Source organism: Monodelphis domestica, chromosome 1 (genome assembly GCF_027887165.1).
Source record: "Monodelphis domestica isolate mMonDom1 chromosome 1, mMonDom1.pri, whole genome shotgun sequence".
Classification (NCBI taxonomy): domain Eukaryota; kingdom Metazoa; phylum Chordata; class Mammalia; order Didelphimorphia; family Didelphidae; genus Monodelphis; species Monodelphis domestica.
In genome coordinates, this window is record NC_077227.1 from 325,187,057 (window position 1) to 325,254,978 (window position 67,922).

At 41.4% G+C, this 67,922-nt stretch overlaps 1 protein-coding gene across 1 annotated transcript; it reads left to right on the plus strand.

The window, feature by feature from the left end:
* Nucleotides 1-31,581: 31,581 nt before the first annotated feature.
* SLC25A29 (solute carrier family 25 member 29) lies at nt 31,582-60,258 on the plus strand. The gene is made up of 4 exons (XM_007473580.3): nt 31,582-32,499; nt 47,989-48,032; nt 53,939-54,022; nt 58,052-60,258. The coding sequence occupies exons 1-4, from the start codon at nt 32,466-32,468 to the stop codon at nt 58,787-58,789; spliced, it is 900 nt and encodes a 299-aa protein (XP_007473642.1). The 5' UTR covers nt 31,582-32,465; the 3' UTR covers nt 58,790-60,258.
* The last annotated feature ends 7,664 nt before the right edge of the window (nt 60,259-67,922 follow it).

A 67,922-nucleotide genomic window follows, 5' to 3' on the forward strand; every position in this document is an offset into this window, starting at 1 on the left:
GCATCAAGAATTTGGAGTGGGGCAGACCTCCAAATTCAAGCTCCAACATATTTTTATAGATAGCAGTAGGACAATTTATATATGAGTAAGACAATACTGACTGGCAGACATTTTAATGAGGAAATGGAAAAAGGGTCAGACTCTCCCCATTCAGGCATCTCTCTGGGAGATGACTTTCGTTCTCAGATAATAGGAGTGGACCTCAAGTGACAGATTAGTCTATGGAGAAGGAGTGATCCTCAAGTATTGGGATTAGTTCTTAAAGGGACTTAATTTCCTCCAGGAGGTCAGTCTAGCTAAGCACAGTAAGTACTCAAAGGCTTGGCAAGGTTAAAATAGAGGGGTCACGTACCCTTTGATCTGGTAATACCACTACTAGGTCTGTATCCCAAAGAGATAATAAAAAGGGGAAAGGACCTACTGGTACAAAAATATTTATAACAGTTCTTTTTGTGGTGGCAAAGAATTGGACACTGAGGGGATGTCCATCAACTGGAGAATGGCTGGACAAATTGTGGTACATGTTGGTAATATAATACTATAAAGATGAACAGGATGATTTCAGAAAGAACTGGAAAGATCTACATGAACTGATGCAGAGTGAAATAAGCAGAACCAGGAGAACGTTGTACACAGTAACAACAATATCACAGGGTGATCAACTGTGAAACACTTAGTTACTCTCAGCAATACAATGTTCCAGGACAATTCTGAGGAACTGGTGACAAAGAATTCTACCCTCTTCCAGAGAAAGAACTGTTGGGAGTCAAAATGCAGATGAAAGCACACAATTTTGCACTTGTTTATTTGGGTTTGGGTTTTATATGATTATTCACTTACAAAAATGAACAATATAGAATTGTGTTTTGCATGATAATACATATATTATCAAATTGCTTGCCAGCTCCAGGAGGAAGGAAGGAAGGGAGACAATTTGGATCATATAACTTCAGAAAACTTATGTGGAAATGTGTTATTACATGTAATTGGTAAATAAGTGAATAAATAAATTACATACACACATAAAAAATCCCTCTAATGGCATGGCCAATGATAGGGGAAAAAAAGAGAATATTTCTCCTCCTTGCTACCTTTTCTTCAGAGTAGGGGTATCCATTCACAATTGTCTCTAACTTTTAAATTGGATCTTCTGAAATTCAACTATTTAAAGCTTCAAGAAGCATGACTAAAATTTGTTCGACAAATTGATTGTTGTCTCTTTGACCAGAAGTTCACAACTCATAAAAGAATTATGAGGAGTAATCACAACTTATTCACATATTAAAAAATCATGACATATGATTCCATTTTGTGATTACCATATATTCCATAGAAAGCAATGTTTGTTTATGTTTATATTTATATTATTATATATAAATGATATATAATGTTAAATAACAAAATAATAAATAAAGTTTTATTGTATAAATGTGGGAAATTAATGCTAAATTGGGATTTTTTTTTGAGAAATAATTTTCTCTTTAACACCCCCCCCCCCCAGAAAAGTTTTATTTTAAAGTTCAAATAGTCTATGAAATGGGCTGGGTCCTTCCTTCTTTTGTCTAGCACTTTTGTTACAGGTTGGGTGAAAAATCTGCTTATTTACCTGAAAAGAAGAACTCTCTTAGGTAATAAAATTAGCACGCTCTAAGCAGCCATTTTGCATGGCCATGTGGTAGAATGTGTTGGTTTTTTGGGTCTGTTGATATTCTCCCAAGACCTGCCTTTCCCTGTGAAGTAGTGAGGAAGGAGTTGAGGCCTTGGAGGTCTTTTCCTGCATGCCTGTTTTCCAATCAGAAACCTCTTAGAATATCCTAGGAAGGGACTGGCTGATGAAATCACAAGGGGCATAGAAGACATTTGGGAGAAAAAGTCAGACTCTTTGGCCCCTCTTTCCTACCTAACTGCTTGGCTGCTGGCTCTTTTGCCTTTTTTTTCTTTTTTTGGCTCACCCAGTCCAACTTCATAGATTAGTTGCTCCCACTTAATCCTCTTCTCTCTCTGGCCTAGCCTGAGCTGTCTGGTTGCTCGAACTCATGTCTCTTCTCTCATTTGGGGGTCCCTGTACAAGTTTTGGGCATCTGTTCAGATTGTGGAGGGATCTGCTGGGTACTTAGACATCTTAAACAGTGTTTAATAAATAAATATCTTAAAATGAAAAATGTAGCCTCTAGAGAGTTTCCTTCATTTTATATTTTATTATATATTATATATATATATGTATTTTGTATTTTTATATTTATTTATATCTTTATATTTCTATTCCTCAGAAGGAGAAAGGATAGCCCTGAAAGTTACAAAAGTCTCACGAAACAAAGCCAGTCTTGGATACAGAATTTTTAAAATGAGTGGAGAACCACAAAGACTATGGAAAAACTTGCAGAAATTAAACTTTTGTTTGCCCAGCCACAATATTCCCTTCAATGATGCTGATTACAATTCGTCCATGCCAACCAAGTAGAATGGAATGTCTTCTCCAGGGAACAGGAAGGAGGCTAGTTTGGCTAGAACATGGAGTACTTAAAGAATAATGTACAACAAACCTGGGAAGGTCTCCTAGAGGCAGGCTGTAAAAGGCTTTTAAATACCAAACAGAGAAGTTTGTATTTTATTCTGTGGGTGAGAGAGACAGACATAGTTTCTGGAGCAGAGGAATGACACATTTCTGATGGATTTTTCAGTTTATTTATTTGGCATCTCTTTGTAGTTAGATTTTAGAAGAGAGACACTAGCAGTTATTAGAAATTCTCTAGGAGAGCAGCTAGGTAACACAGTGGATAGAGTGTCAGTTCTGCAGTCAGGAAGACTTGGGTTCAAATGTGACCTCAGACACGTCCCAGCTGTGTGACCTTGGGCAAGTCACTTGACCCCCATTGCCTACCCCTTGCCACTCTTACCTATGCTTATTTCTTACAAGAGAAGGTCTTTGGGTAATGGGGGAGATTAGAGAGAATAAAAGGGAAGTTAAAGATAGTGATATTAAATAAAAGAGGAAAAAAAGAAAGGAGCATCAATGACACGTTTTAAAAATGCATAAAAGAGATGGAGTAAAGGGATAAACAAATAAGCACAAAGGTACTTAAAGATCCAGGACCTGTCTGAAGAGATTGTTTTATATATATTTAAAAATATATGATATTTGAAATATATTTTATACATAAAGTTTAAAAATTAAAATCTATAACACAAATATATTAATATACAAATATAATATAAATTACATATAATTATATTGGTATGTAAATTATATATAAATATATTTATATAAATAATAATATATATTTTTAAACCCTTACATTCCATCTTAGTATCAATACTAAGTTTCAGTTCCAAGACAGAAGTGGGGTAAGGGCTAGGCATTTGGAGTTAAGTGACAACACACAGCTAGGAAGTTGCCAGATCTGAAGCCAGATCTGAACCTGGAACCTCCTGTGTCTAGGACTGGCATTCTATTCACTGAGCCACCTTGCTGCCCTTGTTACATATATTTTGCTTTATTTTATTTTATTTTTTTTAGCCCTTACCTTCCATCTTGGAGTCAATACTGTGTATTGGCAATGGGGGTTAAGTGACTTGTCCAGGGTCACACAGCTAGGAAGAGTCTGAGGTCATATTTGAACCCAGGACCTCCAATCTCTAGGCCTGGCTCTCAATCCACTGAGCCACTCAGCTGCCCTGTTATATATATTTCAAAAAAGGAAACAAGTTAGAAATAACAGAGATTCAGGGTTTCATAGGCAATGCTGTTACTATATGGAAATGCTTGTGTTTGATGGTGCTTGAGAAATTCAGAATAATAAACAAAACAAATTTTTTTAAGTAATATTGGTATTATATTATGGACCTTTGTTGCATGGAGTCCAGGGCAATGCTACTCCTAGTATGATATGGTTATTCAAGTGAAGATAATTCAAGAAAAATTAAAAAGTGAGGCTGACCTCATGCACTGAGTCATAAAGCATGCTTTGGCCAATGAAGCTGAGCCCTGCAAACCATTTGTCTGGGCCCCTATGCTGAGCTCAGACTGCCTTTGCCCTTGTGGTATTGGACTCTAGGCTGACCCAAGTCCACAGCTCCTTCCTGGAATGCTGAATTCTGGGGCCTGTTTGTGCTTCTGATCTGAATACTCCCTCCTCCTCCCAGTGCACTGGCTCAGAAACCTGTGTCCCTTTTAACCAGCACCCTCATTCTACATTCTACCATCATTCTGATGATGCTTCTGGTGCTCTCTGAGTGAGGACTGCCCAGCACAACTTTTCCCCCTGTTAATCAGCTTGGGAAATCCTACCTGGTGCTTTGGAAGTACCCTAGCCTAGGTTTGATCTTATCTTTGGCACCATTCAAGATATTTGTATAAAAATTTGTATAAATATAAATATTTAAAAGAATTTTCTGTGTACCACACTAAAAAATTTCCAATGAAATCTCAGGGGGGGGGGGGAATGAATTAATATAAAAAAATTTGTGACTCTAGGTTGGCGTTCTCTGCTTTGGGATTTTATGTGTGTAGCAAGAATGCAGCAGAGGAGTGATCTAAATCCTCCCAATCTACTTGATGAAGTTAAAGGATGACCAAGACTTTCAGACTAACAATAGCCCATTTGCACCTTGTAAAGAATAGAAGTATCTCTTTCAAACTTTGTCTCATCTGTGAATAGAAATGCCAGGATACACCAAGATAAAGTCAAAGTGAATACTTGGATCTAGAAATGAAGGATGATACCACGAAACATGGAAAAGTTTACCTGTCAGACTTATGGATAAGGGAAGAATTTATGACTAAACAAGATATGAAGAAACAAGATATAAAGAATACAATGAAAAATGAAATGGATAATTTTGGTTACATTAAATTTAAAAGGTTTTGTACAAAGCACGCCAAGGCATCCAGGAGTAGAAGGGAAACAACAGATTGGGGAAAAAACATTTTTTATAACAAATGTCTCTGAAAAAGGCTTTATTTCTCAAATATATAGAGAACTGAGGCAAATTTATAAGAATGCAAAGAGTTCCCAAAGAGTTTGATAAATGGTCAAAAGATAGGAACAGGAAGTTTTCAGATGAAGAAATTAAAACTATCTATAGTTAGATAAAAAAAAATGCTCCAAATCACTAGTGATTAGAGAAAGCCAAATTAAAACAACTCTGAGACAGGCTAATATGACCAAAAAAGGAAAATGATAAAAGTGTTGGAGAGGAAATGGGAAAACTGGGATACTAAAACACTATTGGTGGAACTGAGAACTGACACTACCATTCTGGAAGCAATATGGAACCATACCCAAAGGGTCATAAAACTATCATACCTTTTGTCTCAGCAATAATACTTCTGGGTCTGTATCCCAAGGGGATTAGAGATGGGGGAAAGAACCTACTTGTACAAAAATATTTTTAGCAGCTTTTTTGTAGTTGGCAAAGAATTAGAAAATGAGAGAGCGTACATCAATTGGAGAATGGCTGAACAAGTTGTGGTATATGATGGTGATGGAATACTATTGTGCTATAAGGAATGATGAATGGTGGGATTTCTATATGAAGTGGGAAGACCTCCATGAACTGATGCAGAATGAAATAAGCCAAACTAGAACATTATATACAGTGACTGAAACATTGTTGGAGGATCAAATGTGATAGTTTGCTACTAAAAGCAATGCAATGATCCAAGACAATACTGAGGGACTTGTGAGAAAGAATGCTCTCCACATTGTGAACTTTAAAATCACTCCACCCTTCTTAGATAAAGTTGTAATCTCCTGATTGAACAATGAAGATATTTAGTTCTCACCTTATAATGAAGCTAGAACTTTAAGGTAAGTCTATTTTTAGATCTTAATACAAAAAGGTGTTAAGTAACTATAAAGGTTAAATTAACCACAAAAAGGTCAAGTAACTAACAAAAGGTGAACTTAACAAAGAAGTGTTAAGTAACTCTAAAGATATAATCTAATCAAAAGAAGATGAGAACTAGGAATGGGCATTTAGAGGAGGAGACCCAAGGGTGAAAGGTCTATATATTTGGCTCCCTTGCTGCCTCCATTAATCCTTATTGGTGGGAATCCTTATTGGTGGTGGAGAGTTAGCTGAGAGCAGCCTGCTGAGCCTTCTAGCATCTTAGTGTGGCTACAAGCTATTGTCCGGTTCGATGGTGAGTTTCTGGCTGAGTTTTCCTCCTTTACTTTCCAACTTTATCCTCTTAGAAGCCTCTAATCTTCTTCAGAGACCTAGAGGTAGGGATTTTAAACTCCCCCTGGCATAGGCCTGGCAGGAGAAATCCTATATCCTCTTTCCTCTTTCTCCTTAAATTTCTTCCCTCTATATTAATTAAATTACCATAAATTTCCAGACTGATGAATATTTTCTTTGGTGACCAATTAAATCTAGATTTTAAGTCACAACCCTAAAATTATCCTTTACAACATCTAGGGAAAGAACTGTGGGAGTAGAAACACAAAAGAAAACATATGATTTATCACTTGTTTATACGGGTATATGATTTGGGGTTTGGGTTTTTAAAAGATTAATCTATTACAAAAATGAATAATATGAAAATGGGTTTTGAGTAATAAGACATGTATAAACCAGTGAATTGCTTGTCAGCTCTGGGAAAGGGGAGGGAAGAAGGGAGGGAGATAAGAATCATGTAAACATGGAAAAATTAAAAAAGGAAAAGAAATTTTAAAAAGGAAAAAAAGAAAAATAATCATTGAAATTTGTTTTTACATGTAATTTTAAAGTTTTTTTTAAAACTGCCAGGAAAATTGGTTGAGGATTGGCAGTGATGACAGACCATGAGCACATGGGCCAAGCTAGTCTTGGTGAGAACTGAAAAGGGATGGGGCAGATCTTGCAAGCAATATAAAAGTTGAATTTTTTAGTCATGTGAGAAGAGGGCCAGCTATGGAAGAAAGTCTCAGATGTGAAGAAGTTTGTTTGGATCTTTCTCTTTCCTCTCTTGGAGAGTACAACAAACATGAGTAAAAAGGACATTTCTCTGAACTCTCCCCCTCTACAGTGGCAGCAGCTTCTGGAAATAGAAGCACATGACAGAGTTGAGTCAGTGAAAGAGTCTGGACTGGCACCTGGAGCAGGGATGCTGCTCAGGAGATGGCAGGTTTTGGAGGCCACACAATGGCAGGTCCTCCATAGGGTATATAGGATCCCTTCATGGTTGCTAAAAATTTGTAGGAGTAAAAACGAATAAATACTCCTAGTATTTAAAAATAAAGGATTTTAAAATAATGTCACAAGAAAAGAAAAAAGAAAAAGGGTTCTTTCAGTCAAGTGAGCAGAGCAAAGAGAGTCAGAGACTCACAGCTGTAGCACTTTACCAAAAGCACAAGCTCCCAAAAAAGAGCCCCACAACGTGGGTCTAGCCAAATTTATCTCCCAAGCATCCTTACGTAAAATGAGGATGCAACTTAAAAGGATGCTGGGAACATAGCTCAGGTGTGGCAAATTTTCCATCTGCACAGGCAGAATACCCAAGATCAGGATTTCAGATAAACCTGACTCAGGGGTATGGTAGAAATCATGGCTCAGCTTCAGAGACAGGCACTTATCCCAGGAGCAGACTCACTTCCAACAGAAATGCCCCAAAGATGCAGGACCTAGCTGCATTGCACCGCACCTCCTTGCACGAGTATACTATGGCCACATGTATTTCCTCCATGGAGGCTTATCTTTTTATCACCTCAATGTATTTCCCTTGTCTCTGATGACAGCAAGCATATTTATGGGAGAATGCACCCCATGTTTATGGGAAGAGCTATTCTCTTTGTTGTTTACACCATTTTAGTAAATACTTTTGCTTTGAGCTAGTTGTGTCAGGTGGCTGCCTATTGAGGGTCAACCCTTTGGGGAAAGTTCATGAGCTCTTGTTTTAGTCGCACAGACCTCCCCCCCCCCACCCCTAGAATACTTTGAACCAGGGATAATCATTCTTTGAAGTATGCAATTGAAAAGTGCAAATTGGGACATGGAGTAAGAGGGGACTGGGTTGTATTTGTTGTAAGTCAGCTTCTGTCATTTCTTCTTTTTTCTAGAAGTAGCCCAGAGCCACACTCTGGGCTTACAAAGACTAGTTCCAATCTTGGAGGCTGACTCCCAAAGACATCACTCTCTTATGATTATCTCTATTCTCTTTCATGTTTAAAAGGCAGCAAGGTCCAATGGGAAGAACAATGGATTTGGAGTCAAAGGTGGTTGTTTTTTACTCATGTCCAACTCTTCACAAACCCATTTGGGACTTTCTTGGCAAAGATTCTAGATTAGTGTGAATCTTAAAAACTACTCAGACTGTACCTTAGAAGATTTGGTTTAGCTATTCCCTTATTGTAACAATGGAGATACTCGGTCTAACAAGAATCAGAAATGTATTGGGAACTTTTAAAATGATTCCACCCTACTCAGTGCCTTAGGAGAAGATATAGTTGTACCTTATAGTAAAGCTAGAACCTTAAGATGGGTCTATTTTTAGATCTAATTAAAAAAAAAAGGTGTTAAGTACCTGTAAAAGTTAAATTAGTATCTAAAAAGGTCAAGTAACTTATAAAACACAAGCTTAACAAAGAGGTGTGAAGTACTCAGAAGATATAATCTAACCAGAGAAGGTGAGAACCAAAGAAGGTGAGAACTAAGAATGGGCAGTCCTGAGGAAAAACTGTCTACTGTAATTGGTAGACATGAAAATTTAGGAGAGGTGACATAAGAGAAAATGTCTTTAAAAGGAAGGGGTAAAAAAGTCAATTGAGGGCAGTTCGGAATTGAGTTAGATTCTGAACTCAGTTCAGGAGATTCAGTGGAGGACTGAAACCCAGCTTGGAGACGGTCTCGTGGTAAATTATAAGACTGACTCCTCTTTCCCTTAGGCTCAGGGAGGCCACTTTGGCCAAGGCCTTTAACTACTGCTTGGCTCAGCCTGAGACAGAGCAGTTTAAAAATTCTCTCTCTCTCTCTCTCTCTCTCTCTCTCTCTCTCTCTCTCTCTCTCTCTCTCTCTCTCTCCTTCCCTTAATTCCTTTTCTCTTTATTAATTAAAATCTCCATAAATCCCCAGATGACTTGGGTATTTTCATATTTGGAAATTTCCCATGGCAACCACTTATTTAGATTTTAAGTCAAAACACTAAAAATTATCCTTACAGTTTGGTGTTTACAGTAGTTTGCCATTTTCTTCTCCAGATCATTTTGCAAATGAGGAAACTGAGGCAAACAGGATTAAGTGACTTGCTCAGGGTCATACAGCTAGTGTCTAAGGCCAGATTCGAACTCAGGAAAATGAATCCTGCTTCCTCCAAATCTGGCGCTTTGCCACCTTGCTTCCCTAGAGCCTGAGGACACGAATTTAAATTCCACATATGCCACATAAAGCCCACATATCCAAATCACTCAACCTCTCACTGTGCCTTTGTTTCCTTTATCTATAAAATGAAGATAGACTAGATGGCCTCCACAGTCCTTCCAGATCAAAATCTCTTATCCAGAGTTAGTCTAGGAAAATCTCAGAAAAAATTTCATGAATAGCACATAAATAGTATAGATACAGTCTTAATACAGAGGTGGGTGAACCCTTTCCTATCTTGAAATGGCCCGTTTTTAAAAACCCTCACCTTCTATCTTAGAATCAATACTGTATATTGGTCCCAAGGCAAAAGAGTAGTAAAGCCTGGACAGTCATAGAGTTACATGATTCACCCAGGGTTACACAGTTAGGAAGGATCTGAAGTTACATTTGAACAAATATAAAAATTAAAATTAAATCTTAATAATAAAAATATTACATGTTTGAAGATTTATTAATAATCATTAGAAATCAAGGAATAAAGAGGATACAAAATAAAGACCATGTGCCCATGGCTGATCATCCAGTTCAAACTCCCACCTTACCACCACCAAACTTGGGACAGGAAGTAAAGAGGTGGGACCCTCCATGTCCCCGCCTAATATCTCCTGTCTATAGGAAGTACATAATGACAGGAAGTCGGTGGGCTCCTGGGAAATGTAGTTCTTTTTTTAGGGTAACAGATTTTCAATTATACACCCAGGACCACCTTATCTTTAAGCCTGGCTCTCAATCCAGTGAGCCCCCTAGCTTCCCCCCAAGAATAACTTAGTTAAGCAACTTTAATCAATTTTTATTCTTTGTTTTATGCTTCTTTATAGCTTCTTATCTTCTGTAGGTAATCCTATTAAATATTTAGCATTTTAATGATAAACTGTAACTATAGATTTATTAGTAAGTAAAAATTCTAGCTATGAATTAGTTGAATAACAGTATATGAGAGTTAATAATATTCATTTCAAACCTCCAGGAAGTGATGCAGAGCGAGAGGAGCAGAACCAGGAGAACATTGTACACAGAGACAAACACACTGTGGTATCATCGAACGTAATGGACTTCTCCATTGGTGGTGGTGTAATGTCCCTGAACAACTTGCAGGGACCCAGGAGAAAAAAACACCATTCATAAGCAAAGGATAAACTATGGGAGTGGAAACACCGAGAAAAAGCAACTGCCTGAATACAGAGGTTGAGGGGACATGACAGAGGAGAGACTCTAAATGAACACTCTAATGCAAATACTATCAACAAAGCAATGGGTTCAAATCAAGAAAACATCTAATGCCCAGTGGACTTACGCGTCGGCTATGGGGGGTGGGGGGGGGGAGGAAAAGAAAATGATCTATGTCTTTAACGAATAATGCTTGGAAATGATCAAATAAAATATATTTAAAAAAATAATATTCATTTCATATTCATTATTATTCCTATTATATATAACCATAATATTCAACCAATTAACTAGAATGTTAATCATAGAATGAGTAAAATAAAAACAGTGCTCCCTATAATACCTTGCCAAAGGGAGTCTGCACATGCCTTCAGCATCCTGGAATATATCCAGATGTTTCAGAGACTGTGAATTCATATTATCTCATTTGCCTTTGACAGAATAACCTTGGCTGTTTTTTTATCACTATATCTGGAACAGGTGGCTAAGTAGTCTGTCCTATAGAAAGAAGAGTAAAAAACAAACCCTGACTTTCTTGAAGGAGAAGCTCTAGCTGCTAGGCCTTCTTCAATGAGAATTATAGCTGCCTGATCTTCAGGGAAAAGAAGTTATGACTGCCCCTTTTTCAAGAGAAAAGAGAGATGGAGTAGACCTGGGGAATTTATGTTATGTTATGTTATGTTATTTTGCATAAAGTATAAATATTTGTCAACTGAAAAGCTCCTGGTCTCACATCATTCTGGGTATGTCTGAAGAGCCTGACTCATGTTATTTGTTTATTCAAAATGAACTCAGTTTTGTTCAGAAGATCATTTGCAATGTTTTTTTTCTATTACAAATATCTTGTTTGTACATAGTTATTTGCATGTTGTCTCCCCCACTAGAATGTGGGCTTCTTGAGGGCAGGGGCTGTTTTTGTCTTTTTGTGCTTACCATAGTGCCTAACACAGAGTAAGTTCTAAATAAATGCCCGTTGACTGACTGAATTCCCACCAAAGGCCTTACTGCTATAGGTACTTAATAAATACTTACTGAATTGATTAGAAACTAGAATTGACTAGTTACTTTACTAACTTGTCCAGCTTGTTTTAAAGAGAATCTGTTTAGGGCATTCAGGTGGCACAGTTGATAGAGTGCTGGGCATGGAATCAGGAAGACCTTGGAAATCTGGATTTAGATACTTCCTAGCTATGTGACCCAGGGAAAATCACTTAATCTCAATTCCTAGCCCTTGCTGTTCTTACATCTGAGAGCTGATACTTGGACAGAAAGTAGGGGTTTAAAAAAAGGCTTTAAAAATATCCCAGGGAACAGCTGGGTGGCTCAGTGGATTGGAGTCAGGTCTAGAGATGGGAGGTCCTAGGTTCAAATCTGGCCTCAAACTTCTCCTAGCTATGTGACCCTGGGCAAGTCACTTAATCCTCATTGCCCAGCCCTTACACAGTATTGATTCTAAACTGGAAGGTAAGGGTTTAAAAAAAAAAAATTCCCCTCTCAGGACTAGATAAATCTAGCCAAAAAAAAGATAGAAAGAAATTAAGGAGAAATAGAACCTTAAATAAAATAAGATAGAGATCTGGAGAGCCCATGTACAATTGCATGAGATTAGTAGTAGAGCTAAGTCTGAGCATTTCAAAATCTAAATATAGTTTCTGATGAGACAACAATAACTTAGTATAAATATTCTGCAGAAGTCTTACTTTAACACTCATCATACCATAGAGGCAATCCTGCATACCTGAGAGGTTGTGGTACTGGAACAAAAGTTCCACTGGGTGTAACCAATCTGGAAAGACTAGTTTTGGAAAGAGTATGGTCCAGGCAACAGGTTAAGTGTTTGCTAAAGAAAATATGGACCTGGAAATATATGTAAATTGAGAGCCAGATGGTCTAAAGTGATCAAATTAAATGCTGATAGGAACATGGCCTAATATTACATGGCGTGAACAGCAGTGAATTATTTTTTTTTGGGGGGACAACAAAATAGAAATATAGTTTGAGAGCTGTAAAGGTGTTTATATTCATTGACCTAGAGATCCCATTACCAGGCTTAGGCCCTAAGGGTAAAAAGCTGTGTATGCATGAAAATATTCACTGAAGCTTTGTTATAACAAAATAGCTGGAAATAACACAAAACAATGAATGGAAGAAATGGCTAAATAAACTGTAATATCTGAATGTAATGGATTATGTTATGTTATTAGAAATTACAAATATTGGCAATATAAAGGAAATAAAGGAAAAAAATTAAAATTAAAAAAAAATTTTAAGGAATACATTTAACTGAATTAGAGAGGATTTGGTTCTGAATTCATTAACTTAGAACTACAGAGTGAGGGAAGTACTCCTACCAAAGCAAATTAGCAAATATCTGCAACCTCTAATCTTAGAGATTTGTCTAGAACATTGAGAGCATGAGTTGCCCCAGGTTACACATCAGAAGCATGATGTAAACTGGCTCTGAAGTCATCTTCCTATCCACTCTGTCATGGTGCCTTTTTCTGGCTGACAAGTTAAGTTTAACTTACCTAATTATTTAAGTAACAGTTACTTGACTAACTTCACTCATTTGTTTCCAGAATAATGGGTTTTTTAGACTGATTCACTAGGTTATTTTCAAAATAGCACTAAATTCATCTAATTATAAAACAAATGCCTAGTTGCTTCAATGAATTCATTTGGTCTTTCCAAAGCACCTGGTATATGTGTCTACAAACCCAGTGAAGGGATATGCTCCTTAGATTTTTCCATACCTCAATGCCTCCTAGTGTCTCTCCTGCTCAGCTCTATTTTTACTGGGACAAGCATCTGACATGTGTCTATTTATAAACTTTTCTCCTTCTTGTGTTTCTTGTCTTAGTTGTATAATCCACGTGGCATGGCTTTTTGGATCTTCAGGTCTCAAGGATACAGATTGCTGGTTGCTAGTGATTTCTGAAAATTCTCTTATTAAGTTATACTCATAATGGCCAAGTTGAGGTAAACATTGAGAGCTGTGGTTCCCCCCCCCCCTTTTTTTTAAATGGCCCTAAAGAAAAGAAATCAAGAGATTGTTGTTGTTTTTTTTTTAATATAATGCAGCTGCTAAATTTGGGGTTTTACTTGTAGTAACAATCTCATTGTTTAAAAATCAAATTAAATTCAACCTAAATGATAGTTTTGGTAACTAGAACGTCATATAAGAGGAATTCTGCTATGTATGCTCAAGAGAATAGAGAAGGGCTCAGTAGGTGTCAGCAAGGGCACAGCTGTTATCACAGCCCTGTGATTCAGCATGAGAGCTGGCCAGACCTTTGATATATTCAATGTCTAAGGCTTTCCTAGGGAAACACATGACATGGGAGACTGAAAACATGGGGAAAGTCACCCCCTTATTGATCTAACATTTATTGTCTACCATGTGCTAGATAACCAGCCCCCACCTAACCCCATTCTCAGATACTCTATCTACCACAAAGAAATCTTGCCTGAGTTTCTCAGTCTTCTTCCTGGGGACAGCCAGGTGGCCCGATGGATTGACAAGCTTAGAGATGGGAAGTCCTGGGTTCAAATCTAACCTAAGATACTTCCAAGCCGTAGCATCCTATGCAAGTCACGAAATCTCCATCCTTTGGCCCTTACCATTCTTCTGTCTTAGAAGTAATACATAATGTTAATTCTAAGACAAGATTTTTAAAACATTTAAAAAAATTTTTTTAAATTCTCTTTCTTATAGCTCTCATATATCTTTATATTAGGACAGCCTAACACTGGATTAAAGGTCTCGCCTCTCCTGACTTGCCTCTATTTCTTTTAGACAACCTAAGGAGTAGGAACTGTCAACATCTGCCATGTTTCACAAGTCAACTCCCCTGCTTGTAGAACAGAAACTATCTGTGTTCTGATTGCCTACTTTGGCACTATGCACTTCTCTTTTGGAAAATAATGTACTTCTTGCAGCGTTTTCTCCATAGGGGCTGGTAGGTTGTTCTTCCTCCTCATGGAGGACCAAAATGACCTCACTATGTTGGGGTCCAAGTGCATTGGGTCAGACTGTGGCTGATCAGACCAATTTATGCTCTGAAGGCTCTACCATAGGTCAGGCACAAATAGCCTCAATGAACTTTGGGATGAAAATGGCCCCAAATTTGTGCATCTCATATTTCTTTTGAGTCACTGCAATTCTGCTTTGTTTTTAGAACAGTGCCTTCTCGAATGTGGGCACACCATGATGGATGGTCTTGTGCCAGTGCCTCTTATGTTTCCCAATCAAAACCCAAGTCCTTCTGAGGGACCTTGAGAGGATCCTGGAATGGCTTCTGTGGACCTCCTGTGAGCACTGCCTTGGGTGAGTTCTCCATAAAATAGTCTTTTAGGCAAATGTATATAAAATCTAAATTAAACTGTCTCCCCAGGGGCAGTGTCCCTTTAATGACCACAGAAGTTCTCCTGAACTCAAGGGGAATGAATAGAAATATCAGGATAAGAATAAGAGATGTTATCAACTTGCTGACCTCTAAGAAAAAATCTGGGTAGGGTCCAGATTAGCCTCGGTGGAAGAAAGATTTAAGGAAGTCCTTAGCTTCAAGCATTTGAAGTCACCTGGCAAAAGGGATTATTGGACTTGTTCTGATTGTCCCTAGAGGGTAGGACTGAGAGTTCAGGTTTGAAAGTTGCAGGAAGGGAAAGATTAAGTTCAATGTATTAATTTATTTGTTAAATAACTGCTGTGTGCCAAGCACTGTGCTAAGAAATAAAGATAAGAATGAAATAATCTCTGCCCTCAAGAAACTTACATTCTATTGTATAAACAACATACACAAAGGAGGTCACTGGGTGGTGCAGTAGAGAGAGCACTGGGTTTGGAGTCAAGAAAAGCTGAGATCACCTTCCTATAGGGCTATCAAACTGTGCTTATCCTCTAATCTGGCATTATCAACACCACTACTACTGGGTCTATATTCCAAAGAGATAATAAAAAAGGAGAAAGAACCTATTAGTATAAAAATGTTTATAGTAGCTTTTTTTATGGTGGCAAAGAATTTGAAATTGAGGGGACTTCCATTGATTGTGAAATGATTAAATAGATTGTGGTAGTGTTGGTGATGGAATACTACTATTATGCTATAAGAAATGACAAGCAAGATGATTTCAGAAAAGTCTGAAAAGATCTGCAGGAACTGATACAGGGCGAAATAAGCAGAACCAGGAGAATATTGTACATAGTAACAGCAATCTTGTAGGATTATTATCTGAAAACTTGGCGATTCTCAGTAGTGCACTGATCTGGGACAACCCTAGAAAGTCCCGTGATGGGAAATGCTATCTACCTCCAGAGAAAGAACAGCTGGAGTTGTTTTTCACATCAGTGTATTTATGGCTTTACTTTAGGGTTTTGGTTATGTATGAATCTGCTCTTACAACAAAGGCCACAGGGCAGTTGGGTAGCTCGGTGGATTGAAAGCCAGACCTAGAGACAGGAGGTCCTAGGTTCAAATCTGACCTCAGACACTTCCCAGCTGTGTGACCCTGGGCAAGTCACTTGACCCCCATTGCCTAGCCTTTACCACTCTTCTACCTTAGAACTAATACACAGTGTTGACTACTAATACACAGTATTGACTCCAAGACATAAGGTAAGGGTTTTTAAAAAAATAACCAAGGTGAAAGTGTGTTTTGATGACAATAAAAATAAAATAAAATTTAAAAACTTGCATTCAAATCCATCCTTAGCTACACTTAGCTAACTGAGTGGCCCTGGTCAAGTCTCTTAATTTCTATTTCCTCAATTTTAAAATAAAGATAATAACAGCACATACTTCCCAAGATTGTTGTAAGGATTAAATGTGATAATATTTTTAAAGTGCTGTAAACCTCAAAATTCCTTAGACTTATAAATGTTGGAAATTTCACCATTGGGATATTTCATACTTGGAAAATTTCTTACTGATAGTCTATTGGAATGGGAATCCCATTGGCATGGGAGGTTCCTTCTCTTCCCTTCTTAAGATTACTTTAGGACAGAGACCCTTTGCTGAACAATGGAAAGGACTTTGACCTATGCTTAAGCATAGAACAGGAATTTCTTTGAGTCTTGATTGATTTTAGAATTGATACAATGGAGATACTTGGAATAAATCTCCACCCTATTCAGTCCTAATAGGATTGAGTAAGGGCTGCAGCCTAGATCAAAATTTAATTATTCCAATCTCTACCATACTCAAGTTAACAGGATTTAGAAAGGGCTGTAACAAAGGAGTAAAGATTTAATCATTTGAAAAATATGACCTTCAACAGACATGTGCAAAAGCCAGAAACCTCTGGGCGGTCCTGGGTTAAGCGAGAGCCTCCATTGACAGGGAAATTGATGAAGAGTGATTGGTAGATGTGAGGACTGAGGGGAGGAACTTGGAGGTGGTCCTTAAAGATAGGAGGGTCTGGAGACTGGAGGGGGTTGAGTTTTTTGGTCGGTGTGGTTCCTGGGCTCTGAGGAAGCTTGCTCTGAAGGAAGCTGAAAGTGGGGGCCTCTGAGACTGTTTCTCCATTTTGGACACATGAGTAATAGGGACTGATCTTTTTTCTTTGCCCCAGCTATCTAAGGGCTTGGGCCTTTTGGCCCAGCCTAAACAGAAGGGGTATTTAAGCCCTATTCCCTTCTCTCTCTATATATATCTCTAATTCCTTTCTTACTCCTATTGTAATTAAACTCCAAAAAAGGCTGACGGCTGACTTGAGTTTTTCATTTAGGAATTACATAGCTGATTCCTTGGTGACCTTAAATTAATATATATCAGTCTTTTAAAGTGATTCCCTTGTAACAGTGCTCAGCACAGTGCCTGGCACAAAGCAGACACTATAAAAATGCTTACTCCCTTTCTCCTTCCCATATAGAATACCTTAAGGCATTCTCAAATTAGATCATACAGAGGACATCTCCCAAGTTTCAAGGTACTCTGTACATCTGAGCTCCCAAAACTATAGCTCAGAAGTCTCATCAAGGTTTTTACATTTCTTTGTCTCCCCAATGTGCCTGGCATATTGAGTATTTAGTAAATTCTTCTTGACTAGGTAAAAAATAAGAGGACAAAAATTAGCTCAAAGTAAAGGCATTTACTAGAATAGAACAGTAAAATGATTCACAATATTTTTGTGTTTTTCAGATATTTGTCATGTCTAATTCTTCACAACCCCCCCCCAATTTTTTTTTGCAAGGAAACTTGTATTTTAATTTAAAATCCAAGATTTTTGAATTTTTGTTTGAGATTGTATTTTTATAAAAATCCAAGATTTTGATTTTGTTCGAGAAAAGATCTTCAAGGAAGAAGCTTGATAACTCCTAAATCCAGAGAATATCCAGAGAATGAACTGTTGCAGAAAGATGCCAGAAAACCTACACTACAACAAGAAAATCAAGAATGAACTTTGGATATGGTTGATTGAACTGAAGTTTGATTGAAAATTTATTTTAAATGTACACATTTATGCCAAAAGGGACTGCCCCTAATTTGGATTTCCATCAATGCCCCTAGCAAAACATTGGTTTTGCTTTCTTTCTTTTTTATTCCTCCCTCACTACTCTAATTTCCTCTTAGAAAATTGAATATTGTATATATCTGTAGTTAGAAGTGCTTTTAGGACTACAAGATGATTATGTTAAATGATCAATGGGGAGACTAGCCTCCCAATGATCATCAGGGGGGATTGTGAATCTTAAAATTTCTCAGACTTGTGAGGGGGCAGCTGGGTAGCTCAGTGGATTGAGAGCCAGGCCTAGAGATGGGAGGTCCTAGGTTCAAATCTGGCCTCAGACACTTCCTAGCTGTGTGACCCTGGGCAAGTCACTTGACCCCCATTGCCTAGCCCTTACCACTCTTCTGCCTTGGAGCCAATATACAGTATTGACTCCAAGACAGAAGGTAAGGGTTTAAAAAAAAAATTTCTCAGACTTGTGAATCTTAAAAAATTCTCAGACTCTACCTTAGAACATTTGGTTAGGACCATTCCCCATTTTAAAACAATGAAGGGACTTTGGTCAGGAATGTGGGAACTCTAACATTACTCCACCCATACTTAGGCATACTTTAGGGGAAGATAAAGTTGTAAACTCCTGATTGAACAATGAAAAGTCCCCAACCCATACTTAAAGTGAAGCAAGAACCCTTAAGCTAGGTCTATTTTTAGATCTAATTCAAAGGGGTGCTAAGTACCTATGAAGATCAAATTAATCAGGCAACTTGCAAAGGACAAGATTAGTCTACTCAGGTGTGAATTACTCAAAAGTTTTAGTCTACTCAGGTGTGAATTAAGAATGGTCAGTCCTTTGGAAAATGTCTACTGTGATTGGTAGACATAGAAATTTAGGGAAGGTGACATAGGAGAAAATTTTCTTTAAAAGGAAGGGGTTTAGGCCTCTGAAGAAAAAAAATCAGCTTTGGAGCTGAATTGGAGGTCAGGAGTTCAGCTTTGGTATCTGACTTGGAGCTCGGACTAGTTGGAGAAGTTGGGTCTCTCTAAACACTAGAATCTTGCTTGGGACAAATCTTGTAGTGAGTGATTAAAGACTGACTTAGTTTTCTCTCTTAAAGCTCTGGCCTAGGCCAATGGCCTAGGCCCCTTTCCCATTATTCCCTCTTACTCTCTCTCTCCCTTTCTTAATTCCTTTATTTGTATTAATTAAAATCTCCATAAAAACCCAGCTGATTTGGGTATTTCATATTTGGGAATTTTCCCCATGGCAACCACTTTATTTTTTATATAAAATCAAGACATAAAAAAATTATCTTTACAGTTTGGAAATTCAAAGTCTTGAAACCATATTTTTGCGGTCACAGTTTAAGGCAACCACTCTTTTGTCTGTAACGTACTGGAGTGGTTTGTCATATCCTGCTCCAGTTCATCTTACAGAGGAGAAAAATGAAACTATTAGGGTCATGTGACTTGTCCAGGGTCACACAGCTAGTAAGTCTCTGAAGTTGAATCTAAATTTAGGTCTTCCTGACTCCAGGTCCAACACTCTTATCTACTGTACCACCTAGCTGCTCATTAGCCAAGTCCAAATCTTGAATGAAGTCCAGGGGGTTGATAGTATTCTTCATCCCTGGGTGACTGGAATGAGGGTTGGCCATTGCAATGTTTAATAGTGAAAGTTGTTTGTCTTTACAAAGTTTTGGTTCTGTTCACTTCACTGCATCAGTTCATATAATTCTTCCCAGGTTTCTTTGAAATTGTCCTTTTTATTGTTTTTAAACTACTTTAAATAAACTACTGGAAGGATAATTTAGGGTTGTGACTTAATCTAAGTTTGAGTTTTGGTTGCCAGGGGATATCCCAAATAAAATACCCACGTCAGTTTGGAAATATATGATGGTTTAATCAATATATAGGGAAGAAATCAAGGAGAAGAGAGAGGGAAAAGTATAGGATTTCTTGGGAAGAAATCAAGGATAAGAGAGACAGGTGAGTTCAAAGTCCTCCACCATGAGGTCTTTGAAGATTAAAGGCTTTCTCTAAAAGGATAGTGTTTGGAAGGTAAAGGAGAGAAAAATTAGCCAAAACTTTGAGAGATCTCAGAGAAAAGCCTCACCTGAACTAGGTTACTAGGCTTCCTCCAGTATGGTATCAAAGAAAACTCACCCCTAAACCCAGACAATAGCTGCCACCATGCCAAGATGCCAACATGCTCAGCAAACCACTTCTATGCCGTCAAAAAGGCCAGAGAGAGGAAGTGACATGAAATATATAGACAGTTTTACATCACTTTCCTATGTTTCACATGTACCAATGATATCTTAGGTTTGACTTAGGATAGCCCAGGGGTCTGTCAGTTGTTTCTGATTTGTCATTTGCTATCACATGTCTATCATAGGCCATCCTCCTAAATACTTAATCCTTAAGTATGGGTGAAGACGTTCCTGATTTTGTTAGACTAAGTTGGGTGGAGTAATCTAAAGTTCACACTACTTATATCTATAATATATATTATATTTATATCTATTATATACATAAATACTTTTATGTCCTTATCTCTTCTGTTAGAATATAATCTCCTTGAGAATCAGAATTGTTTTATTTACTTTCTTTGTATCCCAAACACCTAGCATAATGCCTGGCACATAGTAGGCACTTAATAAATATGTATAGATGGATTGATTGAGTAATATGAACAATGGGTCCCCTCATCTCCTATTTATTGTTTAGTTTTTAGACCCAAGTATAGAAGTTTATTATCAGATTAAATACAGAGATAGAGGGAGATGTAGAGACAGAAAGAGAAAGATAAGGTGATAGAAATGAAAAAATGATAGAGGACAGTGAAGGAGAAAAGAAGATAAATACAGTAAAAAAAAGATAAAAAATCATTAATGACACCAAGGAAGACCCTAAACCAACAGCATCTCCAGCATGAATCTCCAGTTATGGCTGAAATTTTACTATTAATGATTTATTCCTCTTCTGTCCCAAGAAGCTTCATTTTTTAAAATGCAAATACTTGTTTCTCTCCTCACCCTCACCAGTAATAAAAGTTATTCTCTTGTTAGTCACACTCAACTGAAAAGAGTTATCAGATTAAATATGTCCTTTACTCTTTTATACCTGGGAACTGGGATCTAAGCTTCTAGAAAGAAAGGAAGACAGAAGGGCATTTTGGGCACTGGGAAAGGAATCTCAGGAAGGGTGATCAGGAATTCAGAGAAGTTGGGATCTTTGAGGGATAAGATAAGTAGGAGAGGGAGAGATTATATCCTCAGATCACAAAATGAAGAGCTAGAAGGGATCTTAGAGATCATTTAGTCCAACTCTCATTTTTTTTATAGATGAGGAAATTAAGAGGCAGAACTCATGAAATTACTTACTTACCCAAGCCCCACTGTTAGCAAAAAGTATAGCCCAAATTTGAACTCCCATTGGCCAATATGACAGTAAAGGAAAATGATAAATATTGTAAGAAATGTGGCAAAATGTGGGCACTAAATCATTGTGGGTAGAGTTATGAACTAACTGAACTACCATTCCAGAGGGAAATTTGGAATTGTGCTCAAAGGGCTATAAGAGAATGTAGACCCTTTGATCCACTAATACCACTACTGGGTCTGTATCCTAAAGAGATTTTTTAAAAATAGGAAAGGATCTGTTTATACAAAAATATTTATAGCTGCTCTTTTTGTGGTGTCAGAGAAATGGAAACTAAGGGGAGGTCCCTCAACTGAGGAATGGCTGAACAAAAGTGGTATATGATAGTGATGGAATACTATTGTGTTTAGGAATGATGAGCAGGATGATTTCAGAAAGAACTTGAAAGACTTGCATGAACTGATGCTGAGTGAAATAAGCAGAAGCAGAAGAACACTGTACACAGAAACTGAAATATTATGGAATGATCAAATGTGATAGACTTTGCTCCTAATAGCAATACCATGATCCAGGTCAATTCTGAGGGACCTATGAAAAAGAATGCTATCCACCTCCAGAGAAAGTACTGCTGGTGTGGAAATGCAGAGGAAAGCATATGATTTATCACTTGTTTATCTAGGTATAGGATTTGAGATTTTAGTTTTATAAGATTATTCTCTTACAAAAATGAATAATATGTAAATGTGTTTTTAATGATCATACATGTATAACCAAGTGGAACTGCTTGTCAACTCTAGGAGAGGGGAAGGAATTGGGGAGGGAGACAACATGAATCATGTAACTTTGGAAAACTTAGGTGTAAATTTGTTGTTGAAATAAAATAAAGATAAAAAACCTATCAACTTCCTGACATAATTTGTATTTTATGAAATACAGTTAAGATGATTAATAAAAGGGAAAGAAAGCAAAAACAAACAAATGAATAAATTTGAACTTCCAGTGCTCTTGTCACTCAATTATCCTGCCTCAACAGGGATGTAGAGCCAAGAGAAACATCCATGGTTTCATTCTTTCCCATACTAGTCTGTTTTTGTCTACTCTACAGCCTTGTCAAACCGGATTGCTCTCCATTCAATTCTTGTCCTGTCCTTTCTTGTCTCCCATCTTGCCTAGGTTGGACTCCCATGCCTAGAATGTACTACTCCTTCCACCTAACTCCAATATTACATTGACAGAAATAGAGCTGTTGGTTTTTGTTTGTTTTTTGCCTTTTAATTTTTTTTATTTAATTAGATAATTTAGAATACTTTTCCCTGGTTACAAGACTCATGCTCCTTCCCTTCCCTCTCCCTCCCCCCTCATATCTGTTGTGCAATTCCACTGGGTTTAACATGTGCCATCTATCAAGACCCACTTTCCCACTATTAATATTTGCACTAGGGTGATCTTTTAGAGTCTACTTTCCCAGTCATAGCCCCACCGACCCATGTGATCAAGCAGTTGTTTTTCTTCTATGTTTCTTTTCCCACAGTTCTTCCTCTGGATGTGGATAGTTAGAACTGTTTTTAAAGGCCCTCCAATGTCCATCTAGTTGACTTCCTCACTTCCTCATTAGAAAATAAACTCCTTGAGGGCAGAGACTATCTTTTGCCCCTTTTGTAACCTCGGCACTCTGCATAATGCCTGATTTTTTGTTTTTATTGTTCATTTCCATCTAACTCTTCCGGACCTCATTTAGGGTTTTCTTGGCAAAAATACTGGAATCCAGTATTGCCATTTCTTTCTCCAGATCATTTAATGGATGAGGAAACTGAGGCCAACAAAATTGAGTGACTTGCCTGGGACCACTCAGCCCAGTGTCTTGGGCTAGATTTGAACTTATAAAGAGAAGTCTTCCCGACTTTAGGCTCAGTACTCTATCCACGGTACCAGCTAGCTGCCCATTTGTATGTAGCAGGTGCTTAATAAATGCTTATTTACTGATTGATTTTACAAGTAAGAAAATTGAGGGCCAAAGAAATGAAGCAACTGGCCCAAGATCACACAGGTAGGATGTATGGAAGATATCTCATCTTCCTTAAGACTAGGTCTGATTCTACCATCCCATGCTAATAATTCCAAATCTTTGGGGTTTTCTTTCTTCAAGGCCCAACTGAGGCATTGCCTCAACCTAGAAGAATGGAAATCTCTCCACTGAAATTTCTTAAATCCTTTTGGGGCTGGTAGTTGCACTGGGTCTGGACTTAAGACCTGAGTTCAAATTTAGCTGTAGATACTCACTGTCACTATGTGACCCTGGGCAAGTCACTTCACCTCTGTTTGCCTTAGTTTCCTCAGCTGTAAAATGGGGAGAATAACAGCATCTACCTCACAAGATTGTTCTGAGGATCTAATGAGGAAATATTATAAAGGTCTTAATACAATGCCCGGCACATAGTTCCTTCCCTCCTTTGCATTCTTCTCACTTTTCTTATTTATGAATGCTTCTTTATCCCTATTAGATTATAAATTCCTTTGAGAGCAGGATCTGTGTCCCATCTGTCCTTGAATCCTCTCTATCAGCATCTAGTACCCCCAGGACTTGGCACATGGTAGATAATTAAGTTGTGTATTGAATCTAATTGGATGAATAATTCTGGCACTCAAGATGTCCTTGAGTGTCAAAATAATTGCATGGAATCTCCCAGATGGGAGTATAACCCTGGAAGGAGGGAATCTTGCTAAGATACTGTCTGTTGTAGGACACTGAATGGGATGGAATAGGAGTACCAGGCTCAAAATTTGGAGACATGGCTCCGAGTTTTGGCTTCTCTCATTGCCTTCTGTAGGTCTCAGTCGTCTCATCTGCAAAATGGGGACACTGTCTAACTCACTATTGTGAGGGGTAAGTGAATCTACTGATAGGTGTGAAAATATCATGAAGATGATAAGGAGATTGTTTTTGTGGCATCAAGAAAATAAAATTTAATTTGTAGCATCAAGAAAATAAAGCTTAAAGGGGTTGGGGATGGAATAATGAGAGGACCAAGGAGTGATACAGCCCAGAGGTTCTTAGCCTCTTTTGTGGCACAGACCCCTTTGGGGAAGCCTATGGGCCCCTTCTCAGTAGGTGATAAGGACATAAAAATAACAATAGCCAGGACTTCTATAACCCTAGATTTGCAAAGTGACTTCATCACACTGTCTTCTGTGTTCCACCCCTGGAACTTCTCAAATCTGCCTTCCCTGGCTTCCTTCAAATCCCAGCTAAAGTCCCACCTTCTGCAAGTTGCACATTCTACTTCTCGGTCCCTTACTGCTATTGTTCTGCTATTATCCTTAATTTATCCTGTGATTATTATATTTGCACATTTTGTGTGTGCTTTTTTTAAAAATCCTTTCCTTCCATCTTAAAATCAACACAGGCAATGGGGGTTAAGTGACTTGCCCAGGGTCACACAGCTAGGAAGAGTCTGAGGACAGATTTCCCATCTTTGGACTAGGTTCTCAGTTTGCTGAACCACTTAGCTACCCCGATTCCCAACTTTTTAAAGACTAATTCAGAAGCCACTCTTCCTTTGCAAAACATCTCATATCAAATAGCTCGATGGTTATCCCTCTTTTTGACACTTATCTTGTATTCTTATGTATCATAGTTATTAGAGTACATGTTTCTCTTCAGAGGGATCTGTCCTTTCTAAGCTTTATTTAAAATTCTCTTCCCCACTAACCAGGGCTGATAGAGTGCTGAGCTTCGTCAGGAAGATCTGAATTCAAATTTGGCCTCAGGTACTTACTAACTTTCTGTGTGACCTTGGATAAGTCACTTAACCCTGTTTGCTTCAGTTTCCTCATCTCTAAAATGAGCTTGGGAAAGAAATGACAAACCACTCCAGTATCTCTGCCAAGAACACCCCAGATGGGGTCCCAAAGAGTCAGACCTGACTGAACAACAATATATCAGCTCTGTACACTGTCAGTGCTTGATAAATGTTTGTTTAACTGACTTGATTCTTTCCAGCTTGAAATCTATTATTCTGCGAACTGATTCTCTCAGCCACTCCCAGGACAGGATATTCTAGTCCAGAAGAAAGGTTAGCCCAGTTCTAAATTGTAGAGAAAAGACTTGAAGGTAGAAAGTGGGAGTTGAAAAGAAGCAAGAGTTGGGTCAGTGTTGATCACTCTCATTCATGATTTCCTAGGATGATTCTTAGGGCTGGATCCTCTAGTCTCTCTCCCTGGAGCAAGAATCATTTTGCTGTCCAGGACCAACTTTCACCTACAGGAAAAAACGTCTTGGTGAGCTTACAAAGTCAATCATTACTGGGCCCACTCCTCTGCTCAAGAAGCAAGCTGCACTCTGGGATTCCAGGAAGAGTTTTCTACTTCTATTTTCTTCCTATTTCCCCCCCATCCTTCTGGGGCACCAGGCACAGCTCTCTCCAGACCCCAGTCCTGAATCCTTCTCTGGTATTTTCCTGATTGACTTGTCTCAGATATTTTAGTTCTATGGAGTCATGATTCTAAGGGAAAAAAATCCCTCTTCTCACTTGCTTTTTCTTTAATAAATTCTGCTTTTACTAATGCCCAAGACATATTCTCAGGTAAGCCTCAGCCAAAAAGTGGCAGCCTAACTGATTGCCTTCTCTGCAGATCATCCAAGTCCATGGATCTTTGAGGGAATGCAGTGGAATCATAGCTGGTGGCTGTGGTGGCTAAAGGGATGGACTTGGAGCCAGGAGATGAACAGGGCTTCAAATGTCACTTACTAGCTGTGTGATCATGAACAAATCACTTCTTAATTTATTTCATAGGGTTGTTGTGGGGGGAAAGTTCTGAAAAAAGGCTTAATTTTTTGTGGTGGCCAAGAATTAGAAATTAAGGGGATGTTCATCAATCGGGGAATGGCTGAACAATTGTGGTATATGATTGTGACAATACTATTATGCCATGAGAAATGGGGAGCAGGATGATCTCAGAAAAACCTGGGAAGACTTACATGAACTGATGCAAAGTGAAATAAGCAGAATCAGGAGAACATTGCACAGTAATAGCAATATTATACAATGATCAACTGTGAAAGACTTTGCTAATCTGAGCAATGCAATGATCCAAGGCAATTCTTGAAGGATTTATGACAAAGAATGCTATCTACCTCCACAGAAAGAACTGATTGATAGAGTCTGAATGCAGATTGATATATACAGTTTTTCACTTTGTTTTATTTGTTTTTATTTTTGGATTTTGGTTTTATATGAGTATTCTCTCACAACATGGCCAATATAGAAATATGTTTTGCTAGATCATTCATGAACAACCCAGATCAATTTGCTTACGATCTTAGGAAGGAGGAAGAGAGGGAGCAAGACAATTTGGATATTATAAAATTGGAAAATATATTGAAAAGATTATTATTACATATAATTGGGAAAACAAAATATTAAATTACTAAAAAAAGAAGAAAAAGAAAATAAGCTTGAAATAGTTGTTTTAATTTAGATTGTCATCTTTAAATAAAAATAATCTAAGTTTGTGGATAACTATGGATAGGTTAAGTGAAGGGTTTCTGTTTTTCTTTTTTAAGAATTGGGAAAATCTGGGTCTTTTTGCAGGCAGTAAAAAAGCAACCAATAGAGAAAGATTGAAGATCTATCTATAAGAGATGAGATGATAAAGGAAGAAATCTGGTAAGGATGACATGGAACAAAGTAGAGGGGTTTGCCTTGGCAAGAAGGGCCACCTCTTTATGGGAGATATAATCCTTAATCCATAAGGTAAACAATATAAATTGTTATGAAGCATGTGATCTAGAACAATCACTTTGCTTCCTAGGTTTTTGACCCCTTCTCACTAAGATAGTCCTTCCCAGCACTTGGAAAGCCTTCCTTAATGCTTATTAAGTTTTCTCCAAGAAAGAAATCTGGTTCTTGTTTGGGCACAACCAGGTAAAGCTGGAACTTGGCCCCAAATTATATTCTCAGGCATCAAGAATTGGTTAACACCCTGATCCTGGGGAAAATTGGCAGGCTGCTTTCTCTTTATAGGTTTTAAGAAATGAATACAAGAAAAATAGGATAGGATACCTGCCTTTCAGAAGCCTTTCCCCTCTTCTCCAGCTCACTGAATCTCTCCTCCCCTTCTATCACCTTTGACTGTACATCCTCTTTTTAATTGTTATTTTGAGATTTAACTTTCACCAGGGGGAAAGTTAAATTATTAGCCTGAGCTTCGGGGAGAGGGCACTGGACAAAGAGTCAGAAAATCCCTGCTGTTGTCGCAGTTTTACCCTTAACCAGCTGTGTGACCTTTACCAAGTCACTTCTTTTTAAAAAAAATAACCCTTACTTTCTGTCTTAAGGGCAAGGACCCAAGTTAAGTGACTTGCCCAGGGACACACAACTAGGCCAAATTTGAACCCAAGACCTCCCAACTCCAGGCCTGGCACTCTACCCATTGAGCCACCTAGTTGCCCTGATGAAGTCACTTCTAAATATCTCTAGTATCTGCCTCCTCTCTCCTTTCACATTGTCAGCACCCTGGTGCAGGTACTCATCAGCTTTGCTGGTTGATTATTGCAATAGCCTTCTTGCCTCACATCTCTCCCTACCACAGTCCATTTTCCATTATGGTACACTCTACTCAGTAAACTTCAGTGACTTCCATCACCTCCAGAATCAAATAAAAAATCCTCTGTTTGGTTTTAATATCTCGACTTCATATCTTCATATCTCGACTCCTTATTATCTTTCCAGTCTTCTTATGCTTTACTTCCATCATTCCATTGTCTATGAGGGGATATTTCATCTCACAGGCAAGTACTGAGAAAAGTTCAACATGAATAAAGGGATGAACTCTAAGCACAGTAATAAGATTCCAGCTGAGAACCTTGCTTCACATATCACTGAAAAAATTAAGGCCATTCACCAAGAGTTTCTATTTCTCCCCTCCTCCTCCTCCTCCTCCTCCTCCTCCTCTTCCTCATCTCATATCATTCAGATACTCTCTAACACCATCTCCTCCTTCACCCCTGTCTCCCATAAAAAGGTGGCCCTTTTCCTTCCCAAGGCAAACCCCTCTCCCTGGACAAGTGATTCATTTCATTTTATCTTTACCAGATTTCCTCATAGATCTTCAATCTGATTGCTTCCTTCCTGCCTATAAATAGGCCCACATTTCCTCAATTCTTAAAAAAGAAAAACAAAAACCCTTTACTTAATCTATCAATAACCCCTAGCTACCATTCTCTAATTTCTTCTCCCTTTTCTGGCTAAACTCCTGGAGAAATTCATCTGCAATCAATGCCTCTACTTCTCCTTTCACTCCCTTAACTGTCTACAGCCTATATTCCAACCTCACCATTCAATTTACACCGCTTTCTTTAAAGTTCTCAGTGGTCTTCATTGTCAAATGTAAAAGCCTTTCCTCAATCCTTATCTTTTTTGACCTCTGACATGGTCTTCTACTTGATATTTTCTTCTCTCTAGGTTTTTGGGGCATGGCTCCCTCCTAGTCTTCCCCATCTGATCTGATCCTCTTGTTCCTCCTTTGTCTCCTTTACTGGATCATCACTCAGGTCACACCCAGCCAACCATGGGTGTACCCCAAGGTTCCCTCCTGGGCTTTTTTCTTTTCCCTCTATACTATTTCACATAACATCTCAACTATCTTTTTGCTGATTATTTTCAGATTCATCTGTCCAGTCCTAATTTCATTCCTGACTTTCAGTTTCATTTCTCCAATTGCCTATTGGACATCTCAGGCATCTTAAATTTAACATGTCCAAAACAGAATTCATTTCTATTTCCCACCCCGCCCCTGCCTTCCCTTCTTAACTTCCCTATTACTGGTAGGGGGTTCCACACTCTTCCCAGTGCCAAATTGAAATCTGGAGACCCCAAGTTTGCCTTTTGTCACATGAGAATTCTCTTGGAGGGAGGTTTCAGACTTATCCATTTCAGACTGAATAATAGACCCTAAAATAATTGATAATCACAGTTTAGGTGGAGTTATCAGACCTAATCAAATGTTAAGTACCCTTTTAGTCTTAGAAGTTTCCCCCATTGTATCAGAGATCTGTTCCCAAGAAGACCAACACCTGGGCAGGGACATCCTTTTAGCATCTATTGTAAGTAGGCTACTCCCTGATACCCTAGCCCATGTTTCTTTCCAAAGCCTGTTTACATGCTGTCAGTGTAGTTGGTACTTCTCAGAACCATGATAATGTCAATCAATCATACTTCTCTGTCCTCAGTTCCCCAAAAGTATATAAGTTCCCCAACTTCTCTTGTTCTTCAGAGTATCATTTATTGAGGTACATGCTTCCAGGAATACCTTCCCAGAATCCCCAGGGAATAGGCCCTGGGAAGTTTCTGGTGACTGGTTCTGTGTAGCAGCTGATTACTGGACCTATCCCTCTCCTGATTAAAGACTCAGTTTTTCTGATTACTTTAATAGTTTTGTGTTTTTCCAAGTTAACACCAGTCACTGGGGCTTGGAATTTAACCTATGGTCTTCTTTGCTTCTTCATTTTCTCTCATCCTGTTTCCCCATATCCAATTAGTTGACAAATTCTATCAATTCTACTTTCATAATATCTCTCTTCTGATGCCACCATCCTGGCACAAACCCTCATCACCTCAAAATTGAACTACTGCAATTGTCTACTGGTTGGTTCTGGGGGGTCTTTCCCTATTCTAGTCAATGGTTGCCAAAATATGTAAGAATTAAATTTTAATGGTTTGACTAAAATATATGAAGATTATAACTAATAATTGTAGTCAGAGATTCAAAGTATTATTGCTCAAAGTCTAAATGACTTCAATAGCTTTTATTTACAAAAGAGGTGGAAAAAGAGAAGGCAGAGAAATAAAAAGGAGTGGAGAGGACATTAGCCTATCAAACTAAATGTTGCTTCAGTGCTCAACTCAGCCACGACTTGTTGACCTTCAACCAGAATTAAACTCTCTCCAGAAGTCAGGAAGGGAAAGCCAACTATCCACTCACTCAAGTTCCCCCCAAGAGGCAGGCCAAGACAATGACTCAAGCTAAAGGTGACTCCTGAGACTAACTTTCTTTTTTGAGCCAACCTTCTTCTTGAAGCTGACTTCCCTAGCCCCAGAAATCCAGAGCCTTTTGTAGTGGCTTCATGACCCTTCCCCTCTTCACAAGGGCCAATCACAGCTCCCAAATTTCCCAGCACTGTCCAGGGGGCAGTGTTTGTGGGAACCTCTTCTCACCTTCTGGAGAGGTGAATACTTATCAAAAGGGTTCACAGAGTCCTGACTGATTGAGGTGTGAATTCTTATTTCCTGGCTGATTGAGTTGAAAGGGTGGAGAGCTCCTTCACCTAGTGCTAAGTAGGTGTTCAAGCTTTTGTTGATTCAATTCTAAAGTAGTCAAAGGAGTTAATCCTGTGTTTATAATCTAGTGAGGTACTTAGTAGGGGTACTTAAGTTAATGTTAACCAAGTGTTTACTCACAATAGATAAAGGGAATAAATGATTCCCTTTCACAAGTGTAAACTCAGAATAGACAAAGAGAACAAAGAATTCCCTTTTATAATACCCCCCTTGGATTCTTTGGGAGACTGGTCTCCCCAATGAATCATTTTACATAATGAGAAACTACAATAGTTAGAGATAATAGGGACATGAAAGAGGGAGAAAACCAACGTTTGCTAGGTGCATTTACAATAAGCCAATTAGTTCTCTTTGGCACAAGTTTACATTTAGAATAAATGTGTTCAACCCCCCCACAGTTCAATCAATTATGCCCCTTGGTTCATTCTGGGTCTTCTGAAGCTGTGGAGGTTTCTTTAGGTATCTTCATGGTACCTTCTTCAAACAAAGAAGACCCAAAGAGTTATCAAGCTCGCTTTCCTAACTTGTTTCTTTCTCAAAAGATTTTTTAGTTTTATGACAATCATACAATCCCTATGACAATTATACAACATGCACACCCCAGGAGGGTGTTGCAATCACTATGACAATTATACAATCCAAATGCTTCACTCAGCTGTCAAAATGATCTTCCTAAAAGATTAAGTCTGGCCATATTTTTTCACTCACTTCAACTCCAGTGGGAGTCCCTATTGCCTCCAGGCTCTCCATCTCCATCTCCCTCTCCCTTCCCCTTCCATCTCTCTCCCAGCTATATGACATTACTAGCTATATGACTTTGGTTAAGTCACTTAAGTTTTCTGAGTCTTATTTTCCTCTTCCATAAAAAGAGGATATGGATGCTTACACTGCCTACCTCCCAGGGTTGGAGTAAGTCCAGCACTTTAAAAACAAACCTCAATGCCCTAAATGAACCAGTTCTCTAAATAGAGTAAACGCTTTCCATTTCGGTTCAGTGTAAAGACCCCTACCACCTCCCCTCCTCTCCCCCTGCCCACCCCAATAGCAAGTTGGCCCAGGGACGCTACGTTCTGGCTCGGCATCTTCCCCTGGAGCCCTCCTCACCAGCTAGGCAGCCGCCCACCAGCACAAAGCCGCTCCTTTGTCTGCAAACCGTAGAGCTTGCCGCCACCCCCTCTTCAGCCGCGCCCGCCACGTCCACCTCTCTGCCCCTCTAGCCGTGAGTGCTCTCAGCCAATCAGGCCTCCGAGCTCGGGGCCTGGCCTGGGGTGTTGTCCGCACCTTGCCGACTGATTGGCTGTGACTTCCCCTCCCTGCCGGGCCTGGCGAGGAAGACTGGGGGAAGCTCTGCGCCCGGGCTCGCTTTCTCCTAGTTGAGAATCGGAGTGAGGCACAAGCAGAACCAGGGGTACCGTAGGCTGGGCTGGACAGGGCAGGGCAGGGCAGGGCAGAGCTGGGCGCGTGGGGCAGGGCTGAGGCCCCAGGAAAAAGCGAGTGGTGCTCGCTGTTGCTGCTGCTGTCGCTGTTGGAACAGCGGAGGGAGTGCCCAGCTCTGCAGAGCACAAGGAAGGAGCGAGTGAGGCTCCGTCTGGGGCAGGGGGGAGGGCGGGCTCGAGGTTTCGGCGGCGCATCTCCCGTCCCCCGGCCTTTGGCGAGCCCCGCACCCAGAACTGGGAGGGTGGGGCGGGCGGATCGGGGATCCGCGGGTGGGAGGCAGCCTGGGGGGCGTCGCGAAGGAGAAGGAGAGGAGAGACCGCGCTGCACCTGGCACCGGGAGAGAGGCCGGCGATGGCGCTCGACTTCTTGGCAGGATGCGTTGGGGGTGAGTAGGAGAGCCGGAGCACAGTGTGCAGACTGGGGGGGGGGGGGCGCATTCCGTCAGCCTCCACGTGCACCCCACTCCTCCTGGCTTTTTGGAGTCTGGATGAAGCGGGGAGCGTGCATGGCTTTCCTCAGCTTCTGGCCCCCGGGGGAGAATCTGGCCTTGGCGCGGGCGGGAGCCCGGGGAGCTCTAGGCGAACAATAGGCGGCGACGCCGCCGCTACGGCTGCGGCAACCTCAATGCTTTGCCCCCTCCCCCTCCGCATTCCGAGCATCCTCGGACTGGGGTCTCGGAAGCCACCGCCTGGAAGCCAGGACTGCCCTTCTCCTTCCTCCTCCTCCACCCTAGTCCCGGGTCTAACTTTATCCCTGCCCCTGGTAGAACTCGGTTTGCTGCTGTGAGGGAGTCCATCCCTGGAGGCTCAACCTCCGGGTTTAGATCCTTCATCCCGTTGTTGCCCGGCAGCTTTTGGATAGCACCGCTGGGAGGCAATCCTGTGGTCCCAGGCTTAGTTCCGCGGGTTGAGTAAACAAGGCTCACTTTCACTCCACTCTCTTCTCATTAAAACCCCTTTCCCCATTTCACCCCCGGGAGTTAGTCTTGTCCTTGTTTTCACTTGGGAGGGACCTAGGGTGAGGCTGGACTCCCTCTCTCACCCGGTCCCCTTAGACACAGTGTAACTTAATTTAAATTCCTCTCTCGGTCTTTTTCTTCCAGTAAAATGAGGGGCCCAGACTAGAAAATTCTAAAGCTTTTTAACGTGGGAAGGCCACACATGAGGTTGAAATTTAACTGATATTAAAATTAGAATCTCAGGTACCTAATAAGTGCCAGCCAAATACTTAACTTGTTAGTGACTTTGTAAGAATTCCTTAATTTACTCCTATTCTGTTTCTTCTCCTCCCTTAATCCCCTCCCTTCCCCTCCCCCTTAAGCCCTTCTCTTCGGTCTTGGAATCCATGCTGAGTGTTGGTTCCGAGGCAGAAAGCCGATAAGGGCAATTGGGGTGAAGTGACTTGCCCAGGGTCACAATTTAGGAAGTGTCTTGGGGCTAAATTTGAAAGCAAGAGTCCCTTCTCCAGACCTGGTTCTCTGTCCTCTGAGCCACCCAAGATGCCCCTTCTTCCTTAATTTTGTAGCTAAGTCTTAGGAAGTTCCCTGAGGCCCAACAAATGATTTGCTGAATAACAAGTGAACTCTTGTTCACATACCAACCATCCAGGACTTTTTTAAGTTTTCTGAAACAATGTGGTGCAATGGGCATAGTCCTCAGTGTCATCCTTCTGAGCCTTCAGCAGGCCGAGGATCTGTGAAATGAAACCTAGCAGAGTGGCTGGTTCAGAAGGGTTTTAGAGCTTGGGGAGGCGGGGTGGGGGGAAGAGGCTGTGGGGATGTCTTAGGGCAGATCACATGAATAAATAACTTCCTGTCTTCAGGTTTCCCAACACTGGGCTGAGGAGGTCTCTGGCTAGAGATCTAGAACTTTCTACCAACATGATTAGGGCCTCCCCCCCAATAAAAGACAGCTGCTTTCTACATAAATTAAGATTTGAGGAGACAACTGGTTCTTATTCTGTCAGCCTTTAACTTGGAGAAATATCCATTTTCCTTCTCTTCACAAGATAAGATGACTAAAAGCCAGATTGCGGGGGAGGGGGGAAGATGGCATGAAAAAGGAAGTCAAATAAAATGACTGATATCATAGGATTTAGTACTGAAAAGCATCAATTTTTTTTTTAATAGGGGCCATGAAGGGTCTTACCTAAGGTCCCAAAGTCCTTTTCCCCCATTAGCCTCTTTTCAGCCCTGACATTTTGAAGGTAGCCTCGGGGTTCAAACTGAGTTGTGCCTTGTTTAAAGAAAACAAATTCTATTTGCAGCTAGAACTGGGAAGGGCTGGCAGTGGAAGGCAGGATTTAAGAGTCTTTCCAGAAGAGCCACGTGATACTTCTGGGTCCTGGCTGGTGTTTGCTCCAGGCTTTGGACAGTGACCTTATTATGTCTTTCAGAATTCGTTTTTCTTTTCCTGGACACCTCCTTGGTGAGCCACAAACCAAGCATTGATTTAGCAGAGGGTTTGCCTTCAAGGAGAGAAAGTGGGGAGTTGTGGGGAGTTGTCTTCTTTCACTTTCTGGCATTCCTTCTGCTGTTATTTATTCAGCCTGGTTTTTGGCCCTTGTCCTACAGTGGCATTGAGCATCCTTTTTCATCAGCTCAGCCACGTGGCTTGTTCTTTACTGGAAACACCCTCTGCCACTATATCCCCAAAATGCCATTTATCAGATGAGACCAAATCCATAGCAGTTTCTGGAAGTCTAGAGTTGACAGACATGGAGGCTCAGAGCTCATTGTAGTTGTCAGTTTTGCCAGCCAAGAGAAAACAACCAGTGGTGGAGAATGGAGCTGGTAGGAGAACCAAGAGTGGTTGACTAGGGAAGATAGCTAGTGGTAGAGATGAGGGAAGTGGGAAAGTAGCCCATAGGATAAACTGTTTTACTAATGTCTTCTTCACTCTTAAGTCTAGTATTCTAGGCTTCTATACTGTATACAATATACTAGCTTCTTCTTTCCTGCCTTTTGTAGAATTAGATGTACTAAGTCAAAAATTTATGGCTTGAGAAGAACTAATCATAGTTAACCTTCAAATTTTTAAACCAGGTAGTGTGACATCATGGATAGAGAATTAGACTTATGAATCAAAAACTAGAAAAGGTCAGGGTGAAAAATGCCACCTCTGATACTTATGGGGCTGTGTGATTATGGTGGACAGGTTACTTAGCTGAGCTTCAGTTTCTTTGTCTTTAAAATGAAAACAATATTACCTATATATCTATTCAGGATTGTGAAGACCAAATGAAAGGATATAAAATGATTTTTTAAAAATGTTTTAGGGTACTCTAAAATGTGTCCCTAAAAACTAAACTGCTACTTTAAGCAGAAAGCTGTGCTAAAACTTTTGGGACACTCTTTATCATCTCTTACAATGACTCTCTATCAGGCCTAAATTGCATAGTTAATTGGTGGCAGAGGCAAGACTAAAACCCATATCCCTTAATTCTGTACAGTCCAGAGGAGAGCTTGAATGGTTGAAGGAGACTTGGACATCCAGAACCAGGTCCTAATGTGCCATTGAATTTCACTGTATGATTCTTGGGCAAATCTCACATTCCTTCATTGATCCTCCATTTTTTCATCTCCCCAGTTAGTAGGGCATGGATTTTGAATTCCAGAAACTACCCAGGGCTGCTGTTGAGATCAAATAAACTTATAAGTTCTGGAAACTTAAAATGCTATACCCATTTAGGAAACAGTATTTTAGCAGTAAAGATTACACATGAGGCAATTAAAAAATTATTTAATTAGATGATTTAGAATATTTTTCCATGGATACAAGATTCATGGTCTTTCCCCTCCCCCTTCTGCACTGGGTTTAACATGTGTCACTGATCAAGACCTATTTCCATATTATTAATATTTATACTAGGATGATCCTTTAGAGTCTACTTTCCAGTCATAGCCCCACCTACCCATGTAATCAAGCAGTTGTTTTTCTTCTGTGTTTCTGTTCCCACAGTTCTTCCTCTGGATATGGATAGCGTTCTTTCTACATGAGGCAAATCTTAAAAATTATAACCATAGCCTTTTGGAGACTACTGATAGAGGCAGATCTGCTTATTCATTGATAAGCGAAGGAGCACGACATCCTAGAAAGAGCCCTGGTCTGGAAGTTAGGAGGCCTGACTTTCTGCTGGGGCACTGACTCTAACTGAATCCATGCGAATAAATTACATATTCTTTTTGGACCTTGGTTACCCCATCTGTCAAATAATGGCAGTTGACATTGAGTACTTTAATGTTAAGAGTTGTTTTTCTAGGTAGTACAGATGCTATACCCATTTTTTAAGGGGGTAACTTAAGCTCACAGTGGTTTAGGGATTTGCCTAAAAGTTCTTGCCAAACCAGAACCCAGATAGATCTCTTGTCCCTGTGTCCTGCCCCAGGAGCTTTCCTTATACTAAACTGGATCTAAGTTCTAACATGCCATAGTTTTCTAAAAGATCCCTTCCAGCCATGGTAATCTATGACCTGTAATTCTAAGGCTCTATCATAAACACTGTTCTAACAGCTATTTCTTTAACCTCGTTGCTCATAGCCCAACTTAAAGGTGTCAGGTGCCAATTTAGGGTTTTCAAGAAAATTTAACAACAGTAATAAACTGCAACAAATAGAGTGCCAAACCTGGAATCAAGAAGACCTGAATTCAAATTTGGCCTTAGACCCTTACTACCTTGGGACTCTGGGCAAGTCATTTCACCCTGTTTGCCTCTGTTTCTGTATCTGTCAAATGAGCTAGAGAAGGAAATGGAGAACTATTCTAGTATCTTTGCCAGAAAATCTCCAAAAGGAGTCACAGAGAGTTGGACCTGACTGCAAAGAACTGAACAACAAAAAAATAGAAAGTTTCTCCTTCCCCTTCCCTTCCACCACTTGGATAGTGAGAGGAGAGGAAGGAAGAGGGAAATGGTGCATCCCAAGAGCCCTAAAAAAGGTGGGGACATGTAGGTCTGCCTCCTTGAGGGCTAGACCCTGAATATAGGCTCACTATCTGGGCCAGTGATGTTTCTGCTGGCACAGATGGTCAAAGGGAGGAGCCCGGTGTTGGTCCAAGCCAAACTGTAAACCCTAAGGGTCCTAGCCAGCCAATGAACTTTGTGGGCTGAGTTAGGCTGCAGGGAGGAAATACAGAGAGATGAGTCACACAGAATCTTGCCTCTGTTTCTTAACCTACAGGAGCTGGGGCAAAGCACTTACCTAGCTTTAATGGGCCTCAGTTTTCTCATCTATTAAATTAAGGGGTTCGATTAAATGGCTCCCAGCTCTAAATTTAGGAATCTAGGATGTCACAATTATTAACATTTTCAACTTTTCCCCCCAAACCTATTCACATCTGCTGTCTTTGGAATTCAAAAAAATCCTATGTGGTAGGTAGGTAGAACAAGTATTTCTAGTTCTTAGTGTAGTCTGGTAAAATCAAAAAGATAAATGTTAGGAGGGGATAAGTGGGAAAACAGGCACATTAATGTTAGTGGGCCTGTGAATAGGAATAACCATTGCGAAAGGCAATTAGGATTTATACACAGAAAGTTACCAAATGGTGATCCTTTGGCTCAGCTATAACAAGGTACCCCCTTCCTCCCACCCCACCCCACAAAAAAGATGAAATAAATTTGGGGAAAGTCTTATGGGCAAAAATATTTATAGCCTTTCTTTGAGATAGGAAAAAATGGAAAACTAAAGGCATGCCCTTTGGTTTAGGAATAGCTTCATAATTTGTTGTGGGGGCAGCTAGGTGGCTCCATGGATAAAGAGCCAGGCCTGGAGACAGAAAGTCCTAGATTCAGTTCTGGCCTCAGACCCTTTCTATGTGACCCTGGGCAAGTCACTTAACTCCAGTTGCCTAGCCCTTACTGCTCTTCTGCCTTGAAATGGATATTCATTCATTTATTTATTTGGTTTAGTTGAAGAGAGAAGCCAAGGGTTTTAAAGAATGATGATAATTTGTGCTATATGAATGTGATAGAGTATGGTAAATAACGAGGAAATAAATGGTTTCAAAAGAGACACGAAAAGGTTCATATGAACTGCTACAAAGTTAATCATTGATTGCCAACTTCACCTAAATTGGTTCTTACCCTGGTTTCTGGGAACATACTTTTTCCATATCCTCACGTGTTCTTGTGTCTCACGTTGGGTTGGGTTCTGTAGTGATCCCTTCTCACAAATGCTTTTCAGTGTTTAAAGAGGAAGAAAGAGAGGGAGGGAGGAGAGAGACAGAGGGAGAGAGGAAGGAAGGAAGGAAGGAAGGAAGGAAGGAAGGAAGGAAGGAAAAAAGGAAGAAAAAAGGAAGGAAGGAAAGAAAGAGAGACAAAGCGGGAAGAGAAAGAAAGAAAAGGCTCTTTCTCATCCTTTATCTCATATGATTCTTCTAATAAGTCTGTAAGTAGCTAGGTTAAGAATCACTTCCATTTTATGGATGAGAAAACTGAGACTTTGGAAGATAAAGAGATTTGTCTTGTGTCCCATACCTCTCCTCCACTCCCAACACAATATATATAGACAATGAATCGTTCATCCCCTCACTTACCCCCAGTTACACAAGAGTAGACTCCCTGCCTCCAGCAGTCATTCCTTCTCAGGCTCAGAGTTGGTGTATAGACAACTGCTGAGGCCAAGACATTGCTTTTACCAGCCAGCCTGGACCATAATCCAGGACAGAAACTCTAATGATAGATACATCTCTGATTCCCATCATCCCATCACACGATAGGCTGTGATCCCTGAGAAGCCAGGGGCATGGTGTTAAAGGCAACTTCCCTTCTGGTCAGGCAGATCTGGATTCCAGATAGGCTGTGATCCCTGAGAAGCCAGGGGCATGGTGTTAAAGGCAATTTCCCTTCTGGTCAGGCAGATCTGGATTCCAGTCCTGCCTCACCACACTGGCTGTGTGACCCTGGACAGTGGTCTCAGATGAAGCTGCAGAGTAGATGTCTGTGAATTCCTAGGACCAGGCAATTTTTTGTTTATTTTTTCCTTTATTTTAAAGGCTTCCAGGAGAGACACATGGTCTAGTTGGGGGAAAAAAATACTTGGAATCAGCAGATGAAAGTTCTAGCCCCAGCTCTGAAAGCAGCAGTGTGACTTATGGGCTGGGTTAAGTCCCGGAGTCTTAGGTTCCTTTTCTATAAAATGAGGCAAACGCCAGAGCTCAAAAATATTTCTGTTGCTGTTTATAGCGTTCTCTTGATTCTGTTTCTTTCCCTCTTCATAATTTCATGTAGGTCCTTCTGTATTTGTTCATTTTTAATTAACCCGATCAAGGGCATTGCCATAAGGAATAAGGAACATGCATGAGTTTGGGGACTCCTGGAATGCCAGAGCTTCCAGTGCCCAGGTCCCATGTTCCTCCAATTGCCCACCTTGTCTTCATTTGTTAATGTACTTAAGAAATAACCCTTACTTGCAGTCTTAAGGGCAAAGACTCAAGTTAAGTGACTTGCCCAGGGTTACATAGCTGGGAAGTGTCTGAGGTCAGATTTGAACCTAGGACCTCCCATTTCTGGGCCTGGCTCCCAATCCACTGAGCCATTCAGCTGTCCCTCTATATTTACTTTAGATTAGAATTGTTCAGAACCACAAGACATAATTAATTACTGATAATGGTCCTCTCAATGGTACCACCCCCTACCCCGAATATTCTCATTCCAGAAGGGCAGTGATACCTCTCTTACATTGACAAATGATGAAAAGGTGGACAATGTGGGGAACAGGAACCTGGGTATTGGGGGCTCTGGCATCCCAGAAGTCCCCAAAGTCGTGCATGCTTCTTATTCCCTATGACAACAAACCCCAAAACACATCTGCACCTGAATCCGGCCATACCCACTTTCCAGGGTTTTTGGAAAAGGTAAATATCTCTGGAGTGGGAGGTGACTAGCCCCCAGATCCTAATAAATAAGTATGCCAGCCCTGATCCACCAAGTGGGGAGCTGCTACTCCATCAGCTCCAGAAAGGCTACTCTACCAGCCCTTGGGCTTGCCTATTAGCCCCCAGGCTATTTCATCAGCTATTCAGCTATTATACCACCTTAAAGCTCTTCTTCAAATAAAATTCTTTTCTTGCTTCTGGATTGAACAGTTTGCCTATCCCATTCTTGGAGTCTGACTCTACTACAAACTTGGGTGTATTTTTCCCACAATAGTGTTGAATGTGGAATGAGGAAATGGGTTCAAACAGGGCTAGTCATTTGATCTTGGGGCCTCAATTTCCTCATCTATAAAAGCATGGGGTTGAAATAGATGACCTCAGGGGCTCTTTGAGAGCTCAGGTTACCATCCCAGTGATTATTGTTGGTAATGAAAGCCTTCTTGGATGTAGGGATGAGATTAGAGGCAGGAAGATATAAATTGGACACCAACTCCAGCATTTAGTGGCTGACATAAATTAATGAATGGGTAAAAAAGCATTTAAGACTTAGGTTGAGTCAGGCAAAGCCCCCTCCCCCCCAAACCAATGTCTTGCCCTCAATGAATTTACATTTTAATGAAATGGTTAATATATTTAGGGTAAAGTTATACAGGGAAGGGTGTTTTGGTTCAGGAAGTTACTGCCTCAGTTTTCTCATCTGTATAAAATGAGCTAGAGAAGGAAATGGCAAACCCCCAAAGATCAGAAAGTAATTGTTAAATAATAATAATTTTAAAAATTGTTTCTATGTGTAATTGAAAAAAATAATCAAAGATGAATTAGTTTTAAGAAAGGAAGAAAGAAGACCCCCAAAATGGGAGACACAATTGAAAAGGCTCATCAACACCAGACCAGGAGCTGGGGGCATGGGGATGGCTGGAGGAAAGGAGTGTGGGCATCTCAGTTCATTGGAAATGGGCAAGACTCACCAGTCAGAAGCCTAGGGCTTCAGTTGGAGGTCATGGGTGAGTAATTTAACTCCTTTAAAACTCCATTTCCCCATCTATAAAATAGGGAGAATAATAACCAATAATAGTCAGGTGGCTTGGGGGAGCTAGGTGGCTCTGTGGATGGAGATCTAGGCCTTGGAACTGACATTTAATATCTGATTCCAAGACAGAAAGTAAGGGTTTAAAAAAAAAAGATGTTTTGCAGTTGGGAAGATCCAATGAGATGATGTATGTAAAATGCCTTACATCTTTTCAAGCTGCTTATTTGTCAGTTATTAGCTCTGTTCCATGAATGATCCTGGCAGAGACTTACAGATCCTTCTCTCAGGCAGTTAATTTCCATACATAAAAAGCCTTTTGTTTTCTTGGTTTGGACACTTTCACCCATAAAATTAGTCACCGAATTTCTAATCCAACCTGTCTACTGAAAGGATCCTCCATGAAAACGGAATACCAACTAGTGGCCATCCATCTTCTCCTTGAAGACTGCCAACAATCACACCCTTCCTTTCAGTGCAACTCTTGTGGGCAGCCCTAAGGGTTAGGTCCTGAAGTCAAGCCTATATTTACCTCTTTTTTTGCCTCATTCACACATTGCTCCATACTCTGGGGCCAAAAAGCACAAATAACATGACAACAGGCAGCTAGTGGCAGTAGATAGAGCTAGGAGTAGGATGGGAGTCAGGAAGATTGTTTTCTTGAGTTCAAATCTGGCCTCAGACACTTCCTAGTGTAGAGATTACAAAATTAAAGGTTTGACTAATATATGAAAATTATAAATAATAATGGTGATCACATTTAAAGTAAGTCAAAATGACTTTAATAGCTTTTATTTACAAAAGAGGTAGAAAGAATGAAAGCAGAGAAATACAAAAGGGTAGAGAAGACATTAGCCTATCTGACTAAGTATTGCTCCTGTCCTCAGCCAGAACTTGTTGCCCTTTAACCAGAACTAAACTCTCTCCAGAAGTCAGTAAAGGAAAGCTAGCTATTCACTCACCCAAGTTCCCTCTAAGAGGCAGGTCAAGACTTGAGCTGAAGGTGACTCCTGAGGTCAACTTTCTTTCTTGAGCCAATCTTCTTGAAGCTGACCTCTCCAGCCCCAGAAATTCAGAGCCTTTTTATATAGTGGCTTCATGTCCCTTCCCCTTTTCACAAGGACTAATCATAGCTTCCAAATTGCCCAGCACTGCCCAGGGTGCAGTGTTTGTGGGAACCACTTCTCACCTTCTGGAGAGGTGAATACTTATCAAAAGGGTTCACAGAGTCCTGACTGATTGAGGTGTGAATTCTCCTTTCCTGGATGATTGAGTAGAAAGAGGGGAGAACTCCTTGACCTAGTGCTAAGTAGGGTGTTCAGGCTTTTGTTGATTCAATTCAAAAGAAGTCTTCACAATCTAGTGAGGTACTAAGTAGGGGTACTTAAGTTATTGTTAACCAAAGTGTTAACTCCTAACTAGGCTAAGAGAATAAAGGATTTCCTTTTCACAAGTGTAAACTCAGAATAGACAAAGAGAATCAAGAATTTTCCTTTTACACTAGAAGCATGATCCTGAGCAAGTCACTTAACTCTATTTGCCTCAGTTGACTCCTCTGTAAAATGAACTTAAGAAGCAAATGGGAAACCACTCCACTATCTGCCAAGAAAACCCCAAATGTGGGTCAGTAAGAGTTGGACACAATTGGAATGTCTCAGTCACAACAAAATGTGCCCAAAACAAGGTAAAAAAGAGTTGGACACACTGAAATGACTCAACAACAAATACAATTATTATAAACAATAATAACTAACATTTATATAGCACCTTCATCCTCACAGTGGCCCTGGGAAGTGGGTGCTATTATCCCAACCTCACAGATGAGGAAACAAGGAATAAACTATTATTAAGTGCCTGTTGTGGGCTCATTTGATTATCACAACCTTGGAAGGTAACTTCTCTTATAATTCCCACTGTAGAATTAAGGAAACTGAGGCAAAAAGTTAAATGGCTTTGCCTGTGGTCACACACCTATTAAGAGTCAGAAGCTAGTTTTGGACTTGAGTCTTCTTGACTGGAAGCCCAGCATTTTAACTGTGGCTACCTCAGTTTTTACTCAAAAAGAAATTTCTTCATCTTAGGCAACAGGAATACCTAACATTTATGCTGCTTCTTCCTTTGTCCTAGAAAACTACTTCTTCCTGTAACATCTCCAGACCCATAGCTCTTTCCACTACTCCAGTGGGCTCTTGCTGGCAGAAATTGTCTCATTCAGGGACAGCAGGGTGGCTCAGTGGACTTAGAGCCAGATCTAAAGATGGGAGGTCCTGGGTTCAAATGTGGTCTCAGATACTTCCTAGCTGTGTGATCCTAGGCAAATCATTAACCCTCATAGCCTAGCCCTTACTGCTCTTCTGCCTTAGAACCAATGGTTCTAAGACAGAAGGTAAGGGTTTTTAAAAAAAGATAATAAGTAATGCATCAAGTGCTTTGTAAGACTTAAAAAATACCATCCAGATTAGGTATTGAGCAATAATACATGTATAATCCAGTGGGATTGCTTGTCAGCTCTGGGAGAGGGGAGAGAGAAAATGAATCATATAACTATGGGAAAATGTTGTTAATTAATTAGATAAATTTTAAAGAAGTTTTTGAAAAGTACCATCCAGATACTAGATGGTGGTGTCTCCAGTTGGAGGATCCATGGGAGAGCAGGAAGCAATGATTTTCTCCTCTTTATTTTTTTTACATTTCTGTCACTTCCCAATGATTGAAACTCCCTCCCTGTAAGAATCTAGAAATAAAATTAAGCCTCCAAAAAGTACTTGGAAAATCTTACATGTTCTAATCTAATTTTGCCCCCCCCCCCCTTTTTAAACCTTGACCTCCCATCCTACTATGTCACTTTCTGTTGGACTCAGTTTCCTCTTCAATAAAATGAGCTGGAGAAGGAAAGTGCAAAAACCCCTTCAGGGTCTGCTGACAAAATCAAAGTGTGGGGCACAATCAGAGTTAGGCACAATGGAAACAACTGAACTGAAGATGTATGGTCGCTAGAGGGCGCAGTGGATGGAGAGTTCTGGACAAGTGGTTCAAATCCTGCCTCGACCCTTCCTAGCTATGGGACTTTACACTAGTCACTTAACTCCTGCCTGCCTCAGTTTCCTCAATTGCAAAATGGGGGCAATAATAGCACCTACTTCCCAAAGTTATCATAAATATTAAATAAGATTATATATATATATATGTGTATATATATGTATATTTTTTTAAACCCTTACCTTCCATTTTAGAATCAATTGATTCTAAGGCAGAGGAGTGGGAGAGCTAGGCAGTGATGGTTAAGTGAATTGCTCAGTCACACAGCTGGGAAGTGTCTGAAGGCAGATTTGATCCCAGGTCCGCTCGTCTCTGGGCCTGGCTCTCAATCCATTGAGCCACCCATTGTACCACGAGATAATATTTGTAAAGCACCCAGCACCATGCCTGGCGTATACTGGTGGTTGATAAATGCTTGTTTCCATATATCTTGGTTGTATATAGTTGACTTTTTTTTTTATCCCATACCTTCTGTCTGTCTTAGAATCAATACCGTGTATTGGTTCTGAGGCAGAAGAAGGGTAAGGGCTGGGCTGTGGGAGTTGTGACATTGTGGCATTGATAGTGTTTTGCCATTCTGTAGTAAAGCGACTTAGCAAGTGAAAGAAAGGTTTCTAGTCTTGAAGGATTTGGGAAGAAAACTAATGGTGCTGTATTAAGCCTGAAGTCTGTCACCCCCCTGAGCCTTCCCTCTTCCTGACTTTCCCGTTCCTGCTGGGGGCTCCTCTCCGCACTCACTCCGCACCTCAGAGGTGCAGTCCGCTGTCCCGTCCTGTTATTTCTCTGCCGCTTCCTTTCTCCTGAAACTGCCCTACCCGAGTGCAAGCCTTGAGGCTGCACCTTAGACCCGCCCCCTGAGACTGACCTCCGGTGCAGCCTTAGACCCGCCCCCTGAGACTGACAGCCTTAGACCCACCCCCTGAGTCTAGGCCGGCGATCTCGGAAGAGCTATTTAGCCTTAAGCCAGAATATCTGTAAAGCTCCTTAAAGTGTATGAAAGGCTCGTTGTTGTTAGTATTAGATCTGGACTCTGGGATTTAGAGGAAGGTATGAAATGATATTTGCAAACCTTAAAGTATATAGAAATGCTATTTATTTTTATTATACCTGGACTTTTGTAATTGCCTCTGTGTGACCCCTGACTAGCCACTTACCCCCCCCCCCCTTTTTTTTTTACCATTATAGGGAGGATTGTTTTGGTCTTAGAAGTTACTGGTGGAATCATTGAGTGATTGTCACAATATTTTTGGGAATGATAATTTTTTTTTTAAACCCTTATCTTCCATCTTGGAGTCAATACTGTGTATTGGCTCCGAGGCAGAAGGTAAGGGCTAGGCAATGAGGGTCAAGTGACTTGCCCAGGGTCACACAGCTGGGAAGTGTCTGAGGCCAGATTTGAACCTAGAACCTCCCGTCCCTAGGCTTGGCTCTCAATCCACTGAGCTACCCAGCTGCCCCCTGGGAATGATAATTAAAAAAAAAAAACTCTTATCTTTTGGCTTATTGTTAGTTTCTGTGTATCAGTGCCAAGGCAGAAGAGCAGTAAGGGATAGGCAATGGGGGTTAAGTGACTTGTCCAGGGTCACATAGCAAGGAAGTGTCTGAGGTCAGATTTGAATTTAGGCCTGGCTTTCAATCCACAGAGCCACCCAGCTGCCCCTCTTAATTACTTTTCACTTTTATGGACCTTGATTTTCTTACCTGCCATGGGGGAACCTACTTTTCCTTTCTCATCCAGCTGTCCTGGGGTTGAATGTGATCAAAAGCATAATTTGCAAAGTAACACTGTGCCCTGTAATCAATAATAAAAGTGAATGCTAGACTTGGGTCAGCGGTCATAGTTAAGGCTGGGGAGGAGGTTTCTTGTTAGAACTTCATTGCTACTCAGACTACATCCACATTTGAAGGGCTGAATTACTTTCTTGGGACAGCAAGTGGGAGGCAGATGGAAAGCTTGACCTAGAGACAGGGAGACTCAGCTTCCTGAGTTCAGTTGTCGCCTTAGCCATTTACTAGCTGGATGACCCTGAGCAAGCCACTTAACCCTGTTTGCCTCAGTTTCCTCATCTGTCATATGAGCTAGAAAAGTCATTGACATTACTATCTTTGCCAAGAAAACTCTCCAAAAATGGGGTCAAAAATAGGTGAACAGAACTGAAAAATGACTAAACAAAAATAAAATTATGCTCTAGTATAGAACTCAAGACTTGAGTTTTACATCCAGATTTGATGAGTTCATTTCCCTCAAAGTTGTCAGTCCCATGGCAGGTACCATTACTTATAGCATTTCAGAAACTCCTGAGAAACACCGGTGGAGCCTTGAGCACATCTTTTAAATATCCCCTGCAATAGCAAATTTTTGTTCTTTTGAGTATTGGTTTGCTTTTTATTTTTATTTTTTATTTTTAAAGGCAATGGGGGTGTGCCCAGGGTCACACAGCTGGGAAGTGTCTGAGGCCAGATTTGAATCTAGGACCTCCCATCTCTAGGTCTTGCTCTTCATCCACTGAGCTACCCAGCTGCCCCCTTGATTTGCTTTTTAGAATTTGTCACATTACAGCCAATGACTTTTCAAACTGGACCACTCTTTTTTGTCCCCCAAATGTTATATACCTCTCCACCTTACAAAATGACTGACCAATGAATCTAGATTTGAATTTTAGCTGTCTTCTACTTTAACGTGTGAACAGGAATTGTAACTGAGTGAAAGAAATGAAAGAGGAAACAAAGGTTTGATCTCCTGAAAATATCGATTTATTAAGCAATATATCCAATTGCCTGACAAATCGGAACTAGAACTCTTCCTCAGTTTAGGGCTGGACTAAGAGTACTGGAGTAAACAGTCTTTTCTTATGCATTAAAAACAATTAATTAAAAGGAAATAATACATTGAGTAATCTAATTTCTAATTGGAGGAAAGGTTAGGGACTTTCCAAGATGGGAGGGAGAGAGTGAACAGGTGTAATTCCCTAGAATCAGAAAAGGAGATAATGTCCCACTCCTGAGTGTCTGTAAACAATCAAAGGAACATGGACTGATTGCTCAGTAGGGCGCTATTTTTTGGATAAGACATATGGGTTGCTTGAGATGTACAATTATGAGCAAACCCCCTGCATTAATCTTGGAGTCTGAGTTTCTGGTCAACATCACCTAGATCCTTGGGTTTTAAAAGGGCTTCAAACAGTGGGTCCAAATGGTCAGGTTTCCCAGCCAGGCAGGGCTAGGTTCACACAATGAAATAAAGTTTTCTCCCAATTTTCTCAATTGAATAAACTTTTCTCACAAGACAGAATTTGGACTAGGCCCATAACTGTAGAAAGGGAATTAAGCTACTTCCAGAAGTAAGTCACAAGATGGAAACAGTGTGAATCACTCAATTCCTAAAATTAACCACTTATTGTCTTCATCCCTTCATACCCTCAACAGGTAGAGGACCTGGGCATAGGGAAAAGCTTGAGGGAAGGGACAGATAGATGTTTGGAGTGTACTCCTGGGCATAGAAATCTGAAGGTGGAAGGCCTTAAATGATGGATTTCAGAGCTTTGAGTTCATTCCACTGCAACCACTGATGAGAGAGATTTGGGGAGATAGAAGTGGAGAAGGATTGATAAATGACTGGGGCAACTTTTGATTCATTATTCCAGTCTTAATTTTAGGCCATATCTCCTCATTATCCCAAGGTACCCCCTCCCATCCATCCATCCATCCATCCATCCATCCATCCATCCATCCATCCATCCATCCATTGTTTTTTTTTTTAATCCTTACCTTCTTTGTTCTCTCCTCCTACCAACACTTGCTCCTTCCCCCTTCTGCCAGCCCAAAAAAGGCTTTCCTACCAACCTCCACCTCCTTGAGAACTGAAAATATGAGATGGATTGGAGAGTCACCAATACGCATCTGAATGACAATTTTAATTTTCTTATAATCCTCATAGGTGCTGCAGGTGTGCTGGTGGGGCATCCTTTTGACACCGTCAAGGTGAGGTTTTTTTTTCCACAGGTTTAATTATAAAATCAGTTTGCACAGAAGGCAGCCCCACTGAAAAAGGGAACTGGGGAAAATTGGGGACGTCACAGGGGAAATGTTCCTTTTTTTTCATTTCCCATTTTTTTACCTGAAGTGCATCAAAGTGTTTTCTGGGTATCTTCTAAGAGGTGTCAAGTGTATACCAGAGGAAACCCATCTTATAAAGACCCTGGTTTTAAATCTAAAACTGCTAGGGTGAGTCATTTATAAATTTTCCTTTGAAATATTCTTGAGATCTTGGATACTGGAGTACTTAGAAATTTGAGTGTTGTGAAGTTTTCTGACCTTTGCTTTGGGGAAGAACTGACTGACTTGGACAGTTCCTTGTTAGTTAAACCCTTTCTAAACTTGAATGTTTCTCAGGCACCTCTCTCCAAAGCCAGAAAATGCCATTCTTTGATGCACTTTTCAGGAAGATGAAAATCCATAAACTGAGTTTCAGCCAAATTTTGATTTTTTGTTGTTGGGAGGGGGAGGCTAAATGGCTGAGCCCCATATCTGATCAGCCTGGAATCAAAGAGAAACTTTGGGGAGAACCTCAGGGAAAACAAACCCTTAAAAATGTAATTTCATATCTCTTATTGCCTGACTGTACCACTCCCTTCCTCCCTTCCTCCCTCCCTCCCTTTCCCCACCACTGCCCACTTCTGGGAAGCCAAGTGCCTCCAGGGAAGGAAGCAAATATATCTTAGCCAAAAGGGCTAGTTACTTGCTAAACTATGAATTCCTCACTTTATTTTTACCAAACTAATAAATTAAGGCATTGGCCCTTTGGTTGTTGGAGGTTTTTTTCCCCAGAGTTAATTTTCTTGATTTAAATCCAGGGCCTACTTTTGTGTTAGGCCATCATTATTTCTAAGCCTTTTTTGCAAGTCAGATCCTTGGTGAAATGTCTTCCTGTGGAACTTTTTACAAAGCAAAAAGGCAGCTCCATATTCATCAGGTTACAAAAATCCATATTCTTTTATAAATGTAAACCTGCATAGCCTGGAGCACTGAACAAAAATGTTGATTTCTGGTCCTAAATTAGCATCAGCTTTAACTTCTAGATTGTCATAAAAAAAAAACAAGAAATGGCCCTGGTTCTTAAGCCCACAATTTCCTACAAATTTCCTTAACTGCTAAAGAGTGCAAGCAAGTATGGCCCTCATTTTACAGAGGAGGAAACTGTGGCTTAGTGTTAGAGCTGCTTTTAAACTTGAAGGCTTGATGACATTTTGTTTTCTGAATGTGATACTTTGTTGATCACATGTGTTTGATAGTCTCAGGGTTTTGGTTTTTAAAGAAAATACTTATAAATGGGAAAATAAAATACTAAAAGAAAGAAAATAATTGCTCACCTTTGAGAAGGAAATGGCCAACCACTCTAGTATCTTTGCCCAAAAAACTCCAAGTGGAGTTATGGAGTCAGAAGTGACTGAAAATGACTGAACAACAGCCAGCCTTAATCATTCTTCTATTTCTTACACTCCTTTCAGACTAAACCAGTCAGTTTATTCCTCTTTGTGGGGTGTAAGGGATTTCAGTATGAAATGGCAATTTATTTCTTCACATTTCATTTTTAAAAATTCATTCATTTCCCCCTCAAGACCCAGGAATTCTGTTTTTTTCAGCTTTGTGTGAATTAGGAAAAGGTGCTATAGAAAGTAGAGTAGCTGGATCCGGCTCTTCACACTGACTAGTTAGTGACCTTATGCAAATCTCCTCTTTAAAACAGAAACTGCAAACCGGAAAGTGCTATTTAAAAAAAAATGGTTCCTTTGAAAACCTAAATCAGGATGCTAATGAGGTTGCCCCACTTTTTTTTTTCCTGGATGTTAACTTCCGGGGTTACTTTATAGACCACATTCTATCTCATTTCAATGAGTTTTTAAGATTTGCAAAATTGTTTCCTCCCCAAGAATCCCTGTGAAGTTGTTAACATAACACTTGCAATTCCTGTTTTACTGGTGAGGAAACTGAGGCTTAATTTGGTGCATTGGCCAGCTAGTAAGTGGCATATCCTGACCTAAAATCAGTCCACATATACCTCTTTTTAATTTGTAGGTTGTCTCAGTTCCCTGTGATGATCATTTTGTAGAGGATATACGAGAATTAAAACAGGTTAACCCCTAGATGGTATGGAGTTGGGAAGACCTGAGTTCAAATCTAGCCTCAGATATTTGCTAGCCTGTGTGACCCTGGGAAAGTCACTTAAACCTTTTTGCCTCGGTTTCCTCATTTGTCATATGAGCTGGAGAAGAGAATGGCCAACCACTCCAGAATCTTTTCAAGAAAACCCCAAACGGGGTCATGAAGAGTTAGACAGAACTGAAACAACAAAAACAAATGATTTGGCCATTGGGGTTAAGAGTCTAGATGAACCTGTGTCCTTGGATCCAAATCCAGTGCATTTTTAATTTCTGACCAGGTGGGCTTAATTAAAAAAAAAAAAAATTTTTTTTGGCTTTCTCCCCAGTCCACTGCATAGTCTTTAAATAAATATTTTAGCTACACAGATTGCTAATCTTTAAATTAATATCTTAAATACACCAATTTTTAGTCTTTAAATTAATATTTTAAAATTGCTAGTCTTCAAATAAATATTTTAAATACTCCGGTGCTAGTGTTGCCTAGGGCTTTGGAAAAGAGTATATTCCCTTTTGTAATGAGATTTGACTTTGTTATTCCCATAGTGGGACCTATGGCTTTCCAATTCTAGAATAAAAGCTTGGATCTGGGGTCCTCCTCCCACACTGCTTCCCGCTCCTTCCCTTCCCTCCCCTCCCCTCCTTTCCCCCTGTGTGTTTGATGTGATGTTGAAAATTTGTTCTGTTGCTTTTAACTGCCTTTACTTTCTGAGCCCAGGGCTGTCTTCATTATAACAGCAAAAGTGTTACTTTGTTGTAGATGAGAGATAAGCCTCATCACTGGAGAGTTACCTAGTAAGTACAGACCAGGTGAACCTTCTGTTTCTCTCAGTCTGAATTTCTACCAGAATGTATGATTAGTGCCAAGAATGGACATAAAAATCCCCCTGGAGTTCTTCCTCCCAGGCACCCCCAAACCCTGATGAGCAATTGGGGGTGGAGGGTTGTGGGTAGGGAGTATCCCAGCCCGGATAGAACCCCTGCTCACCAGCCCAGTTTTCCATGTCTTCTTCACCCCTTAAAAAAAAAAAAAGAACCCAGAAATTCCTGGGGAAATTGGCAGCCCCACCACCACTACCAATATAACTAGACGACTTCCGGGTACCAGTTACTTGGAGGATTTAAACCATTTCCTCTCTGTTTTAAGACTTGAATCTTTATTTCTCCTTCCGTCCCAGAGTGGGGATAACCAGACCTAGGGATGCTTCAGGAGCTGGAAAGAGAAGGGGATATATGTGGATTGGAGGGAGTGTGGGATGGGGAGGAATGACCCTCAAGGCTACTTTTTTGGACAAAGGGTAGTTTGTTTCCCAGATCTGAGATTTTCTATATGATTTTAAAGCAGACTTGGCCTGTCATGAAGTTGTATTTGGGGACTGATCTGGCTTGGTAGCCTCCTCCCCAAAGTATTTCTCTGCCCTTTCCCTAGAAAAGAACAGCATGTTCTCATTCAGAAAATCCCTTTATGTTTCCAAACCAACAAATAGATAAAATCTAGCTCTTTATTTTATCTTAAAAATTTAAGCCATGCAGCAAAGGCTGACCTTTTTTTGTTTGTTTAAATTCATTCCTTCCATCTTAGAGTCAATACTAATTTTTGGTTCCAAGGTGGGAGAGTTGTAAGAGCTAGGTAGTGGGGGTTAAGTGACTTGCCTTAGTGGGGGTCACACAACTAGGAAGTGTCTGAAATCAGATTTGAACCCAGGACCTCCCATCTCTAGGACTGTCTCTCCATCTATCGAGCTGCCCAGCTAACTTTGGGTGACCTTTTTGTAAAATGCCTTTGAATAGCTCATTTTGTTACAGCCTAACCTGTTAGTCTTTGGCTTGAGTTCACAGAGCCAGGAGAACATTTCCTTTGGACACCCCATATGCATAGTCACACTTTTTTTCATGGAATTATTGGCCTGCAGGGTGCCATTGGGGGGGGGGGGGGCTGTTATTTGAAGTTGAAGAAGCATTTTTAAAAAACCTACCTTCCCTCATAGACTTGATATTGTGTATTGGTTCTAAGGCCATAGATTGTTAAGGGCTGGGCAGTGGGGGTTAAGTGATTTGCCCAGGGCCACATAGCTGGGAAGTGTCTGAGGTCATCCAGATTTGAACCCAGGACCTCCTGTCCTTAGGCCTGGCTGTCTACTGAGCCACCTAGCTGCCCTCAGAAGAAACATTTTTTAAAATTCATCATCTCTCCTGCCCATACACATATATCCTGATATCATATATCTTCCCTAAAAAGTAGAATTATGAGCATCAATTCCCTCTTTTGAGATTCTGATTTTCCAGGACAGGCTATTCCCTCGGGAAGGTCAGGTGAAGGGACCCATCATCATTCCCCTGGCAATGGACTCATTGTATCTTCTTCAAGAGTTCCATAGCCTTCCTGCTTGCTACTTTCAAAACTCAGAGCTGATATCTAATCTTCAGGGAAAGATTTTGTCAAAGAAAGTTAAAGGGATAACTAAACAAACAAACAATAAGAATGCTAGGATTTAGAGCTAGAAGTCTTAACTCATTTTACAAAGGCGAAAACTGAGGCACCAGAATTGAAGCCTAGGTCCTCTGTCACCAAAGCCAGGGCTCTTCTATTCTGGAACTGTTAGAGGAAGGGTTGTGGGGCAGGCTCACATACAAAGAAAGCCTTTGGAAAATGTTTCTTCAGATCTTTGCAATTTTAAAAACTTGCCTATCAAGAGTGGAGATTAGCAGTAGATCTCTAAGGGGTATTTTGGCTGTGGAGGGGTCTCTTCCCTCTCCTCCCAGCTGCTGTTATCTGAGATCTAAAACCTGGAACCAGCCCTCCTTAAAGGAGCGAGCCAGGAGAGGACCTTGTGGAATGTTGGCTGGACTCCACTCCTGAAATCCAATGGTTTCCTCAACTGGGGTGGGGGGGGGGGCTTCTGACAAAACCAAACTGTTGAGCAAGTATAGGGGAGATATGGGGGGGAGAAAGAGAGAGAGAGAAGGAAGGAAGAAAGAAAAAGAATTTTCAAATCTGTTTCAAAAATCCATTTTCCTCCTTATAATAAGGATCGTTAAATAAACTGAGAGAAAGAGAGGGAGAAAGAAAGGAAGAAAAAAAAGAATGTTCAAATCTGTTTCAGAAATCCATTTTCCTCTTTATAATAAGGACCATTAAATAAACTGAAAGAGAGTGAGAGAGAAAAGAAAGGAAGGAAGAAAGAAAAAGAATTTTCAAATTTGTTTCAAAAATCCATTTTCCTTCTTATAATAAGGACCATTAAATAAACTGAGAGGCCTGTCTGGTGATATTATAATGGTAGCCAAGGGATATCAGCAGAACCCACTCACTGGGACTCAGGAGAGAACAGGAAGGTTTCCCAGGAACAGTTCTGAGCCTGATTTTGGACTTGATGGAACCACATTCCCACATTAGGCCCCAAACAGAATCTCAGACATAAGGGGAGGAGGGGGGCAGTTCAGACATTCTGGCTTTCATCACGAGCGCTTACCTGTTAACCCCCTTCCCATTCAAGCCCCGTGAGATGTTCTGTGCATCGTCCCTCCCCTTCTTTCCCTTAATGATAGAAGAACCCTGTAGTACCTCTCACCCCTTCCTGCTCTCCAATGGCCACCTGCGGGCCTCCCTAGTGCTCTAGTTAACATGTATGGAGGACAAATAAACTCTGTAGGTCTCCCTGGGCTTGTCAAACCTTTTCGCTGTGAACTTTTGTGGTCCAACCTTTTCACTGTAAACTTTTGTTCTAGGTCCGCCTCCAGGTTCAGAGTGTAGAGAAACCTCTCTACCGTGGGACTTTCCACTGCTTTCAGTCAATTATCAAGCAAGAAAGTGTAAGTAATAGTAATCTGCATGTCTTCAGTGCTTTGTGGCAATTCTTTATCTAAGTAGGGTCATCTAAGTATTTTTGCTTCTAATGTAGAGGCAAAATCACTGGATGATAGTTCTATTTACTAGTTGTGTGGCCCTGGAAAAGTCATTTAACCCTGCTTGCCTCGGTTTCCCCATCTATGAAATGAGCTGGAGAAGGAAATGGCAAACCACTCCTGTACCTTTGCCAAGAAAACCCCAAATGGGGTCAAGAAGAAGTCAGACTTAACAAGAGTAGCATACTTGAATTCTTATCTAGTCTGGTCCTCGTTTTATTTATTTTTTAAACCCTTACCTTAGAAGTCAATACTGATATCTGTTCCAAAGCAGAAGAGGGAAAGGGCTAGACTATGGGAGTCATGTGACTTGCCATGGAGTAAACCATAGAGACTTTGTGCCTTTAACTGCCATTCCATTGCTATAGAGCTCCGTGCACAGGAGGTGCTGACAAAAATTCTTTTTTTTTTTAGGGTTGAAGTTTAATTAATTAAGAATGTTTTTCTGTGGTTACAAGATTCATGTTTTTTCCCTCCCCCCTCCCGTGGCTGATGTGCAGTTCCACTGGGTTTTGCATGTGTTATGAATCAAGACCTATTTCCATATTACTGATATTTGCACTGGGGTGATCATTTAGAGTCTACATCCCCAGTCATATCCCCATCGACCCATGTGATCAAGCAGTTGTTTTTCTCTTCTGTGTTTCTACTCCCACAGTTCTTCCTCTGGATGTGGATAGCAGTCTTTCTTATTGTCCTGGATCATTGCTTTGCTGCTAGTAGAGAAGTCCATTACATTCAATTGTATCACAGTGTATCAGTCTCTGTGTACAATGTTCTCCTGGTTCTGCTCCTCTCGCTCTGCATCACTTCCTGGCGGTTGTTCCAGTTCACATGGAATTCCTCTACTTTATTATTCCTTTTAGCACAATAGTATTCCATCACCAACATATACCACAATTTGTTCAAACATTCCCCAATTGAAGGGCATCCCCTCATTTTCCAATTTTTGGCCACCACAAAGATCGCAGCTATGAATATTCTTGTACAAGTCTTTTCCTTTATTATCTATTTGGGGTACAAACTCAGCAGTGCTATGGCTGGATCAAAGGGCAGACAGTCTTTTATTGCCTTTTGGGCGATAAATTGCCCTCCAAAATGGTTGGATCAGTTCACATCCCCACTAGCAGTGGATTAGTGTCCCCACTTTGCCACATCCCCTCCAGCATTTACGACTTTCCTGTTGCTGTCATGTTAGCCAATCTGCTAGGTGTGAGGTGATACCTCAGAGTTGTTTTGATTTGCATCTCTCTAATTATAAGAGATTTAGAACATTTTAATGTGCTTATTAATAGTTTTGATTTCTTTGACTGAAAACTGCCTATTCATGTCCATTGCCCATTTATACATTGAAGAATGGCTTGATTTTTTGTACACTTGATTTAGCTCCTTATAAATTTAGTCATTAGACCTTTGACCAACATTCTTGAATGAATTCAGTAGAATGAGTGCTTGAATCTAGGGGCCATGACAAGATGTGCTTCTGTGAAGGGGTCCCAGAAGGGGCAGAGTGAGTGGTTTAGGGAGAGTCAGTAGTATTCAAATGCAAAGATGAAAAAGGCAGAATAAGGACCTGTAGGACAAAGGATGTGCACAAAAACAAAACAGAAAAGTCACTGGCACAGATCCCCGACTTCCCGACTTCCTGGGTGTGCTTCTTAAGCATCTCTGGCCACTGGCTGGGACATGCCTTGCATGGCATCTTAAGGCAGCTTTCATTGTTAAGAAGTTTTTTCTCTTGGAGCAGTTGGTGGCTCAGCAGATAGAGAACCAGGCCTGGCTACAGGAGCTTCTGGGTTCCAGTTGGGCCTCAGATGCTGCCTAACTGTGTAACCACCTTTGGCAGGTCACTTGACCCTGGGTGCCCAGCCCTTACTGTTCTTCTGCCTTGGAGCCGATACTCAGAATTGATTCTAAGACAGAAGGTCAGGGTTTTTAAAAAAGAGGTTTTTCTCTTCAGCTAAGCCTGAATTGGCCTCCTGGAGGTCAGAAATAGCCCAGAGTCCCCCGGCTGTGGGTAGCTGCTGCTGGAGACTCAGGTTTTCCCAAAGCCACATGCTCGATCCTGGGGAAATAGTGCGTGACGTGGGGAATCATTCATTCAGCTCTGCTTGTGGGAGGCAGGGAAGGCGTCATAAACACCTCAGGTGTTGGGGCTGGATTCTGACCTTCCCCGTGTCTGATGGAAGCTCGGGCCTTCCTTTAGTCAGGACTCTAAGGAATGGTCCCCACTCACTGCCAGGTTTAGCAGGCCCAAGGGAGAGACTGGTTTTTGTAAGCAAGCTGGATAGAATCAAGCTTTAGATGCTCTTGTCAGACTCCTCATTTTACAGATGAACAAATTGTGGACCAAAAAAGTAAATTGACTTACCCAAGGTGGAACCCAAAGCCTTGCAATTCCAAGCTGCCATTCCTTTCTGAATGAGATCTTTTTGAATCCTAATTTTGTCTGGTTCAGTGATCTTGGACAAGTGCCCTTCTCCTCTAGGATTCTGCCTCTTTAAACCTAAGGGCAGGAGATTTAAGTGTATAATTTTTTTCTAATTGTATAAAAAAAGTTTCTTGGTAGTTTGATAGGTATGGCACTGAATAAGTAGATTAATTTGGATAAGATGGTCATTTTTGTTATGTTGGCTCATCTTACCTAGGAGCAATCAATGTTTTTCCAATTGTTTAGATCTAGTTTTAATTGTGCGGAGAGTGTTTTGTGTTTGTATTCATATAGTTCTTATGTTTGTCTCGGCAGATAGATTCCTAAGTATTTTATTTTGCCTAGGGTGATTTTAAATGGAATTTCTCTTTCTAATTCTTGCTGCTGAGATGTGTTGAAGATATATAGAAATGCTGATGACTTATGTGGGTTTATTTTGTATCCTGCAACCTTGCTCAAGTTGTTGATTGTTTCCACTAGCTTTTTGGTTGATTCTCTGGGATTCTTTAAGTAGACCATCATGTCATCAGCAAAGAGGGATAGTTTAAGAGATTAAATGTATAGGCCCGGGGCATTCTCTTTAAGGATTTGATATCCAGGCTTTAAAGGCTTATGGTGATGGCTGGATTCTCACAGATAGGAAATTGTAAAACCAGGATTGAAACCTCTGATCTCTGGTTCTTTCAGTCTGGATCTTGCCACCGCCCAGCCCTGTCAGTCAAACTTTGGAAACATAATTCCTCAAGGTCTGGCTTGTCTCCAACAAGATATCATTTGTGTTGTTAGAGAAGCGTGTAGAGGTGGGGATTTGGTTTTGCTTTTTATGTACCAGGGTGTGAATGGCTAGTAAGAGCATTAGATTTGGAATCAGGCCCCAAACCTGAATTTTAGACTCTTTGTCTTCACTAAGTAACCTTTTTCCTTGGGTCTCAGTTTCCTCCTTTGTACAAATGAAGGAGTTGAGGAGCAGCTAAGTGGTGCAAGTGGATAGAAAGCCAGGCCTGGTGTCTTTAAGAAGGCCTAGGTTCAAATTTGACCTCAGATATTTCCTCGCTGTGTGACCCTGGGCAAGTCACTTAGCCCCCATTGTCTAATCTTTACAGCCCTCTTCTGCTTTGGAAACAATACTGCCTTTTATTTTATTTTTAAACCCTTCTATCTTGAAAGGAATACGGAGTGTACTGGATTCTGTGAAACTTTCTTATACTGAAAATACTTCCTCCGGCATGTTTTAACCTTTAATCCTCCTAGTTTTCCTTGATTTAGGGTTTCAGTATTTTTTTCTATCTTTGTTTTATGGATAAGAACTGAAGACAGAAAGAGGCAGCTGCTTGTCCAAGACCTCATTTTCTGGCTTTTAGCCTCAGATGTCATGAAAATTTTGTTTAGGGTTTTGTTGTTGTTTTGTCTTTCACCCCCCACCCTCTGATGGCTTCCTCTGTTTAGGAATCCGCTTTTATTGCCACCAGCACTGAGTTTTCTCCTCCCTTCTCTTTTGCTTCTAGGTATTTGGCCTGTATAAAGGCATCGGGTCCCCCATGATGGGCCTGACTTTTATCAACGCCCTGGTGTTTGGGGTGCAAGGCAACACGATCCGGGCCCTGGGGAAGGACACCCCCATGAACCAGTTCTTGGCCGGGTCTGCCGCCGGCGCGATTCAGTGTGTGATCTGCTGCCCCATGGAACTGGCCAAGACTCGGATGCAGCTTCAGGGCACAGGCGAGTACAAACTGAAAGCGCGGACCTACAAAAACTCCCTGGACTGCCTGGCCAAGATCTACCAGCAGGAGGGGCTGCGGGGCATTAACAAGGGCATGGTGTCCACCCTGATCCGGGAGACGCCCAGCTTCGGCTTCTACTTCCTGACCTACGACTGCCTGACGCGCTCCCTGGGCTGCGAGCCCGAGGACAGCTTTGTGGTGCCCAAGCTGCTGTTGGCAGGCGGCATGTCGGGCATCGTGTCCTGGATCTCCACCTACCCGGTGGATGTCATTAAGTCCCGGCTCCAAGCAGACGGTGTGCACGGCGTCCAGCAGTACAGCGGGATTCTCGACTGCGTGCGCAAGAGCTACCAGGTGGAGGGCTGGAGGGTGTTCACGCGGGGCCTCACGTCCACGCTGCTGCGGGCCTTCCCAGTCAACGCGGCCACCTTCGCCACCGTCACAGTCTTCCTCATGTACATGAGGTCCGAGGAAGTGATGACAGAGTGTGAGGCGGCCCTGCCCCAGCCTTCCAGCCTGTAAATGCTCCGCTCCTCAAGCCAGGCTGTCTCCGGTTCCGGTCCGTTTTAATGTGCCTCTCTCCCCCCTCCAGCGCTGGACTTTGCCCTGCAGTATTTTTGTAAATTCCTGTCTTTGTAGAAAACTATGTAAACAAACTTCCGGGTCTGTGTCCGCGGCTTGGCCCGGGTACCATCTTGTTTTCTGGGGAGCTTGGGGAGCTCGGGCCTCCCTCCCTTTGTTCCTGGGGAATGGAGCCAAGCCAAAGCGCCTCGAATGCCAGCATTCTGATCCTAGGGCACTCTTGAGTTAATTCTTTGTCCCCTGATGCCAGCGGCATTCTGACAGGTTCCAGCCTGGATTTTAATCAGCCCAACCTTCTTTCCAGGGGGCTCTAATTGACATTTTTGAAGAGCTTGGACCTTGTCACATTTTACTTTCTTATTTTGGGCCTATTTGGCAGTCAGGCCTGGGTTTGAATAATGTCACCCTCTGCTCCTTAATACCAGTGTGACCTTGGGCGTGCTTTTATTATGAAAGGAGGATGTTGGATTTGGTGGTCCCAATCGTAGTTTTAGGATTTAAAAACAAGGTGTGTTGTGAGCTTCCTGCTCTTCCTAGCCCAGAGAGTAAATCTTGGCTCTCAAGTCATTTCTCTGGTGTAGCTGGGCCAGCAAGCATTTCATTTGGGAGCCATGCTGCAGCCGGGAGCACAAGCAGACAGGCCTCATCACCACTGAGCAAGATGGCGCCCTTTCCTACCCTTCCTCAGGAACAGAAAGTCTACTTGTGATATTTCACAGATAAAGAAGTCAACTCACATTTCTATCATGTTAAACTCAGGAAAAGGAGAACTAATGGAGATAGATGAGGGGGAACCCTCACCCCCAGGCCCCTCCCCTGCACTGGGCACTTTGGCCATCACTCACAGTTGTGGTTCTGACCTGTTGGGAAGAGGATGTTATCAAGTGTGGGCTCTAGGAATCCTTGTATTTATTGCTATCACGGTGGCATTCTCGTTTTTGAGGACCTAAGCCTTGTTCATGCAAATACTTTAATATAGTGGGACTGAGCTCCAGATTTAATAGAGAATTGAGGCCATTCGTTGTGTCTTTCCTGGGAAGCAAAGAAATGGATCTTCCTTGAAGACGGGTGTAGGGGACCTGGGACATGCTTAGGGAGTACAGAGAATGGGTCCTTTTAAAATTGTATTTAAAAAAATATTTAAGTAAGAGCATTTTGCATTGTTAGAAATTATACTGGAGATACCTACTCTTTGAATCCAAACATTTGGTAGGAGGAGGCAGAGAAGAGTATTATGGCCATTTGTAGGCTCCCACCGAGGTTCACACTGAATGTGAAGTGTGTTATCTAAAGTTTATGTATACAAGCCAATGATATCTTTGTAAGATATTCTGTAATTAATGTACATAGACTCAATAAAAATTTTTTTTAAAATCAAGACTTACAAAAAAGTTTATTGATGCCTTTTTTTAACATCAGTGAATCCTAGATATGTATACCACTAAACTTTTCCACCCCCCCAATTCTACTGAACCTTCTTTTATAACAAAGAAAAACAATTAAACAAAAAAGATACAGAAATTGCATCTGACAAGGCATTCCTGCTTGTAGCCCTTTGTTATAAATAAAACTGAATCTCAGAGAATTTATACTAAATTTATAAATATTAGTATAGAGAAAGAGGAAGATTGTACCAGTTTAACTAACTCAAAGTCCCCAGATTCCCCATGGGTCCAGCTAACCACATTGTTGGGCCAGACAAATTAAGGCTGACCAAGAAGCAGGCTTGGGTTCAGGAAAGGTCAGGAGCTCAAGAAACTGAGTTTCTGGATTCCCAACCCAAAAGGAGAATTGAAGTTCCATTATTTCTTGGGGACCACTTCACTTCAATTTCTGTCTTCCCTTTTTATAATACAGAAGGGAGTTGGTACACAGTATGGTCATTTGGCAAAGAATTGCATTCAGGAAACTAAAGATGAGGAAGCCATGATTCCTATATCACCTTCATTTTTAAATAGGTTCCTTTCTGCTCATAAAGTCCCTTTGGTAACAAGGAATTTTTTTAAAAAGAGAGGGGAAACCATTTAGCCAAACTAATCATATTGGCTGACTTTGACGACATTCGTGGTGGTGAGTCTATGGCATGCATGTTGGGGGGCACTCGGAGCCCTCTGGGCACATATGCTATTCATTACTAGAAAGCCAGAGGAAGTCAAGGCTGGGCTGCTCCCTCCCCCTTTCCACATGCAACTGAGGACATTTCCCACATCACTGGCCCCTCTAAAAGGTTTGCCATCACTGCTCTAGAGTATAAAGAGGCAGCATGCCCTCACCTTGTTGGTGAACCTATGGCATGTGTGCCGTAGGGGGCCACTCTCCTACTCCTTTCCACCGTGCCTGAGGTAATTTCTCACATGACCCACCCCTCTGCCCAGCAGCCTAGTGGAAGAGCTTCCTCCCGCCTACCCTTCTGGGGTAAGGGGGCAGGGGAGGGGGGAGCAGTGCTCACATGCAGCTCGAGGGTTGCAGTTGGGAACTTGGTCTCCATATCCATAATTTATTGGGTAGCTAGGAAGCGCAATGGAGAGAGTGCTGGACTTGGAGATAGGATGACATCTTCTTGAGTTCAAATCTGTCCTCAGACACTTAACCAGCTATGTGACCCTGGGCAAATCACTTAACCCTGTTTGCCTCAGCTTTCTCATCTGTGAAATGACCTAGAGAAGGAAACGGCAAACCACTTCATTATCTTTGCCAAGGAAACCCCAAATGGGGTCATGAAGAGTTGACTGAAACAGCCAAACATCATAGCTCTCAAGAAAAGGATGGGGAAGGAGAGGAATATTTCATCTGACCAAAGTTTGGTCAAAATGAGACTGCATTTGTTTTTGTTTTTAAATACCCTCCCATTTCTTAGAACATTTGGTCTTTAACAAAGTCCTTCCTTTGACCATCTGGTGACTTAAGTTAAGCTTGGTGTTAACGGAAGTGAAATTCCTCATCTAAAGCCAAGAGCTAGTCACTGGTTGAGCTGGGACGGGACCACAAGTCTTGAGGAAAGTCAGTGTTTCTCACATTCCACTGGATCGCTCTAGGTTGGTCTTAACTTCTCTTCCTTTTCCTCATCTGAAAAGTAGAGATGACAAAATAGGTGAAAGTCTCTCCTTGGACCTACTTCATGAGGTGGGGGGGGGGGAGCATTGTCAACTGGGCAGCCCCCCCCCCTGCTTTCTCAAGATTCTACCGAGGTCCCAGGGTCAAGTCTAAGATAACTGGTTTGTCATTCAAGGTTCTCCAGGGTTTGGTTGAGTCTCTCTTCCTAGCCCTATGCTGGAATGGGCTTCCAGCTTCTTGCCCTTCCCATTTCTGCCCATTCCAACCCCTCCCTTGGAGGCGCACCTTGGGCTTTTATTCCCTCCTTTCCCCTTTATCCACAGGTCCCAAGTCTGCTGCACCTTCACATTTCTCAGCACTCTGCTTGCGTTCCTGAGGTTATTCGGGTAACTTCTAGGGCCCTGTGAAACCCAAGAGCACTTCCGGGCAGGGGTCTGCACTTTATTCCCCAGGCGGGCTGGTACAGAAGATGCTTAATGATTGTTTAAACAAACACCCGAACCGTCCTTCCCATTTACTTGATGCGTTCCAGCGCAGGATGCTTCCCTTATGGCCCTGTGAGGGGGTCCTAGTTAACCAGGAAGAGACAGTGCCCGCCCCTTGAAGGGGGCACGCCCCCGGGAAAGCTTCCTTCCCGCGTTTTGAAATGAAGAAGGGAGAGGCCTGCTGCTGAGGGACTCGGGCCGGAGACCCTGTTCTCGGGACTGAGATGCGTGCGTGCGATGGAAGAGGTCTGTGTTTGGGGCAGTGATCCAAGGAAGCATTTGAGGAAGCCGTCCTTACAGTTGGCTAGCTTTTAGAGAAGGCAAACTGCGGCTTGAGGCGAGTCCTAAACCTCACACGGCCTTGCTGGGGATGCTGACTTGCTCAGAGATGCCAAGCCTAAGCTCTGAACGCGGGGCTCCTTCTGTGGAGGCCACTCACAGAACCGTAACCGGCTCAGGCTGCGGATCACCCAGGGATTTATTAAGCGCTCCTCAACAGCCCCAAGAATAGGATGAGATTTGTCCCCTGGGGAGCATCAGAGCCTGGGATTTGGAGTTAGAAGAGTTGGGTTCAAATCTCTCCTCATACTTATTACCTACCTCTCAGAACTGCACTTTCTTCCTCTCTGAAATGATGGGGTTAGCCTTGACCTCTGAGGCCCCGTCCTGCCTTAAATTCTGTGATGGCAAGTCCGGGATGCTCTGCCTTTCTGCCTCCATACGGTTCTGTGAACTTGCCTTGTGGCTCACTTCTAACAGTGCCCTGGAGGAGGGAGAGCGAGGTGGTGCACAGAGTGTGCCAACCCTGGAGCCAGGCCCGGAGTTCAAGTCCAGCCTCGGACACTAGGTGCCCCTTGGGCAAGTCATTTAAGGACAGTTGCCTCAGTTTCCTCATGTGCCTGATGAGCTGGGGAAGGACATGGCAAACCATTCCGGTATCTTTGCTAAGAAAACCTCAAATGGGATCAAGACACAGACATGAATGAAAAAGGACTGAACAACACCTGGTTCTAGCCTGAAGATGTTTGGGTTGGGTGCAAGAGGGACAATGTCAGTGGAAGCAGTAAGGTTTGGAGTGCTATCTTGGAGTCAGAAAGACTTGAGTGGAATTCTAGCCTCAGATTCTTCAGTTTGAGCCAGGGCACATCACCTACCCTCCCTCGGCCTCAGTTTCCTCATCTATAAAATGGAGATAAAAGCACCTCTCTCCCAGGGTGCTTATGAGGATCAAATGAGATCATATTTATAAGGTACTTTGAAAAATCTTAAAGTGCTATATAAATGCCATCTGCTGCTGCTGCTACTACTAGTGCTCCTGCTAGTACTAGTGCTACTGCTGCTGCTGCTTCTGCCACTACGACACTACTACTACTACCACCACTACTACTACTACTACTACAGCTGGAGCACCAGGCCTGGAGTAGGGAGGTCCTAGCTTCAAATCTGGCCTCAGACATTTCCTAGCTTTGTGACCCTGGGCAACTCCCTTGATCCCATTTGCCTAGCCCTGGCCCTTCAGTCCTCGAATTGTTACTTAAATGAATAAGTTAATTATTACCTAAAACTAATAAGTTAATAAACATAAAATTATAAAGTGCCTACTATGACCTAAGTGCTAGGGACACAGAAATGAAACCTCTCACCCCTAAGAGGGGCAGGGATGATCAAAACAGAACATGCCAAAGACTGAAGCGGCCGTGGGGAAGAAAGGCGACAACAGGTGGACGTTCCGGAAAGCCATTTGGAAGCAGCCACTGATCCCCCCCAATGTGCTTGCTTTGCCCGGCCACAACCTCAACGGAAGAGGAAGAGGACCCATATGTACTAAATTCCTTATAGAAGTTCTTTTTCTAGTGGCCAAGACCTGGAAGCTATGGGGGTGTCTATCAATGGAGAAATGAATGACTGGACTATGATACATGAAAAGAATGGAATGCTATTTTGCCAGAAGAAATGAAAGTTATGGGTTTGAAAAGTGCTGGGAAAACTTATTGAGGAAGCATGAAGGAGGACAATTATGCAGTAACAGCATGATAAAAGCAGTTGCCTTTGAAAGACTTGAGCTCTCTAGTCAGTACAATGATCAATCACAATACCAGAGAACTAGTGACAATCTAGGCTGCCCACCTCCTAAAGTGATAGAATTCAGTGTGAGGTACATTTAGGTATGGAAAATGTGAGAATTAGTATTGCTTAACTATTGCCTATTTATCACAGGGTTTTTACTTTTATTTGTTTTTTAAAATAATATTTTCCCTAATTACATGTGAAAACAATTTAAGCCCTTACCTTCTGTATTGATTCCAAGGCAGAAGAATAGTAAGGGATAAGCAATGAAAGTTAAGTAACTTGTGCAAGATCACACAGCTAAGAAGCATCTGAGGCTAAATTTGAACCCAAGAGCACCTTGTCTCTAACCTGGTTCTGAATCCACTAAGCCATCTGGCCATCACCTTTAATGTATTTAAAAAAATTTTTGAGTTTCAAAATCTCTCCTTTCCTCCCTCCCTTCCCCATTCCCTGAGTGGGCAAGGAATTTTATTTGTTTTTTTTTGATGGTCATCTAAACTCTGTTTTAATGTTAAATGCTTTAAGGACATTATCTTCCCTAATAGAGAAACTTTAGTTTTAATCACAGCTCTGCCTTTCTTGGTTGTCAGACCCTTGCTTGATAAGTAATTGTCAGAATAGTGTATAATGTAATGCATTAAAATGTCTCCTTGTAACTGTGTAATTAGAATTTGCTCCCCAGAATTCTCTTTCCCAGCCTCTCATTTTCATTCTCGTTTTACAGGCTTACACTTTCTAGATAAAGTTGTGGATGTAGCTCCGCCTTGCCTTTCTGCTCCCGGGCAAGTGGTTGTGGAGGTTGGGTGAGAGCCGGGCAGAATTTTACCCACGTGTTTTTACTTAGGCTTTAATAGTTTTGTTCTTTCATTTCTTCTATTTTAAGTAATTAATAACAAACTTTATAAAATATAATCCTTGGAGTTATTGGATATTAACCTAAATTTTACATGACCCTTGCCCCTTGGTTCTAGTTTTGCTCTTGGGTACCAAGCAAAATAAATCTAATCTTATTTGCCAAATTTGTCTCTTATGACTTGCTGTCAAAAATCTGCTCCATCCGGTTAGATCACCTCTTCACCATTCCCCTAGCAGTTAATAAGAAGCATTTCTGAATGTGTAAAGTAAATAAAACCAACTGGCTGTCCTTTTGTAGGTCAAAATCTCAACAAGCAAAAAAGTGAATAGCTGACGGTATTAATTGGCCACAGTTATTCTGAGGGCATAATCTAGAACAGGTTAAAAAGGGCTGAAAGCGGGAGATGTTCCAATTCCCTCCTGCCACGACTCTAGGACAGAAGGGTAAAGGCATTAAGCGTCTTGCCCAGGGTAGCTCACCTGGGATGTGTCTTAGGTCATCTTTGACCCAGGTCTTTCTAACTCCAGGCCTGGTGCTCTATCCACTAAGCCACCTCGCTGCTCCTCAGTTTACGTCTTTAACCCTTTTTTTTTGGAGAGTTGGAGGGGGCACTATGCCATAGTGGGAAGTAGATGGGACAAGAAGACCACAATTCTAGTCATGGCTCTACACCTGAACACCGGCTTCCTCTTTCCAAACCCCACAGTCCTTCCTTTATCACCTTCTACCTTGTATCATTGTTTGTTATCACTCCTTTGTCCAAGGAGAATGTAAGTTTCCCCAATTAGCTGTAATTCTCTGAATATGAGGAAAAAAGGAAATGAACATTTATTAAGTGGCTGCTGTGTGCCAACACTTCACACAGAATTAAGTGACTTACCTAGGGACACACAGCTAGCAAGTGGGTGAGGCTGGATTTGAACTCAAGAAAAGGAGTCTTTCTGCCTCTTAAGAGGGGCCTGCCATCCCCTGTACCACCTCATGGCCCCAGGGAAGGTTTGGGGATGACTTTACGAATCCTATTGGATATCCAATTCAAGATGTCCCACAGGTAGTTGGAGACAAGAGATTGGAGTAGACTGGGTGGGTGGATGTGAGGATCCTCAGCAAAGAGAGGGTGCTTTAATCCAATCCACGGGAGCTGATGAGATCATTCAGTGAGCTATTCTAGAGTGGTGATGGGAAATCCAGAGATCCCCAGTGTATTTAGTTGGGAGATAGAAAGCCCGGGTTTTGACCTTGTCACAGGAGAGGTTTCTTTTGTCCCCAGAAGCCTTTCCCAGTATACCACCCCCTCCTTACTGAGGGTGGAACTCAGGACCTTCAGCTCGCAAGACTGATGTGCTGCCTACTGCCCCAAGGCTGAAGTGGGACCTTCCCTCAGGGGGAAACCTCTCCTGTGACGAGGCCAAAACCCGGGCTTTCTATCTCCCAACTAAATAAACTGGGGATCTCTGGATTTCCACGTTGACAGCACACACAGAGCTCTCTTGGGCATGCCTGGTCCTGTCCCAAAACACGGTGTGTGGCACGTGAGCCACACTGGAGATGGCTCCTTGGCTTCGGAGCTAGGCCCTGGCTAGGCCAATCTGCAGCCAGGCCCCACCCTCAAATGCAGGGGGTGGGGCCCAGCAGAGTCTGGGGGTGGGTAGGGCGTGGCACAGCAGCCTTAAAAAGTGCTAAAAGGTTTACCATCCGTGTTCTAGAGAAAGAAGGGAAGAGGACCTAGTACAGTGCCCAAGGGGCTCCTATGATTGTAGGGGAAGATAGATGATAGAATAGATGGAGAGTGGGGACTGGAGTCTAGAAGACCCGAGTTAAAATTCAGCCTCAGACCCTTGCTGTGTGACCCTGGGCAGGTCACAACCTGTTTGCCTCAATTTCCTCAATTGTAAAATGGGAATTATAAGAGTACCTCCCTCTCAAGTTTGTTGTGAGGATCCAATAAGATATCATTTGTAAAAATGCTAAGCACAGGGCCTGGCCCAGAATGGCGCAGTAGTATATGAATGCTTATTCCTTTATTCTTTCCTTCCTAGATTCATAGCTGCATTTTTTGTGGTAGCAAAAAACTGGGAAAAAATGGGTGGCTATCATTGTGGGAAGGGCTGCACAGGCTGCACAGGAAAGGCTGCATTAAGTAAACCTAACCGAATGTTACTGCATGGTATAAACTTTATTTTTGGAACCCCAAGTTTGTGCCCATGCCTCAGGCTGAACAATAATTCTTAAAGTACTTAATGATCCCACTTTAGGTGGGACTAATAGACAGAATCAAATCTTAAGTGCCCTTTTTGTCTTAGAAGTTTCTCCCATTATATCAAAGTCCTCTCCCAGGTAGCCCAGCCCTTGGCTGGACTCTTCCTTGTGTATCCACTGTAAAGCATCAGCCTCTCCCTGATAATCCAGCCCTGGACTCCTCATTTCCTTGTATCCATTGTAAAGCCAGTCAATACTTCCCCTTAGTTCCCTTGGTTCCCCACAAGGTATATAAGGCCCCTATGTTCTATGATTCTCTGGAGAATCATCTTTGATGGTGGTTCTCCCAGAGCCCTAGAGCTTTGCCCTATGGGGTATCCCATTAGTAAGGACTTTGTCTCTGACCCTG

Excerpts from the sequence above, each read along its gene's own strand:
- SLC25A29 (XM_007473580.3), top strand. The coding sequence starts at position 32,466 with ATGGCGCTCGACTTCTTGGCAGGATGCGTTGGGG. Across the intron at positions 48,033-53,938 it reads ATCCTTTTGACACCGTCAAG|GTCCGCCTCCAGGTTCAGAG; the intron begins GTGAGGTTTTTT and ends CTTTTGTTCTAG. Across the intron at positions 54,023-58,051 it reads CAATTATCAAGCAAGAAAGT|GTATTTGGCCTGTATAAAGG; the intron begins GTAAGTAATAGT and ends TTTTGCTTCTAG.